Below are 50,881 nucleotides of genomic sequence, written 5' to 3' on the forward strand. Positions count from 1 at the left end.
TCTCAGCAATTTGCCAACCGAACTCAACAACTTGATGAATGTACAGTATCATTCCTAATTGGAATAAATAGGCTTTTATGTTCATCAAATAAACAGAACAACAATAACCACTGTTGACAAGAGCACATTGACACAGACCAGGCCATTGAAACCAAAATCAAACAAAAAAGTTACTTGGCCATTTTAAACTGGAATAAGAACCATAAAGTCCCCTGATGTCCAGTATATCGAAGCCTTCAGCTTGTCAGACCATTTTAACCAACATTGCACAATCAGACTGTGTGCATTTTTTATTCTAACATGTATGCTACAACTCACCAATTGTACTGATATCAACTGCTGTTAATAGATATATATACTAGGCAACAACTCCAGTTCCAGCCCCCTGCCTCACATTGCCTCCATTAAAAAAACAAAAATATTTTTATTTTATTTTGTACTTTTTATATAGAAAAATCATTGGGGGCTTTGGGAGGTTGGAGGTGTATTTAGGGGGACTGACTATACTGCCAGGTCGTTGGGCCTGGATCTGATGCTGCTGCTCTTGCTGGCCCTGCTGAGCCGTCGAGGGTCTGTGACCATAACGGGGGGCTCGTGCATTTCCACTGTGGTGGTGATGTGGCCTCCCTCCTGATCGCCATTCCCCCCACTCAAACTGCCCCCACTGGAGCTAGGGTTGGTGGTGGTGGTGGGGGGAGCAGCTTCACGGGGCAGCTGCTCACTATCAGAGGGAGAGGAGGAGGAGGAGGAGGTGGCCTTCATCTCCCGAGTCTGCTGCTCGGTGGCCAGGTTGGCCCAGTTCTGCTGTGTGGTCAGCCTGTGGTTGTTGTTGCTGCTCATGTAGTAGGAGGATGAGGGCTTCTCCTGCAGGGGGTCCATCTTGAACTCTGGCCGGGAGGCTTCTGCCATGGGCGGCAGGAAGGCACCGCTCCCAGCCGTCACGTCCGTGTACATCGATGGGTAGCTGAGGTTGGGAAGGGCAGTTCTGGAGGCTGAAGTCATGGACTCAGGCCCCACACCATCAGAGCAGGGCAGCAATGCATGATCAGGGGTGACCATTCCCTGTTTAACTTTCTTCCACCCAAGGTGATAGATCTCTAACAAATTCAGCAAAAGAGACAAGCAAGCCACCACAAGCATAAATATGATGAAAATCGTCTTTTCAGTGGGCCTAGATATGAAGCAGTCCACAGTGTTGGGGCAGGGCCACCGTGCACACTTGTATAGCGGCCTCAGCTGGAAGCCATAGAGAAAATACTGACCTAAAATGAACCCCACTTCAAAAAGGGTCTTGAATATGATGTTGAACACATAGGTGCGTAGCAGGGCACCTCTAATGCGGATCTTGCCATGCTCATCCCTGATAGGTGGCTTCTCCTTTTTACCACCTCCTCCTCCTCGTCCTCTTCCTCCACCTGCATCCCCTTTGCCGTTGTAAAGGAGTTCATTCTCCTCCTGGAGTCTGTTGGCCTTTCGCAGCTCCTCCTCCTTCTCTTTCCGCTTCTCCTCCATGCGGACGATGTGCAGTACATGACCCAGGTAGATGAGGGTGGGCGTGGACACAAAGATGATCTGCAGCACCCAGAAGCGAATGTGTGAGATGGGGAAAGCCTCATCATAGCAGACGTTCTCACACCCAGGCTGCTGTGTGTTGCAGGTGAAGTCAGACTGCTCGTCGCCCCACACATCCTCAGCTGCCGCTCCCAGCACCAGGATCCTGAAGATGAAGAGGACAGTCAGCCAGACCTTGCCGATTACTGTTGAGTGTTCCTGTGCATTCTCCAACAGACGCCCCAGAAAGCTCCAGTCACCCATGCTTCAAGATTTCTAGCCTAGGGAGAAAGTACAGTCTGGAGCAAACAGAGGGAGGAGGGGAAGAAGAGACAAGGAGTGGGGGAAAAAGAGATTGTCAGGAAACCTGTCAAAGTGATGCTGTGTAACATAAAGCATAAATAGCAGTCAAATAAAACATGGACAGAGAAGCATTACACACCTAGAGAGAGAAAGCAGAGGTCTCATCACCCACAAACATACAAATGGTTAATCACACTTCACATCGGCACAACACATTAAGCGCTTATTAAAATGAGTTCCATAAAATGGCCTTGAAGAAGTCATTGACGTAAACCGCTGAATCAATTGTCTCAATCGAACAATTGGTCAAAGGAAGTGAACGGTATAGAAATGTTCTGTAATGTCATATAATTTTGTGAAGCCCCCTATTTCACTATTTAGCTTAGAACTATGAACCTGACATTTATGCTAACACTCTTTCACTATCCTGTTCTCTCTCTCTCCCACTCTTTCTCTCAGTTACTGTCAAACACACACACTCACACACACTCTCTCTCTCTCTCTCTCTCTCTTTCTCGCTCTCTCACCCGCTCGCTCCGCTGCACAGATGGCATGTGCTGAGATCAACATTATAATGTTCAAAAACAGCAGCGAGCAGAGGTTGGACTGCAGTGTGTAGGCCCTGACACACACAACTCCCACTGTTACAGATCCAATAGGGCCATAGGGGTCAAGTTCAAAGACATAACATACGATCTTCAACATCTAATAGCCCATTATATCCTATGATCTACTGAATTACTTTTACATTGAGAACGGAGGCAGCTATAGGCCTCTTTTAACATGATGACAATTATTAATTAGCTAAATCTAATACATCTCTACCTCACTTGTTAAAAAAGGATGAGAGAAGAAGTAACCAATGCAGAGGCCATTTGATGTTTGAGTCTAAAAAATTTGTGCTCTTTTAATGGCAATTGAATGGTAATTTGTATCAGAAATTGCAGCCAATAAATGCAAATACACCATACTCACAATAACATGCATTGACTAAACTATTAACTATGCAATAATGTATAACGTCATGCGGCATAAATTAAACCAAACAGAATAATCAGATGACAGTTTCCCATAATGATGGTCAAAAACAAGCTTTTAGAATGTTTTTTAACTGACCTCTGAATATACCCTAGTCACACGAAACACTGTTGAATACAGGAGCATGAAGACATTTGTCCCCACTGCCTTTTGTTATCGATATATAGCGTTTGGTTAGCGTTGTGCACATGAACTTGCCAGTAGATGCCTATCAATCTACTATTCACACCAAAACCAAAACACAAGCAGGAACATAAAATAGTTGGAACTTACTAAAATGTTTTTCTATTGACGGTAATAAATCCATCGACTAGGGTTCAGAATATATATGACACCTGTAACGAAAAAAAGTATAAATCAGTTAACATATTCGTCCATGAATGTATTTACATCAAACCCAAACTAAAAAGAAGCCTATTCCCTTAGATTTAAGCAGACTGGCACATAAAACGTATGTTATTTTGTTTAATGATGGGTATTCTTTGGTTTACTAGTATTTTGTCACTCTTATTGAAGTGACAATTACCATAATCTGATTCATAACTAGTATGGCGTCATGAATTAGGATGTTAATTAGATTGGAAAGACAGGCATTTTGACAAATAATTTATATGCAAATACATTTTTATTTTGAAATATGCTTTCACCTATTTCTCTCTCCTTATCAATAGCCCACCCTATAGTTTGTATCCTGATTAAAATATTGTAAAAAATATATATATATATAATAATTATAATATATATAGGCCTATATAGTTCACAGCAAATACATATGAAATATATATTAAGAAGTGCTAACATTATAGGCCTACGCATATTGATACAACTTCAGATGAATCGATACCAAAATTGTTGTTCGATGGGTCTGATGATGACCCACCCCAAATCAATGCTGGTCTCATCAGAATTTGAAGTGCTGATCAAGGGGGAAAAAATGGGCATCTAACTATTGAAGTCATCAGGGCTATGGGAAACATAAATGACTGTATAAAACAATGCAGAATGCTTTAACATGTATATGTTTAATATATTTGTATTTGCATTATCACTGCTATTATTAGGCTAGTATAAAGACTACATTATTAGAATACCATATCTGATAAGGTTGGAATGCTGCATGTTCTTTTTTTTTTTTTTGTCTAAACACGTATATCAGTCCAGACAATGTCTCATCAGTTTATACAAACCGAATACATTGAATATCAGATGTTTTATGAAGGTTTTGTTTAACATTAAATAAGTAATATTGATTAATTTGATCATGTTCAGATAGCCTGCAGTAACCTACAAAGGGTGGAGGATAGGCCTTGTGTCCACTGGCTCTTTTTAAGCATCCCTATACCTTTGTTATCCTATTATTTAAACCTGATTATAATAGAGGGTTACTACTGTAATTTATAATAATTAAAATAGGCACACTCACACTCAACATTGACATTAAATAAAATGTGCTAATATATAAGTTACCAGCATCACGGTCTAGGATGACAGTGCCGGGAAAGATATTCACACCTAATTTCAATCATACCTTAAACTGGGGAAGCCCAATTTAAATATCGAAAGCAATATCCGTCTGCCATTGGTGCCATATTTTGAGTGCGTCGGATAGCCTACAGACCTCCCAAGGAAGCTGGTAACCTCCCCTCTCCCCCTGTCCCCAAATTCTGGCACCTCTGCCAGCTTACCAAACTCTTTTAAACGCAGCCAGGCCAAGATATTCATGCACAAACTTCTTCACACGTGGATTCGCCGCCAAATTTGCGCAAGGAAAGTTCGTTTTTCCGAGGCGAATTTAACTTGGAAATGGGTTTCCGCGAAGGGCAGCTCCCTCCAGTTCCCAGTTATCGCGACTGTCACATTGTGTGACCATGCATGAATGAATTCAGAAAGTCATCACCCTGGACCAATGCACGCCACGCCCCTGTAAAATATATATTTTTAAATTCATCGCTCAAGCTTCAACTATAGGCTATGCAGTCTGGGGGTGTATGTTATCCCGGAAAAGTGGGTTCTGCGTTCATTCTTTTACATCTGACCTTTGGCCTACTATAGTGGTTGAATTAGGCGATTTTGACAATACAGTAGGCCTATACATTAACCCACCTGTGAGAAATAGTTCATTTGGAATGCTGGGGAGAACATAGGCCTGTCAAATAAAATATTGATGTGATTTAAGTATTTATGATTCTACACTTCACTAGAATAAAATGAACTTATTTGTCATATATGGCTATCAAAAGTTACACTGCAAATGCAGTCACCCACCCCAAAACCTATATCAATAACCTACTGCCCTCTCTTGGTTGTCCAGAGAAGCGCATCCTAGTGACTGAGGTTGATGCGCATGCGATCAATCATTGTTATTACAACCGATAGTCCAACAGTGTAGTGTGAAAGGAATAAGTATCATTTTTAAAAATTTTATTAAACAGTCTCAAGACTGGGGTCAAAGTGCAGATAGCTAATAAAAAAAATACAAATCAAACATCCTTCAAATAATATGCAGTTAGAAAGCTAATAGATATGCCCTAACTGCTGTAAGGGAAGTGTGACCATTGAGGCTTTCAAAATGTTGCATTTACAGATATCCTTTTGCATTTCCTCTAAACAATCACAATATAAAAATAGCACCTCAACAACTGAATATTGAGAGATAGTTAGCCTACAGTTTGCTTTCCATGACAATGTCCAAATCATGAGCCATCACAAAATGTGTGGGATGCATCTAACTGGTAAAACTGTCCTTACGTCTTCCCAGGGAACAGTCAGATTGTCACTACAGTGATACAAGTTATGGTGTTCCAACTTCTACATGTATTTTTGGACGGAGCACATTAAGCCATTTTTGCCTGTAGATCAGTCTGCTTACTCACATTGAAAGAGGTACACTGATTAGTTCAGTGGCTAAAATAAGCAACAAGCTGAAAGACAACACCCCCAGTTAGGATCTGTAGCCAGGTTTACCACCAGTCTTGACCACAATAGGCCATGTCTGTCACAGTTGGCATAATGCTCAGAGGGCCAGTTTCCAGGACCCAGCTTAAGCCTACTCTTGGACCAAAAAGCACTTTCCAATTAATATTCCTAATTGAGCATGCCTTCTAGTCTAGGCATAGGCTTCATCTGGGTCCAGGAAACGTGCCCAGAATGTTCAACTGGATCAGCCATCTTCCCTGAAAACATTGTGCTCAATATACAGCATCAGGTACTATTTGACACTGCTGATAGCGACTCTCTTAAAATTAAGGCACTGCATCTTAAAATTGCTTTGGTACTTGTGAAATTTCACTCGTCACTGTTAGAATGCAGGCAGATGTGTGTACACAGGTGATCCTCAAATAGAACTTGGAGCTATACTGCACATTTGTGAGTTTCTGCTTTGGAAAAGTCTCCCACAAAAACTGAACAAACACAATGTTAACCAATTCTGGTTGCTCTCCACAAATAAAACATTAAACTCCTGCACACACATTGTAAACCAGAAGGTGGCACTCTAGACCCATTTTTCACTTCTGTTCAACCTCTCACTCCCTGAACATACAAGCACCTTAAATTGATATCAATAACAATACATTAAAATTCTAGCACGTTAAAACTTTTAGAACTCTAAAAGTAGTTTAGGGCACTGAGAGAGAAATATCCTCTACATGAGCAGACTCGGGGTTAGGCCGGTCCTCAGCTGCTACAGGCATCTAGAATACAAGTATGGTCTCATCTAATGGTAACAAAACACTGATAGATTTCTATTCCCTAGTTATGTGTAGTCTCTAATGGAAAAGAACAGGCACTGGGCTGTCCTCACACAGTTTTGTTGCTGGAGGAATCGGTAACAGACGACAGCAGCATCTGATTCTTTTTATTCTGTAGTAGAGACTTGTCCGGGGACACATGATCAGGGTGAGCATAGGCACGGTTCTTCTTGGAAATCCTGGTGGAGCACCTCATCAGGGCCTTGGCGATGAGGTAGGCCAGCTCAGCCACATTGAGCACCATGCAGATGGCAGAGGAGACCACCATGAAGATGGTGAATATGGTCTTCTCCGTAGGTCGTGAAATGAAGCAGTCCACCTTGTTGGGGCAGGGCCATTGCTCACACTTCACCAGACGAGGCATCTGGAAGCCGTCGTAGACAAAGTAGAGTGCATACATGAAGCCAGCCTCAAAGATGAGGCGGAAGAACAGGCTGCAGGTGTACGTCCACCACAGAGGCCCAGTGATGGACAGACGCCTCCTCTTTAGAGTCTCCAGGTCCACCTGCCTGGTCTTGTCATCACCACCGCTTCGTGAGGCCGCGATGATGTGCCGCTTGTCCCCACTCTTCCTGTAAGCCACATGCATGGCCACCAGCAGGGCCGGTGTGGACACGAAGATCAGCTGTAGGCACCAGAGGCGGATGTGTGACACTGGGAAGAAGTGGTCGTAGCAGACGTTCTTGCAGCCGGGCTGCTGGGTGTTGCAGGTGAAGTCAGCCTGCTCGTCTCCCCACACGCTCTCTGCAGCCAGTACCAGGATGGTGATACGGAAGATGAAGAGGACAGACAGCCAGATCTTCCCCAGGCTGGTGGAGTGTTTGTTCACCCCGCCAAGCTGGGTGTACAGAGCAACCCAACTCATCTCTAAGGCAACTTTGTCTGAGACCACCTGGAGAACACAAGAATGGAAAGAAGGATACAAATTAATTTCAGTTCTTAGTGGACATCAAAGGTTTCATTTTCAGAAAACCAAACAGACCAGGGTAGGAAAACAGTAGACCGACATCACTGTTAAGTGTTTGTTTTAGTCCCCCCCCCCCCCCCCCCCCATTTAAAAAACCTAACCAAAAGGTCCAACCCAAAACTGTACAATTTAACACTAAGTGGTGTTTCTCCAATACATTTCAAGACATCTACTGTATATAATGTATATCAGTGGTTCACAACCTTTTTTGGTTACTGTACCACCAACTGAATTTTGCTCTGCCCGGAGTACCCCCCCATGTGCATTTTAGCAGTAAGCCTATGGTCTCATGAGTCTTCGTCTATCCACAGGGGTACTTGAGAAGTACCCCCAGGGGTCCTGGTTGGGAACCACTGATGTACAGTAGTCAATATAGCCTCACATCAAAAGTGAGGCTATATTGAGAGATGGATCAAAATAATCATGTCACATAAGAAAGTGAATTCCCATTAACTTAGAGAAATCAATGAAATTGCTTTTGTTTTCATTATAATAGGCGACAAAATGTCAGAAACTGTCCATAACAATTCGCCAATCAATCACATTATATCAAGTTTGGTTTCCTCATCGAATTTCTAACCTGACAATTCTAACCTGTATATCAGGGGGAAAACATCTAAATCTCATTCACCAGCGGCTGTATCATTACATAAAGCCGAATAAAACCGTTGAATATGCGGCACGAATGATTCACAAATCACAGCTATCTCACCTCCCACTTTCCTGGAATATCAGCAAACTTCCATTAACTTCAGTTTTCGGTGCTCTTTAACGCCGTCTTGTCAAGTAACTCCAAACGTAGAAGAGTAGTGTGATTTGTTTGGAAGCAAGTCCAACTGAGAAAGCTGCGCGTGTGAGCTCTGGAGCGATGCACCTGAGTTTTTATAATCTTCTCCTCTTGAGGAGGATCCACCGGCTAGGGGCGAGACCAAGGAAAAGAGCACTCATCAACCCCACTCGCTAATCGGAATACTGGGACATGTTCAGGACAGAGTAGGCCTATCTATTTTTATGACTACCAGAATCTACTATTTGGTTTCGAAGTATTGAAACCAAACCATATGATTTCAATTAGAAGTATTTTAATAAACAACCGGAAAATGTTGTCATCATTTGAAATAGGTTACATGTCATATTAAACAGCATATAAACACTCTAAATATGTCAGGAGCCAAACAAGTAGCCTAAGAACGAACGAAAATGAATTATTTAGGCTATATTATTTCAAGGCTATAGTCTACAAAGAAATACAATACATCGTAAAGCATTTGCGAGTGCGACACACTAGGATGTCGGACATTAAGCCTCAGCATTTAAATAACATTTCGTTGTATTAAATCATTATAGTCTATAAATTGCACATCTAGGCTGTGACTTACTTAGAATTAAAATCAAATGAAACGAAAAATGCCTTATTAGGCTCCAGCTACAGTCCATTTGAATTCATTTTTAGAAACATGAGTTTGGCTTGAGTCTGTGTCTTCAGGTGATGATGCCTAGAGAACATGCCAGCAGCGGAGAATATGCGCTCAGTGCTTGCTGAGCCACTGGGAATGCTAAACACCCTTGGGACACTCTTGCCAGACTGGGCAGGGATGAGTATGTGTTTTTTTCTGTAGGTAGGCCTAAAGGATTTTAGGTAAAATAACCCTATCAAAACGGAAAGCTCCTTGCAAGAGGTAATATGCCAGGCATATTGGGCCAAAAATCATTGATGGCCTATTGTATAGATAATAGAACAAAAATTAACGAAGCTTAATCTGATTTTTAGTTTATAAATACTTTCCTACAATGACACACCTAGCTAGCTACCCATCTCGTTTTTTTGTTAGCATTTGCACGTAGCAAGTACACGATAAGGCTTTCGGGATAACTTTCTTTTCAGATTCCACAACGATTCTTCAGTTCACCGCACTCCCTCTTTTTTTAAAACCGTTAACTAGGCAAGTCGGTTAAGAACACATTCTTATTTACAATGACGGCCTACCAGAAGGCAAAAGGCCTCCTGCGGGACGGGGGCTGGGATTAAAAAGAAAAATAGAAAACAAAACACACATCACGACGAGAGACTTAAACAACACAGCACTTACTCCTCATCTTTGTAAATCACCTTGATTTTTCACCTGTGTGTTTTATCAGTTTCTTTAGGAAAATATTTTGTATACTAAATGACAGTAGCCAAAGCAAATGGCTATAGCAGCACACAAGTACTCTACAAATGCATGCTGGGCCGGCGATGGCCAGAGCTCGTGAAGTGAGCGCTACTGGAGAAACTGGAGCCGGCGAGAAGGACCATGCTCCCGCATTTGGGAAACTCGCTCCACCTCCCGCTCTATATGATTAAACATTCTGAACGTTTAATTTAACTGAATACACCCTGTGATCACATTCATTTCAAATGTACTGTTGACAGATCGAGACACTTAACCCAGAAACAGACACTTGAATTCGGTGTTAATTACTGGTCAAGCATACTGTATAAAGTACATAGTCATCATGAGTCACAAGATCACCAGAACAAATGTAGGCATGACCGAAGAGGGAAGATAATATTTTTTTTAATGTTCAACCCATTTAACAGATCCCAATCATAGTTGTCCAAAATGTGACGTAACACAATATGAAAAACCCTATGATGTATCTTTAATCAATTCATGTTTGTTGTTTTTCTTTAGTTCTTGATAAGGACAATTCAAATGTATTCCAATCCTAGAGAAATTCAACATTTTAATAAAAAATAAAAAAAATTCGCTAAACAAGTTTATCACATTAACATTTCATATTCACAATTCAATAAACCATTGTGGTATGACCAAACCATTACTTCCTTTGTCTGATCATCAACTTGTTGATTGCATAAAACATGGTTATATTTCTGAGGAGGCATGGCAATCAATCCCCAGATTGGTTTATTGTGTGTGTGGGCTCCTACAGTAACATCCCAGATTGGTTGAGCGATTGTGTGTGAGGACTCAGGGCTACAGTATTCATTAACATCCCCAGTGTAGGCACCACAGAGATCAGATCATTCTCATCACCATGCTCCTCAGGCTGAATGAGGGTCAGTGAAGGCCTGAGTGATGGACAGAAGAGTCCCAGACACAAGCTTATCTTGTACATCAGTGGTGTTGATAGTCCAGTGGTCACTTCTTGAGCTTGGCCAGGCCCATGAGGAGCTGATCCCTCCTCTCTCTCCTAGCAGACAGGTGCTGCGGGTCAGCTCACACATCTCCTGTAGGGATACATCAGAGGAGGAGAGGGAGGGAGAAGATGAGATGAGTAGAGAGAATTAATTGAAGTTTTAGCTGCTGGGATTTCTTTCCGCTGTTGGCCTGGTAAAATATTTCCTTGGTTGGATACACTTGCATTAAATTGGTCCAATTTGAAATATTTTCTGCTTATGGTCAGGGTGTTTTCACACGACAGCTTCCCATCTGTGGAGAATAATGTTTGAACAGCCTGATGGCATGTGGTTGAGTAATGTCTAATTAACAGAGTAAAGTTCTAGAGGGGGAAATATGTAGAACGCTCGACCTTGAGCTCCTTGGACTAAAAGTTCCACATGTAAACATTGCCCTCTTTGAACTAACCCAGTTTCACACCTCCTTGAACTTGATTAGTCAAATCTGAAGATATTTTTCCTAGTCCTAGAATCTAGTGGAGTTAGTACAAACAGTTCAACACACAAACACATAAGCCTACTTTGTTGATGCGCTCGGCTGCCTCCCCAGAGAATTTGGGAACAGGTCCAAAAGTGGTCAGAACACTCCTCATGCCCTCTCTGTAGCGCTGGAGTTAGTCCTCCAGAACTGGGAGAGTGGACCATACATAGAGGGTTGGCCAGACTTTACGGCAATGAGAAGATCTTATTTGTTACAGAAGTTCAGAGCAGCAAAATCAGATCTGTATGGTCTCACTATGACCGAAAATGAACATCTTCCAAGTCATTTAGTCATTCTATAATGATTCTAGTAAGGGTTCTAGAGATCTAGGGTGTAAGCATTTAAATGAGTAACTTGTTTCTTGGGTGTAAAATGCTATTCCCCGTTTTCTTACTCCCAAGTTGAACACTGAATGTGTACATGAACATTACAGGGACAGACTAAAGCTAACATTTCAGTGTGATAACTGCCAGCTACATCCAACTAAGCTCTCTCAGAGTTATGTTTTTGGTGGGAGAGATCTCACCTGACTAGGACAATTTCAGTGATCCTTTCTCTCCTTCTCTCTTCTGCTTCAATAGTCTGAACAAAATAAGTGCATGGCTCCTTCAGTCTCGTGTTTAGCTTATAAAATTACTTTGCTTTCTAGTTTAAGGGCTTTTCTGTGTCCTAACTGGAAAGTATAGTCACTCAGCCAGAGCAAAGCAGAGTGGACCGGAGTGTTTTACAATCTGATTGGACTGGTTAGACTAGACGACCTACAGTCACAACAGGAATGGGCTTGAGTAACCTTTGGATGTTCTGAGCAACATTCTGTAACACATGCCACTGGTGTTTTTATTTCATACAATGGGAGATAAGTGTATTTTACTACACTTACACAGGCCGATGTTAATTCATCATAGAATTCATGATGGCACAATAGGACTGGTATAAAAAATTATTAAGAAGAAAGAAAACAGGTAAAGTAGAATGTGTGAGTACTGTACAACATGTATTCCTCCCTGGTAATATTGGTTTTAGATGACTTGTGTGAGGGAGTTCATTAATCTGTGTTGGTCAAAAGACAGCTTTGTTCTGCCAAAGTGCTCTCTCACTCTCTGAGCACGGTGGTACAGCCAGAGCAAGGTCACCCTTTAGTTTTCACACTTCCCTTTCATATTCTACATCTATATGACATCTCTCTCTCTCAAACACATGCACACACACCCCGCCTTCCCCCAATATATGCCTATATGGTAAAAGGGGACAGACATGTGAGGGCGTGTGAAGGCCACAGTTCCCCCTTCTCTTCACAGATGTTCAGGGTCTAGCAGAGCGACCTCTTTGAACTAATATCACGGTCTGGTCATAAGCTCTGCCTCTCACACAACCATAATTGTACATGGTTAAATGTGCCACAATCACACAGGACAAAGAGGACAGTATATAAATATGTATTCTTTGGGGACGGCTTCTCTATGTGTAAGTCAAATGAGGAACTGACCTTCAGATGCATTAAGGTGCATGGTTTCCATGGGACCAATAAAAGCGTAGCGCATTCCCAGCCCCTCTGACATTACCAGGTCAATGTCCTTGACTGAGATGACACCATCCTGAAACGGTAGGTAGCAATGAACTCAGATTCAACAAAAGGGCAAAAGTTTTATTTTTGTACACCCCCGCACTCAGGGTACCAATGACACAGACGAGGGGTTATTCACCCTCAACGACACTCTTAATAAGCTTTCTACCTGCCCAACAAACAACCATCAGTCTGTCAGGAGGGCTGAGGAAGCAGCAGACTAGACAACCCTTTTCCTTTCATCCCAGCAGAGCACAGCAGCATTAAGGCTACTCCCACCAGATTGGGTTTCCCTAATCATCCCATTCTGTGTCCAAGGATAATGGCAGGGTACAGAGGAGAGGAAAGGCTGTGAGGGCAGTGCCAGGCCAGGGACAGGGCCTGCTGTTCCCTACTCAGATTACTGCTCAACAGATACTCGTTGGCTGACCAGGGGGAAATCAAAGCTCGGACACAGATATGGAGAGTAGAGGGACAGGGGGGACAGTGGCGTCTTTGTTCGCTTCCTGCAGGCCAACAACGGGCCCGTTATCTTGGTGTCGCGAGGCGGCGTCCAGGCGGGGGGCAGCCGTGAAAAGGGGCCTTTCCTCTGCTAATCACTGGGAGCTACCGGCTGCGTTCTCAGCCACTCTGCTTTCCGACACTGGCTTGGACTCAAAGGCCAAGTTTTGTGTGTTTGTGTGTGTGTGAGAGAGAGAGAGAGAGAGAGATTGGGGGTATGTTATTTAACATTAATATCAGTGACACTTCACTTGAACTCTCCGTCATTAGGCCTACATACGACCATAACACTCAGCTTTTTGCAACTTGTACAGCAATGACCAGGTAGACCTATGAGAGTAGATGAGAGTTTGTTGTGAGTTTTGAATAGAGGGACAAGCTCAGTCTTATCAAGCTTCTTATTCCCTTCTTTAGGATCATTAATGTTATAATTTGGGTATAACAAGGCAACATTGTAATAACATGAATTACTTTATTATTTTGTGGGGATTCTCTGGGAAGCACCACTAGGTATCAGGTACTGTGGAGTTGAATTATTCTATGTAACCTAAGTGACTAGTACATTTCCATTGATGCCATATATTTTCCTACCAAATAACAATACAGCACCGTAAAATAAAATGTTGCCAATTCCCTCTTCAGAGTGCTAACAACAAAATGAGTTGTATCAAAGGAGAGAACATGCTGAATAGACCAGATTTCCAAACTCTGACATCACAGCGAGCTTACATTGTCATGCACCGAGGCAAGGTGTGTATAAAGGATGATAACATGTCAACAGCTGAGTTGATGCTGGCTTTAAGATAAGCAAAGTGTGTCAATATCATTACATGTCAATTGAGTAGATTCAGTTTGGAAATTGAAAATGCTGAAATATCTGCATTAGCAAATTGGCAGTAATTAAATGAAATTGACCCAGACTGGTAAATAATAAAATACCGTCTGAAATGTTGATTCCATTAGCTAGGTTTCCATCCAATCGGCGACAGATTTTCATGTGAATATTCTAAAATCTACATAAAAATAATATGCGCACTTCCCCACCAGAGATTTTCCATCATTTCGGGGGGGGGGGGGGGGGGGGGGGGGCACCAATGACAAAACCACATAGAACAATCTTATGGCACATACTATACGTAACAAAACCCATTTTCAAATTGACTTATTGCGGGTAAAAAGCTGTGCGTGATGATATAGTGCACATAAAAATAAAAATCTCATGTACTGAATTTAAAGAAATGTATATTGCATTTTCAACTCTACTGATGGTTTTGTCACAAGAAATGTGTATTATATAGTAATGCCCACTCTGGTCTTTACACATGAGCTCTAGCCAACAGCTCATAGATACAGTCTAGCCAACAGCTCACAGAAACAGTCTAGCCAACAGCTCACAGAAACAGTCTAGCCAACAGCTCACAGAAACAGTCTAGCCATCAGCTCACAGATACAGTCTAGCCAACAGCTCACAGAAACAGTCTAGCCAACAGCTCACAGAAACAGTCTAGCCAACAGCTCACAGAAACAGTCTAGCCAACAGCTCACAGATACAGTCTAGCCATCAGCTCACAGATACAGTCTAGCCAACAGCTCACAGAAACAGTCTAGACAACAGCTCACAGAAACAGTCTAGTCAACAGCTCACAGATACAGTCTAGCCAACAGCTCACAGATACAGTCTAACCAACAGCTCACAGATAGTCTAGCCATCAGCTCACAGACACAGTGCGGGCAGGCTACCTACCAAACATCAATTATCATGTCACCAGAATAAGACCCTCGATATTTATTGGAAAGCACAATCAAGCTCATCATGTCCACGTCACCCTGTTAAGTTCATCATAACTTATTTCATCTGTAGCCTAATAAACGTCATGCTTTTCTGAGTTGTAGTGGGAGGACCACACAACATGTCATCGCGTGACTCCAAGTTCACTTCGATATGATGCCTATTATATCAATATTTGCACATAAAGGTGTTGTTTAGAGTCATTTCATGCATTATTAATTTTACAGACACAAAAAGATCCCACCATGTCCAAATAACATTATTATTTATACAATTGAACCGAAACTTTCTGTTTCCATCACAACTGTCATGATTTTGGCCACCTAATGCATAGTTATAGTGGGTAAGCCGGTTTAGCTGGTTCACCCAGAAGGCAGCCAGCCTCAACCGGAAGGATTTACAAATCACTGCCTGGCTCTGTCTCAGTAACTACTGACTACCCAGAGACAACATGAGTAGAGAGCAACAAACCCAAAAGAAATAGAAGAGTAAAATCCTCAGTGACATATTTGACATTTATACAAATATTTGACCCAGATATATCTGGTTTTACCTGCACAACAGCCTTACAAGATCTTAAAAAGCTGAAAAACTGATCTCAATCTCTCATGACATATGGTGTCTATAGATGACTTGTATCACACAGCTGCCATGATACACGTGACCAACGCATCTTACAGTTCCATACTGTGTAGGTAGAGAACCATCCACTTAGTTTAAACTCCATCCAGGTCAGAGCATTTCAATAGTAACAGCTATGTGTCATTTGTCAGTAAAGAACCATGGGTGCCCTCAGAGTTTATTTGGCTTCAGGGTACACCGCACAGCCCGCCAGCACATTCCAAACACTCCAAGGATCCAAGGAATGTCATAAAGACATGTGTCTGAGTTTCTACAGGTCCGTGTTAAGATGTAAATATCTGCACAGATGAGATGTATAGGGGGTGGGGAATACAGCTCGCCAGCTTGTAGTCCTAAAACCTGGAAATGAGTGACCTCTGGTTTGTTCAGCCATCCCTACGGGAGAAATGAATAGGAAAAGAATAGGGTTTTGGAATAAATGCCAAAAATAAGGTCTGAGGTTAACACAGGCTTAAGAGATATAATATGTTTTGTTCTATGAAATAATAGCAGTCAGTTAACATGACCTTTATGAATTATGAAGCCTTTGTGCTTTTTTTATTACATAAGTTCTTCAAAATTCACAAAAAGTGGCGTTAGCTGATGAAGATTATCTCATAGAACAAAACTTATAAGATCTCCTAAGCCTGTGTTTAGCAGACCTTATTTTCTGAATTTATCCCAAAACCCTACAAAAACGCCATTCATTTTCCCCATAGGCTTTGTCCAACGAACCAATAGCAGAGTTAGTGCTTACAAAAACACACCATTACTATTTCTCTCTATGGATGTAACGTGAAGAAGCTCAGTTCCCTGCGCCGTTTCTCTGAGCTAAAAACAACACAGATGTTCTCAGTAGCGTGACCACAGCGCTTTGTTGAGTGGACTGACTGAGCTCACAAGAGCTGTGCCCTTCACTCTGAAGGCTCACTTAACCTGTCTGTGAGAATAAGGTAACTCTCTAAAGACACTACAGTGTTACACGCTAATGCACATCCAGACTTAAGAGCTAATCGACTGGGTCGGAATGTTCTGAGTGTCTCTGTGCATTCCACTGGGTTGTCATCTCTGTTGTATGAAGACAATGGAAGTAGAATAATTCTTCTCTTGGGTAGAGGTTCATTGACTCTAAATGGTTTGTGAAATCAATGCTAATTGACATCGCCAAATAAGTGGCAGACAGTGACATGACAAAAGCACCACTGAGGCGTTATTTTTTTAGGCTTGAGAGGTTTCATGTCCAGTACTAGGCCAGATAAAGAGCCACAAAAGCAAAGCTGTCGTGACTGTGCACATTATCTGAGACTTCAGCACTTCTTACCATGTACAGTACCAGTGAAAGACTTGGACACACCTACTCATTCAAGGGTTTTTCTTTATTTTTTACTATTTTCTACATTGTAGAATAATAGTGAAGTCATCAAAACTATGAAATAACACATTAGGAATCATGTAGAAACCAAAAAAGTGTTATATCTCAAATATATTTTATATTTCAGATATAACACTTTTTTGGTTACTACATTTCTAATCAAATCAAATTTTATTTGTCACATACACATGGTTAGCAGATGTTAATGCGAGTGTAGCGAAATGCTTGTGCTTCTAGTTCCGACAATGCAGTAATAACCAACGAGTAATCTAACCTAACAATTCCACAACTACTACCTTATACACACACAAGTGTAAAGGGATAAAGAATATGTACATAAAGATATATGAATGAGTGATGGTACAGAACGGCATAGGCAAGATGCAGTAGATGGTATAGAGTACAGTATATACATATGAGATGAGTAATGTAGGGTATATAAACATAAAGTGGCATAGTTTAAAGTGGCTAGTGATACATGTATTACATAAAGATGGCAAGAAGCAGTAGATTATATAGAGTACAGTATATACATATACATATGAGATGAGTAATGTAGGGTATGTAAACATTATATTAAGTGGCATTGTTTAAAGTGGCTAGTGATACATTTTTACATAAATTTCCATCAATTCCCATTATTAAAGTGGCTGGAGTTGAGTCAGTATGTTGGCAGCAGCCACTAAATGCTAAATGTTGCTCTCGATTGTGCATCTGTAGAAGTTTGTGAGTGCTTTTGGTGACAAGCCGAATTTCTTCAGCCTCCTGAGGTTGAAGAGGCGCTGCTGCGCCTTCTTCACAACGCTGACTGTGTGGGTGGACCAATTCAGTTTGTCCGTGATGTGTACGCCGAGGAACTTAAAACTTACTACCCTCTCCACTACTGTCCCGTCGATGTGGATAGGGGGGTGCTCCCTCTGCTGTTTCCTGAAGTCCACAATCATCTCCTTTGTTTTGTTGACGTTGAGTGTGAGGTTATTTTCCTGACACCACACTCCGAGGGCCCTCACCTCCTCCCTGTAGGCCGTCTCGTCGTTGTTGGTAATCAAGCCTACCACTGTAGTGTCGTCCGCAAACTTGATTATTGTGTTGGAGGCGTGCATGGCCACGCAGTCGTGGGTGAACAGGGAGTACAGGAGAGGGCTCAGAACGCACCCTTGTGGGGCCCCAGTGTTGAGGATCAGCGGGGTGGAGATGTTGTTACCTACCCTCACCACCTGGGGGCGGCCCGTCAGGAAGTCCAGTACCCAGTTGCACAGGGCGGGGTCGAGACCCAGGGTCTCGAGCTTGATGACGAGTTTGGAGGGTACTATGGTGTTAAATGCTGAGCTGTAGTCGATGAACAGCATTCTCACATAGGTATTCCTCTTGTCCAGATGGGTTAGGGCAGTGTGCAGTGTGGTTGCGATTGCGTCGTCTGTGGACCTATTGGCTCGGTAAGCAAATTGGAGTGGGTCTAGGGTGTCAGGTAGGGTGGAGGTGATATGGTCCTTGACTAGTCTCTCAAAGCACTTCATGATGACGGAAGTGAGTGCTACGGGGCGGTAGTCGTTTAGCTCAGTTACCTTAGCTTTCTTGGGAACAGGAACAATGGTGGCCCTCTTGAAGCATGTGGGAACAGCAGACAGGGATAAGGATTGATTGAATATGTCCGTAAACACACCAGCCAGCTGGTCTGCGCATGCTCTGAGGACGCGGCTGGGAATGCCGTCTGGGCCTGCAGCCTTGCGAGGGTTAACACGTTTAAATGTTTTACTCACCTCGGCTGTAGTGAAGGAGAGCCCGCAGGTTTTGGTAGCGGGCCGTGTCAGTGGCACTGTATTGTCCTCAAAGCGAGCAAAAAAGTGATTTAGTCTGTCTGGGAGCAAGACATCCTGGTCCGCGACGGGGCTGGTTTTCTTTTTGTAATCCGTGATTGACTGTAGACCCTGCCACATACCTCTTGTGTCTGAGCTGTTGAATTGCGACTCTACTTTGTCTCTATACTGGCACTTAGCTTGTTTGATTGCCTTGCGGAGGGAATAGCTACACTGTTTGTATTCGGTCACCTTGCCCTGGTTAAAAGCAGTGGTTCGCGCTTTCAGTTTCGCGTGAATGCTGCCATCAATCCACAGTTGCTGGTTTGGGAATGTTTTAATCGTTGCTGTGGGTATAACGTCGCAGATGCACTTTCTAATGAACTCGCTCACCGAATCAGCGTATACGTCAATGTTGTTGTCGGACGCAATGCGGAACATATCCCAATCCACGTGATCGAAGCAGTCTTGAAGCGTGGAATCAGATTGGTCGGACCAGCGTTGAACAGACCTGAGCGCGGGAACTTCTTGTTTTAGTTTCTGTTTGTAGGCAGGAAGCAACAAAATGGAGTCGTGGTCAGCTTTTCCGAAAGGAGGGCGGGGGAGGGCCTTATATGCGTCGCGGAAGTTAGAATAACAATGATCCAGGGTTTTACCAGCCCTGGTAGCACAATCGATATGCTGATAGAATTTAGGGAGTTTTGTTTTCAGATTAGCCTTGTTAAAATCCCCGGCTACAATGAATGCAGCCTCAGGATGTGTGGTTTCCAGTTTACATAGAGTCAGGTAAAGTTCGTTCAGGGCCATCGATGTGTCTGCTTGGGGGGGAATATATACGGCTGTGATTACAATCGAAGAGAATTCCCTTGGTAGATAATGCGGTCAACATTTGATTGTGAGGTCAGGTGAACAGAAGGACTTGAGTTCCTGTATGTTGTTATGATCACAACACGTCTCATTAATCATAAGGCATACCCCCCCGCCCCTCTTCTTACCAGAAAGATGCTTGTTTCTGTCGGCGCGATGCGTGAAGAAACCAGCTGGCTGCACCGACTCCGTTAGCATCTCTCGAGTGAGCCATGTTTCCGTGAAGCAAAGAATGTTACAGTCTCTGATGTCTCTCTGGAATGCTACCCTTGCTTGGATTTCATCAACCTTGTTGTCAAGAGACTGGACATTGGCGAGTAGTATGCTAGGGATTGGAGCGCGATGTGCCTGTCTCCGGAGCCTGACCAGAAGACCGCTTCGTTTGCCCCTTTTACGGCGTCGTTGTTTAGGATCGCCGGCTGGGATCCGATCCATTGTCCTGGGTGGAAGGCAAAACACAGGATCCGCTTCGGGAAAGTCAAATTCCTGGTCGTAATGATGGTGAGTTGACGTTGCTCTTATATTCAGTAGTTCCTCCCGACTGTATGTAATGAAACCTAAGATTACCTGGGGTACTAATGTAAGAAATAACACGTAAAAAAATAAATAAATACTGCATAGTTTCCTAGGAACGCGAAGCGAGGCGGCCATCTCTGTCGGCGCCGGAAGTACTATTTGGTTCTTTAATGTAGCCACCCTTTGCTTTGATGACAGCTTTGCACACTCTTGGCATTCACTCAACCAGCTTAATGAGGTAGTCACCTGGAATGCATTTCAATTAACAGGTGTGCCTTGTTCAAAGTTAATATGTGGCATTTCTTTCTTTCTTAATGCATTTGTGCCAAATCAGTTTTATTGTGACAAGGTAGGGGTGGTATACAGAAGATAGCCTTATTTGGTAAAAGACCAAATCAAATGAAACTATATTTGTCACATGCGCCGAATACAACAAGTGTAGACCTTACCGTGAAATGCTTACTTACAAGCCCTTAACCAACAGTGCAGTTCAAGAAGAGTTAAGAAAATATTTATCAAACTAAAGTGAAAAATAATACAAAATTAACACAATAACATAACAATAACGAGGCTATATACAGGGGGTACCGAGTCAGTGTGCGGGGGTACAGGTTAGAGGTCATTTGTACATGTACAGTCCTTTGCAAAAGTATTCATCCACCTTGGCGTTTTTCCTATTTTGGTGCATTACAACTTGTAATTTAAACAGATTTTTATTTGGATTTCATGTAATGGACATACACAAAATAGTCCAAATTGGTGAAGTGAAATTAAAAATATAACTTTGCTCTAACCCCCTTTGCTATAAAGCCCCTAAATAAGATCTGGTGCAACCAATTACTTTCAGAAGTCACATAATTAGTATATACATACACCTGTTCTGAAAGGCCCCAGAGTCTGTAGCACCACGAATCAAGGGGAACCACCAAGCAAGCGGCACCATGAAGACCAAGGAGCTCTCCAAACAGGTCAGGTACAAAGTTGTGGAGAAGTACAGATCAGGGTTGGGCTATGAAAAATATCAAAAACTTTGACCATCCCACAGAGCACCATTAAATCCATTATTTAAAAAATGTAAGAATATGGCACCACAAAAAAACCTGCCAAGAGAGGGCCGCCCACCAAAACTCACGGACCAGGCAAGGAGGGCATTAATCAGAGAGGCAACAGAGACCAAATATAACCCTGAAGGAGCTGCAAAGCTCTACAGCGGAGATCGGTGTATCTGTCAATAGGACCACTTTAAGCCGTACACTCCACAGAGCTGGGCTTTATGGAAGAGTGTCCAGAAATAAACCATTGCTTAAAACTTCTTATGGCTGCATCCCGGTAACGGGATCGATATGACAGCAGCCAGTGAAAGTGCAGGGCGCCAAATTCAAACAACAGAAATCTCATAATTAAAATTCCTCAAACATACATGTGTCTTATATCATTTTAAAGGTAATCTTGTTGTTAATCCCACCAAAGTGTCCGATTTCAAATATGCTTTTCAGCGAAAGCACTACAAACGAATATGTTAGGTCACCACCAAACCACAATAAGCACAGCCATTTTTCCAGCGAAAGATAGCTTTCACAAAAAGCAGAAATAGAGATAAAATGAATCACTAACCTTTGATTATCTTCATCAGCTGACACTCATAGGACTTCATGTTACACAATACATGCATGTTTTGTTTGATAAAGTTCATATTTATAACAAAAAATCTGAGTTTACATTGGCGCGTTACATTCACTAGTTCCAAAAACATCAAGTGATTTTGCATAGCCACATCGTTTCAACAGAAATACTCATCATAAATGTAGATGATAATACAAGTTATACACATGGAAATATAGATATACCTCTCCTTAATGCAACCGCTGTGTCAGATTTAAAAAAAAACTTACGGAAAAAGCAAATCATGCAATAATCTGAGACGGAGCTCAGAACAATAGCCAAATTAGCCGCCATGTTGGGGTCAACAGAAACCAGAAAATACATGATAAATGTTTCCTTACCTTTGATGAACTTCATCAGAATGCAGTCCTAGAAATCCCAGGTCCACAATAAATGCTTGATTTGTTCGATAATGTCCGTTATTTATGTCCAATTAGCTACTTTGGTTAGTGCGTTAGCGGTAAACAATTCCAAAGTCACAAAGCGCATCCACTATAACGTGACGAAATGTCCAAAAGTTCCGTAACAGTCAGTAGAAACATGTCAAACGATGTACTGAATCAATCTTTAGAATGTTGTTAACATACATTTTGAACAACGTTCCAACCGGAGAATTAGATTGACTTCAGAAGAGCGGTGGAACGGAGGTCCTCCTCATGTGAAGGCGCATGTGAAAGCATGGTCAGCTCGTGGCAGTGATTACTCATTCCTGTCTCCTTCGGCCCCCCTTCACATTAGAGTCATCAGACAAAGTTCTATTGACTGTTGACATCTAGTGGAAGCCGTAGGAAGTGAAAACTAATCAATATCTCGCTGTAATTTCAATGAGAGCTTGGTTGAAAATCTGCCACCTCAGAAACAATTCAAACAGGAAGTGGAACTTCTCAGGTTTTTCCCTGCCATATGAGTTCTGTTATACTCACAGACATAATTCAAACAGTTTTAGAAACTTCAGAGTGTTTTCTATCCAATACGAATAATACTATGCATATATTAGCAACTGGGACTGAGGAGCAGGCAGTTTACTATGGGCACCTCTGTGCACCTTTCATCCAAGCTACTCAATACTGCCCCTGCAGCCATAAGAAGTTAAAGAAAAAAATAAGCAAACACGTTTGGTGTTCGCCAAAAGGCATGTGGGAGACTCCCCAAACATATGGAAGGTACTCTGGTCAGATGATACTAAAATGTAGCTTTTTGGCCATCAAGGAAAACTCTGTCTGGCGCAAACCCAACACCTCTCATCAACCCGAGAACAACTTTCAAAGCACTTCTTGGCTACCGACGTGAGTGCTACGGGGCGGTAATCATTTTAGGCAGGTTACCTTCGCTTCCTTGGGCACAGAGACTTATGGCGGTCTGCTTGAAACATGTAGGTATTACAGACTCAGTCAGGGAGAGGTTGAAAAAGTCAGTGAAGACACTTGCCAGTTGGTCCACGCATGCCTTGAGTACACCTCCGGGTAATCCATTTGTCCCCGCGGCTTTGTGAAAGTTGACCTGTTTAAAGGTCTTGCTCACAACGGCTACCGAGAGCGTTATCACACAGTCATCCAGAACAGCTGGTGCTCTTGTGCATGCTTCAGTGTTGCTTGCCTCGAATCGAGCATAAAAGGCATTTAGCTCGTCTGGTAGGCTCGCGTCACTGGGCAGCTCGCATCTGGGTTTCCCTTTGTAGTCCGTAATAGTTTTCAAGCCCTGCCACATCCGACGAGCGTCAGAGCCGGTGTAGTAGGTTTCAATCTTAATCCTGTATTGACGCTTTGCTTGTTGGATGGTTCGTCTGAGGGCATAGCGGGATTTCTTATAGGCGTCCCGCTCCTTGAAAACGGCAGCTCTAGCCTTTAGCTTGATGCGGATGTTGCCTGTAATCCATGGCTTCTGGTTGGGAGATGTACGTACGATCACTGTGGGGACGATGTTGTCGATGCATTTCTCGATGAAGCCGATGACTGAGGTGGTATACTCCTCAATGCCATTGGATGAATCCCGGAACATATTCCATTCTGTGCTAGCAAAACAGCCCTCTAACGTAGCATCCGCGCCATCTGACCACTTACGTATTGAGCAAATTACTGGTACTTCCTGCTTTAGTTTTTGCTTATAAGCAGGAATCAGGAGGATATAATTATGGTTGGATATGCCAAATAGAGGGTGGGGGAGAGCTTTGTATGCATCTCTGTGTGTGGGGTAAAGGTGGTATAGAGTTTTTTTCCCCTCTGGTTGCACATGTGACATGCTGGTAAAAATGTGGTAAAACTGATGTAAGTTTGCCTGCATTAAAGTCCCCGGCCACTAGAAGCGCCGCTTCTGGGTGAGCAATTTCTTGTTTGCTTATGGCCTTATAGAGTTGGTTGAGTGCGCTCTTAGTGCCAGCATCGGTCTGTAGTGGTAAATAGACGGCTACGAATAATATAGATGAGATCTCTCTTGGTAGATAGTGTGTACAGCTTATCATAAGGTACTCATAAGGTACTCTACCTCAGCGATCAATACCTCGAGACTTCTTTAAATATTAGACATTGCGCACCAGCTGTTAATGACAAAAAGACACACACCCCCACCCCTGGTCTTAACACATGTAGCTTCTCTGTTCTGCCGGTGCATTGAAAATCCCTCCAGCTCTATATTGTCCGTGTCGTTGTTCAGCCACAACTCTGTGAAACATTGGATGATACAGTTGTTAATGTCCCGTTGGTAGGATAATCCTAATCGTAGATCATCCATTTTATTTTCCAATAATTGCATGTTAGCAAGTAGAATTAATGGCAATAGAAGTTTACTCGCTCACTTACGGATTCTCAAAAGGCACCCTGATCTGCGTCCTCTTTTTAACGTGGATCTGGGCCTGTTCCCGGGAGAGCATTATATCTTTCTCGTCGGACTCGTTAAAGGAAAAAGCTTCTTCCAGTCCGTGGTGAGTAATCCCATTTCTGTTGTCCAGAAGTTATTTTCGGCCATAAGAGACGGTAGCAGCAACATGAAAATTAGGGAAAAAATAAGTTACAAACAACGCAAAAAAAAGGAACAAAATAGCACAATTGATTACAGCCATGTAAAACGTCAGCCATCCTCTTCGGCGCCATTTTCCATCAAGTCCATATTATGGCAAGAACAGCTCAAATAAGCAAAGAGAAACAACAGTCCATCACTACTTCGAAGACATGAAGGTCAGTGAATGCGGAAAATTTCAAGAACTTTGAAAGTTTCTTCAAGTGCAGATGCAAAAACCATCCAGCGCTATGATGAAACTGGCTCTCATGGAGGACCGCCACAGGAAAGGAAGACCCAGAGTTACCTTTGCTGCAGAGGATAAGTTCATTAGAGTTACCATCCTTAGAAATTGCAGCCCAAATAAATGCTTCACAGAGTGACACACACATCTCAACACCAACTGTTTAGAGGAGGCTGCGTGAATCAGGCCTTAATTGTTGAATTGCTGCAAAGAAACCACTACTAACGGACACCAATAAGAAGAAGAGACTTGCTTGGGCCAAGAAACACGAGCAATCGACATTAGACCGATAGAAATCTGTCCTTTGGTCTGATGAATTCCAATTTGAGATTTTTGGTTCCAACCGCTGTGTCTTTGTGAGACACAGAGTAGGTGAACAGATGATTTCTGCATGTGTGATTCCCACCGTGAAGCATGTTGGAGGAGGTGTGATGGTGCTTTGCTGGTGACACTGTCGCTGATTTATTTAGAATTCAAGGCACACTTAACCAGCATGGCTACCACAGCATTCTGCAGCGATATGCCATCTCATCTGGTTTGCGCTTAGTGGGACTATCATTTGTTTCTCAACAGGACAATGACCCAACACACCTCCAGGCTGTGTAAGGGCTATTTGACCAATAATTATTAAAAAAACAAAAACACCTTTATTTAACCAGGTAAGCTAGTTGAGAAAAAGTTATCATTTACAACTGCGACCTGGCCAAGATAAAGCAAAGCAGTGCGACACAAACAACAACACAGAGTTACAGATTTGTGAACATAATCCCTAGCTGTGTATTGCCGCTTTCCATGTTGTCTGTAGCTTGTGAGGTGTGTAAACACTTTGTTCCTTTTATGAATTTTGTCTTACTGCTTTTTGTTCTATGTTGCTCTGTCTGTATGCTACGTCTTGCTTGTCCTATGTTGCTCTGCGTGTGCTCACTGCTCAATGATTGTTTATATTGTAATTGTTTTCAATAATCTGCCCAGGTCTGCGGTTGAAAATTAGCCGGCTGGCTAAAACCGGCCCTTTTACTGAAACGTTGATTAATGTGCACTGTCCCTGTAAAAATAAAATAAATTCAACTCAACACATGGAATAAACAAGCGTACAGTTAATAACACAAAAGAAAAAAAGAAAGTCTATACACAGTGCGTGCAAATGGCATGAGGAGGTAAGGCAATAAATAGGCCATAGTAGGGAAGTAATTACAATTTAGCAAATTAACACTGGAGTGATAGATGAGCAGATGGTGATGTGCAAGTAGAAATACTGGTGTGCAAAAGAGCAGAAAAGTAAATAAAAACAATATGGGGATGAGGTAGGTAGATTAGGTGGGCTATTTACTGATGGGCTATGTATAGCTGCAGCGATCGGTTAACTGCTCAGATAGCTGATGTTTAAAGTTAGTGAGGGAAATGTAAGTCTCCAGCGATTTTTGCAATTTGTTCCAGTCATTGGCAGCAGAGAACTAGAAGGAAAGGCGGCCAAATGAGGTGTTGGCTTTGGGGATGACCAGTGAGATATACCTGCTGGAGTGCGTGCTACGGATGGGTGTTGTTATCGTGACCAGTGAGCTGAGATAAGGAAGAGCTTTACCTAGCAAAGACTTATAGATGACCTGGAGCCAGTGGGTCTGGCGACGAAAATGTAGCGAGGGCCAGCCGACTAGAGCATACAGGTCGCAGTGGTGGGTGGTATAAGGGGCTTTGGTGACAAAACAGATGGCACTGTGATAGACTGCATCCAGTTTACTGAGTAGAGTGTTGGAGGCTATTTTGTAAATGACATGGCCGAAGTCGAGGATCGGTAGGATAGTCAGGGTATGTTTGGCGGCATGAGTGAAGGAGGCTTTGTTGCGAAATAGGAAGCCAATTCTAGATTTAATTTTGGATTGGAGATGTTTAATATGAGTCTGGAAGGAGAGTTTACAGTCTAGCCAGACACCTAGGTATTTGTAGTTGTCCACATATTCTAAGTCAGAACCGTCCAGAGTAGTGATGCTAGTCGGGCAGGCGGGTGCGGGCAGCGAACGGTTGAAAAGCATGCATTTGGTTTTACTAGCGTTTAAGAGCAGTTGGAGGCCACGGGAGGAGTGTTGTTGGCATTGAAGCTCGTTTGGAGGTTAGTTAACATGGTGTCCAAAGAAGGGCCAGATGTATACAGAATGGTGTCGTCTGCGTAGAGGTGGATCAGGGAATCACCCGCAGCAAGAGCGACATCGTTGATATATACAGAGAAAAGAGTTGGCCCGAGAATTAAACCCTGTGGTACCCCATAGAGGCTGCCGGAGGTCCGGACAACAGGCCCTCCGATTTGACACACTGAACTCTGTCTGAGAAGTAGTTGGTGAACCAGGCAAGGCAGTCATTTGAGAAACCAAGGCTGTTGAGTCTGCCGATAAGAATGCGGTGATTGACAGAGTCGAAAGCCTTGGCCAGGTCGATGAAGACGGCTGCACAGTACTGTCTTTTATCGATGGCGGTTATGATATCGTTTAGGACCTTGAGCGTGGCTAAAGTGCACCCGTGACCAGCTCGAAAACCGGATTGCACAGCAGAGAAGGTACAGTGGGATTTGAAATGGTCAGTGATCTGTTTATTATTTTGGCTTTTGAAGACTTTAGAAAGGCAGGGCAGGATGGATATACGTCTATAACAGTTTGGGTCTAGAGTGTCACCCCCTTTGAAGAGGGGGATGACCGCGGCAGCTTTCCAATCTTTAGGGATCTCGGACGATACGAAAAGGAGGTTGAACAGACTGGTAATAGGGGTTGCAACAATGGCAGTGGATAATTTTAGAAAGGGAGGGTTCAGATTGTCTAGCCCAGCTGATTTGTACGGGTCCAGGTTTTGCAGAACATCTGTTATCTGGATTTGGGTGAAGGAGAAGCTGGGGAGGCTTGGGCAAGTAGCTGCGGGGGGTGCGGAGCTGTTGGCCGGGGTTGGGGTAGCCAGGAGGAAAGCATGGCCAGCCGTAGAGTAATGCTTCTTGAAATTCTCAATTATCGTGGATTTATCGGTGGTGACAGTGTTACCTAGGCTCAGTGCAGTGGGCAGCTGTGAGGAGGTACTCTTGTTCTCCATGGACTTTACAGTGCAAATTTCTGTTTGAAAAAGCTAGCCTTTGCTTTCCTGACTGACTGCGTGTATTGGTTCCTGACTTCCCAATTAGAGTGATGGAGTGCTGCACCAGATGTCCTGGCCTCCACAATCACCCGACCTCAACCCAATTGAGATGGTTTGGGATGAGTTGGACCGCAGAGTAAAGGAAAAGCAGCCAACAAGTGCTCAGCATATGTGGAAACTCCTTCAAGACTGTTGGAAAAAGCATTCCAGGTAAAGCTGGTTGAGAGAATGCCAAGAGTGTGCAAAGCTGTCATCAAGGCAAAGGATGGCTACTTTGAAGATTCTTAAATATATTTTGATTTGTTTAACACTTTTTTGGTTACTCCATGATTCCATATGTGTTATTTCATAGTTTTGATGTATTCACTATTATTCTACAATGTAGAAAATAGTAAAAATAAAGAAAACCCCTTGAATTATTAAGTGTGTCAAAACGTTTGACTGGTACTGTAATTCTGATCTTGGCTTTTTTTGTTTAAATGAAGTGGGAACATCAACAATAATTAGTGCTTTCTCTGGGAAACTCCTTGCAAAAATAGCTTTCTTTCTTCTGATATGGATGACCATGACAGGGAAGTGTCAGTATCACTTCATGGGAAATCTTTATAGTCACTTTTCACATCATACAGTCTAGGGTTCACAACAATAAATACTTCACTTTCCAAATCAAATTCATTTATGAAGCTCTTTTTGCATCAGCAGATGTCACATAGTGCTTATACAGAATCCAGCCTAAAACCCCAAAGAGCAAGCAACTCAGAGGTAGAAGCACGGTGGCTAGGAAAAACTCCCTAGAAAGGCAGGAACCTAGGAAGAAACCTAGAGAGGAACCAGGCTCTGAGCGGGGGCCAATCCTCTTCTCTGGGAGCAATTTTTTCTTCTTCTTTTACCATTATTTAACTAGGCAAGTCAGTTAAGAACAAATTCTTATTTACAATGATGGCCTACCCCGGCAAAACCCTAACCCGGACCACGCTGAGCCAATTGTGCACTGCCCTATGGGACTCCCAATCACGGCCGGTTGTGATACAGCCTGGAATCAAACCAGGGTATGTAGTGACATCTCTAGCACTAGATGCAGTGCCTTAGACCGCTGCGCTACTCGGGAGCCCAATGGCAATGGTCTATTTGCATATAGGCCTACCGCAGCTCTGATTGGTTATGCCACACTGGTCTGTGTAGAGTACGGGCTGAGTCATGCATTTCAATGCAATAGAATCCTACTCCAATGCCTTCTGCCTACAACAAAATCTCTTGCATGGTTAAGTTTTGCATACTAAGTCTTGCATAGTTCGTTTTGTTTAGGTATGTTGCATTGAAAGTGGCTAAAATTACGTTGATTCGATCATAATTCCCACAGTAAAGGGAAACATTGATAGTGTGTACTAATAGGGAAAACTCTAGAAAGTTGAGTTAAGTTCAATCTCCTGCTTATCTGCAAGGGCTGATATTTCTTCTGCACGGAAGTCCCAGGGAGCTGCGCGCCCGTGCGCAGTTTAGAGGGAACATTGCCTAGTGCCTTGCTTTTTTATGTTAGAATTTGGAAAAACAGGGTGGTTGAAAACAATATGGTGGTTGTGTACAAGGAGTTTCACTAGTCCAGCTCTCTCACACCTGTACAGATTTGGGAGAGGAGACAGGGGGAGGTAGCTAATTGAGACTATTGAGATGCTATGCTACACACCTAGGGCTGTTGCGGTGACCGTATTACCTCCACACCGGTCATGACCTCAGTCAAATTCCGTGTACCTGTTGAGTCAAGGTAACTAGGCTTCTCCAAAACAGCTCTCTGATGCCTCTGATGTTCATTAGTAGCCTACCAAACTTGCCAACAGCCAGTCGCTAATGGCCGGTACTCAGCGCTCTATTGTCCCTCTAATCACTCTGACGTCAATGCAAATGCAATTGAAAATCAAATCAAACACTTCCTGAGAGCCCTGGCATTCAGAGTTTGAGCGGAATAGGATCACCTGTTGAGCAGCGAGAGCCAGCTCCTCATAGCTCATTGACGCATTGAATAAGTGTTCCTGTTGTGCATTTCTATATGCTATGCAATTGCGTGAGAAAACAGCGTTTTGATGGCCTCTATTAAAAAGAGGAGGATCCCATCAGCTTTCTATAGGAAAAGCCTACTATATTTATTTCTCAACTTTCCATATATAAAGCACATTACTTCGCTTTACAACTGGAGTAGCCTACCTGGCTGAACCGCAGGAAAAGCGTCTTCCATTTGCTATTCGAGTGCATACGGTATCACCGCCTGGTACCTCAACTGTTCCGCCCACAACCGCAAGGCTCTCCAGAGGGTAGTGAGGTCTGCACAACGCATCACCGGGAGCAAACTACCTGCCCTCCAAGACACCTACACCACCCGATGTCACAGGAAGGCCAAAAAGATCATCAAGGACAACAACCACCCGAGCCACTGCCTGTTCACCCCGCTATCATCCAGAAGGCAAGGTCAGTACAGGTGCATCAAAGCGGGGACCGAGAGACTGAAAAACAGCTTCTATCTCAAGGCCGTCAGACTGTTAAACAGCCATCACTAACATTGAGGGGCTGCTGCCAACATACTGACTCAACTCTAGCCACTTTAATAATGGAATAATTAATGTAATAAATGTAATACTAGCCACTTTAAACAATGCCACTTTATATAATGTTTACATACCCTACATTATTCATCTCATATGTATATACTGTACTCTTTACCATCTACTGCATCTTGCCTATGCCGTTCGGCCATCACTGTGAAGGCCTCTATGAAAGGAGTGGCACTGAGGTAAAACCATGGGGGGATTAAACATTCACCACACACACACCTTCCCAGGTAAAGGTGATCTCGTCTCTCTGGCCACAGAAGGACTGTGTCTGTATGTGTGTGTGTTTAAGCCTCAAGGCGATGATAAGGGTGGAATTTCAGTGGTTAGCTAGTTGTTAGGAGACTGAGGGAAGAGGGGGTAAAGTCCATAAGGTTCTCTAATACTTCTTTAAGACTGAACAAGGACTGGACTGCAATAAAATGTTGTGTTGCAACCTAGAGATTAGAACCTGAAGGTTACAAATGTTACTGTTGGAATGGATGGGTTATTCCCTTGTGCAAACACAAAAAGTACTGGCCTCAGACAGGGAGAGAGCATCCTGTTCCCTATGCTGTGCAGTGCTCTGGCCAAAAGGAATGGGATTAGGGCGCCATATTGGACACAGCCTTGGTGTTTAGGGTAGTGCTGTACTGACCGGTTGAGATATGATGCAGCGCTTCCAGTTCTGGAGCCGGGAGAAGACGTTGCTGGGCAACAGGCAGGAGGTGGAGCTACTGAGGATCATGCCCTCTCCCACGTGACTCCTGAAAGACAATCTGCTTGTCCTCAATCTCCTCAAACACACTCTCCTGTACACACAGACACACACACACACACGTTTGTTGAGCAGAGACAATGTGACAGTGAAGTTAACACATTTTCCCATTGCAGTGGCAACAGACCTTCAGTGCAACATTATAAACAAATATTAGGACATACAATGTAAAGGCCGATGAGAACAAACATGGTGTACTTTCAAAATATATTTTTTTTTGCTGGAAAAGGGTTCTACTTCACACAAAAAACAGCTTTCCTAGCTACTTGCATATGGCTGTGTCGTAAACTAAGTTATGGCACATGATCTGAGATTCCAGACACAACATGTCACATATACTGAACATAAATATAAATGCAACAAGATTTTACTGAGTTACAGTTCATATAAGGAAATCAGTCAATTTAAATAAATTCATTAGGCCCTAATCTATGGCTTTCACATGACTCGGAATACATATATGCATTGGTTGGTCACAGATACCTTTACAAAATAATTATGGGCGTGGATCAGAAAACCAGTCAGTATCTGGTGTGACCACCATTTGCCTCATGCAACGCGACACATCTCCTTCGCATAGAGTTGATCAGGTTGTCGATTGTGTAATGTTGTCCCACTCCTCTTCAATGGCTGTGTGAAGTGGAACTTGCTGTCGTACATGTCTATCCAGAGCATCTCAAACATGCTCAAAGGGTGACATGTCTGTTGAGTATGCAGACCAAGAACTGGGACAATTTTAGCATCCAGGAATTGTGTACAGATCCTTGCGACATCGGGCCGTGCATTATCATGCTGAAACATGCGGTGATTAAGGTGGATGAATGGCACGACAATGGGCCTCAGGATCTCGTCACGGTACCACTGTGCATTCAAATTGCCATCGATAAAATGCAGTTGTGTTCGTTGTCCGTAGTTTATGCCTGCCCATACCATCCATAATCCCACCATGGGAGCGCACTGTTCATAACATTGGCATAAACAAAACGCTCGCCCACACGACGCCTTACATGTGGTCTGCGGTTGTGAGGCTGGTCGGCCGTACGGCCAAATTCTCTAAAACAACGATGGAGGCAGCTTATGGTAGAGAAATTAACATTAAATTCTTTAGCAACAGCTCTGCCGGACATTCCTGCAGTCAGCATGCCAATTGCACGCTCCCTCAAAACATCTGGGCATTGTGTTGTGTGACAAAACTGCACATTTTAGAGTGGCCTTTTATTGTCCCCAGCACAAGCGTTTAATCAGCTTGCCACACATGTCAGGTGGATTGATGATCTTGGCAAAGGAGAAATGGTCACTAACAGAGATGTAAACAAATTTGTGCACAAAATTTGAGAGAAATACACTTTTTGTCCGCATGGAACATTTCTGGGACTTTTATTTCAGCTCATGAAACCAACACTTTACATGTTGCGTTTATATTTTTGTTCAGTGTAGTTCTACGATGTGATATTCCTATAAGACGACCTATTTCTTAAAGTAACTGCCCAGTGGTTCCAGGTTTCTATGAAATATGACCTATAATTACTTACAATGAGTGAAATAGTTTTCCTTGCAATTTTTTAAATTAAGTTTGTTAAAAAGCTGATTTTCTGTGTTGGAATGGTGTGGGCGTACTCCAACAACAGAATGGTCATAAAAAATATTCACGCAAGTAGACCGCTTATTGGCCAGCTCATCCTCCTCTAGACCGCTGATTGGCTAGCTCATCCTCCTCAGGGAGATGACATCATGTTCTATGAGGAAATAGCAAGCATTCTTGAAACGGTCTGAGATACAAATGTTTTTTCTCCTATTTATGCTTTGGCCACAAGGTTGACAGAATATTAACTTTTAAAAGTGACATTTTGACTGGGCAGTTACTTTAAGACTGAAAAGGAATATTAGGGCATGATCATGTTTTTACTGAAAAAGATTCTGTAAGCTATAAAAACAAAGAGAGTCTCACACTCCATATATATAACCTCCCAGTAATCTATTGGGTAAAAAAACACCAACGTCTCGGCATCACCAATGCCTTCTTCTGGGTGCGACTGTCTTTGTTTTCATAGCTTACAGTTTATTCCCCTTTAGTCAGCACCTCAACACAAAATACTTTTCTCTGGGTGTGTGCCAGCTCATGCTTTTTATTAGACTGAAAATGTCACATCTACAATGACTCAGGAATGGTGGTTTACAAAATATGTTTCCCAGCTATCCTCATGATCCCCAGTCACAAGAGGGTTATGTACACTGCTGACACTAGTGTTTCAATACAAATACAAACCACATTGAGAAAAACATGACATGATTCGATGTGGTCATCGCTTCTTAATTAATTAATACAGAACACTGCTTGTGCTTAGTCCTGTTATGTATCGCTCATCACAATCATATGCACAGACAAATGTCTCTCTCTACCTCACAATGCTCTTTCACCTTCTAACTAAACTAACCAGCTTGGATATACTACACAATGGCCGCAGGGCAGCTTAACACCTCCAGGTATTTCTCTCTAAGCCCTGATGGCGCTCTTGTGGGCAGGTAAGGTAAGGTGTGTTGGCCAGTCACCCTTGCAATGGTTACTATGTCTTTATTAGTAAAATAATAACTCCATGACAAAGTCGCACGTCACCAGATTAAACTAGCAGCAGTAACTGGCTGGGTCAGTGGCATACATGACACATTCACAAATAAAATGGTATGTCCCTCACATAAAGAGAGAGACAAAAAACAACAATTACCCACTGAGGCGGGACACATTTTGCCTAAAATATTTCACTCATATAAGTCTTAAGCGGGGAAAACGATTATAAAGCCTATTCATCCACAATAAGGTTAGAATGAAAGGCGGAGTGAACTGCTGTCAGTGAGGAAATGTATCTGAACCAGGAAAGTGTGGTCTCAGATGGTGACAGGAGATACTCTGAATATTTCGTAACAGAATTTCCCTGTAACTCTCTAAAACACCCTCTATTGTTCTCCTCCACAATGTGACATGATGGTACGTTCCTGAAAGGCTTAATCATTACAGTGTATCGATTAAAACTATGTGAAATACCATGTATCAATCGCCCCCTTGACCCCTGTCTATTTTGGCTTGAAGACCACACTTCCTGGCTCGCGTGGTGTACTTGTGAGCATGTTCAGAGCGTGACTAAGACCAGATGAAAGAATTAATTCAATGGTCATGTGGACTCTCCCATAGCCATATCCTCCTACACCTTCCATAACAAGAAATGTCTGAAAGTCAACCCTTCTAAGGAAGGGATGGGCAAACTGAATCTTGACAGTGTCCTGGCTTTTGTTCTAAATGATTGAGATCAGAGTATGTGAGCGGATCGGAGCAAGGAGTGGAGCGTGCCCAATTCTACTGGAGCAAGTTTCCCAAAGGCTGGAACGTCGGCCTTCTCGCCCACTCCAATTTCGCTCCAGTAGCACTCACTTCACGAGCTCAGTGTATGCCAGGCACAGCAGAAAGGAACGAGGTGGGTAGCTAGCTAAGTTGGTCATTGTAGCAAAGTTTTTATAAAGTGAAAATCAGATCTCTTAAAAGTTTCCTTAATTTTCGTTCTATACAATAGGCCATCATTGATTTTGGCTCAATATGCCTGGCATATTACCTCTTTCAAGGAGCTTTCCGTTTTGATAGGGTTATTTTACCTAAAATCCTTTAGGCCTACCTACAGAAAAAAACACATACTCATCCCTGCCCAGCCTGGCAAGAGTGTCCCAAGGGTGTTTAGCATTCCCAGTGGCTCTGCAAGCACTGAGCGCATATTCTCCGCTGCTGGCATGCTCTCCAGGCACCATCACCTGAGCCTGAAAGCAGTGACTCAGGCCAAACTCATGTTTCTAAAAATTAATTTCAAAGGCACTGTAGATTGCGCCTAATAAGGTATTTTTTGTTTAATTTGAATTTAATTCTAATTAAGTCACAGACAATATATTTGAATTTGGAGCAGCAGTTTTTTTCCTTTGAGCGAGGAGTATTTGGAAAGGACGTGGAGTTCCGGAGCGTTGTGCAAGCACCACTCCATGAGCGATGAGCAGGATTTCCGACCGCTCAACTCCGCTCACATTCTCTGATTGAGATGCATCCTAGCAAATTGTTATTTCTATTTCAGCATAAAAGGGCATTTTCCTCAAAGATGATACTCATACCAGTCAGCCTACTGTACCTGGACGAAGAAGGCTCCCGCTAGCGCCTGAGGGAGGTCGTGGCTGCTCAGTAGGGCTAGCTGCTCTGAGGCACTCAGCTGCCCCCTCAGCATGTGGGCTTCCTGCAGTTCCTCAAGCTGTTTCCTGGGCCACCACACAAGGAAACTGGGTTAACACACACACACACACTCGCAGGCGCACCCACAACCCAAGGTCTTTTTCAATGACCCATAACTATACAGAAACGTATTGACTTCTGGAATATGAAGGAGAGTCATTGCGTGTCACCTGACTACATAATTAATACACTATAACACTGTGTCTGTACCGTTCCGATTGATCCCATTACAAAAAACATGGGAGACCGGCAAAACACAATAACAACAGACAGGTTGAGAACTTTACCACATTATGAATGGGCTGAACATTAGTGGTTTCACTAGACTGCATCGTCTACCTGACGGCCTTTATGTAAATACAATGACAGTCAATAACAGAGAAACGTCAAACTGAAGTGAAACCTCAGGGCACATATCTGAACTCAGTGTAACCATGAAGAGAACTGAATGTTACCAGGTTGGTTCTCGAGCCAACAATATATGCACTGGTCCATTCCCTATGCTTTCGAGGCTGATTTTCATACTGTCATTTCAAAGTGAAGTAAATTAAAACTTTATACGTAAACATGTCTTTCCGGTAGCTCTACGCTGAGGCCAGTGGTATGAGGGATGGAGTTGTTTCAGTGGTGTGTGTCAGTTTGTTTAATAGGTAACCAAGCAAGATAGACTCTAAAAGCTCAAGAATGCCCCCTACTGTCCAAAAGATTGTTGTTGTTTTTTTACCCATCTGCATTTGAGCAAACCTTAGTATAAAAGTGCAAAATAGCATGGTATAGAGAAGGGTTTCCCAATCCTCTCCTCTGGGACCACCAGATGTTTGACTTATAGCACAAATTTGTTGGAAAGTACTGGTATAGAAACCTGAAGACAAGACATACTGTGGCTCAAACTGTTAGGATATACTGTAGCAAATAGCTATTTATTTGACTTCATCATATCACAGCAGGTCTGGGATTTGTTTACAGTCATGAACAATTAGCAGGTTGTTATTTATAAATACTTTTAGAGACCAACCTCAAAGTGTCTGTACAGTATGATGCTGAATGTGAAACTCTTCTAAATGAATCATAACAGAATATTTCTGGACTAGGCTAGTAGTTCTCTCCCTAATGTGTAAGAACCTTTTCCCATCATCCAGAGCCTTGAACTTAACATACCCTGGGTTAAAGTTAAACCAAAGATTTCTATCACTAACCCAAGATAGACCAGAGCCTGTTGTTTTCAATGGGAGCAAATTAATCATAGTGGGCAGAACATGCAAGAAGGCGGGCAGTGCCAAGCAGGAGCTAGTGAGATCCTATTGGTGCATTCTAGCATTTATTTGCATATTTCTGTGACGTATGTGTGTGTGTGTGTGCGCAATAATTGAATTCGCCCTTGCACTCCTTCCAAACAACGCACTTTTTTAGAAACTTTGGCAAAGGGTAAAGTCTACAAAACACTCTGCTTGTCTCCGATTCTAGTTTTGGCCACTGGGCTTCTTCTCATCACCATATTTGGTAGTGAGTGAAAACGCCAACCGGATGCTTTACATTTATACATCCGGTGAAATATCTGTGGATAAATCCTATTACATATACTTAAAAATAATAATAAAGCGTCATGTCGTATTGTTCAACCATGTTTTTAACACGGTACTACAATATGGTTGTTGACTGATTTATATATATTTTTATTTTAGAAGAATAATTAAGGAGTGGGGTAATGCCCATTTTTTGGCTTTATTGAAGAGATAGTAAAGTGTTGGAAAGACGGGGAAGATAGGGGAAGTCAAAGGGCAGCGGGACAGATTTTAATCCATGCCGACTCTGTCATACATGTGTGTCGGGGTCAGCAGCCGTAACCGGCCACACAGGGGTTATACAGTTAAAAGGATTCACTGATCATGTTTTGTTCTTGTGCCTTCAGTGTGAGTGCAAAAAGGACTGAGGGGTATTTATGTCATATATGAGTTGTTATGTGTGAGTTGATGTTGTTATGAGACATTTTGTTAATGTTTCGCCTTATTTTCCAGGACTGACCTGACCTCCTGGAAGGCCCTGGCAGCCTGGCCAGGCTGGTTGTCATAGATCTTCACTCTGTAGCCCCCACTCATAAACACCATGGCCCAGGAGCGTCCAATCAACCCACTGAAATACACACAACAACAGAGCTAACATTTATCTTTAATATCCCCCAAGGGAAATTTGGTTTGCCCCGGAATGGCTACATGTATTTTATGATAAATAAAATCCCTAAGTGGTCCTGTGTGGCTCAGTTGGTAGAGCATGGCCCTTGCAGCACCAGGGTTGTGGGTTTGATTCCAGCTAAGGCCACTCATACAGAAATGTATGAACACACTACTTACTGTAAGTTGCTTCGATATAAGCATATGCTAAATTGCAAATGTATTATATATATATACAGTGTACAAAACATTCATATTGCAACTCAATATTAGGAAGATATTCTTAATGTTTTGTACATAGTATAATAGGAGTGGTCATTGATTTGGGGGTCAGTCCAAATCCACAAGTGAATTTAAAAATGAACAATAATGAAGTCAAAATGTAAACCTTGTTGTATGACAAGCACTCTAATTGTTCAACAGTGACAGTGCAGACATTTTGATTGCCCTCAACATCCCTCAGGATTGTCCAGAAATGGTGAGTAGAGAAGGAGGCAGGAATAACAGGAAGCAAAGGACAAAAAGTGATGACTGTTTTTAAAAGAAACTGCCAGCATCATCAATATAGGCATATGATGGCCATATGAGTGGGCTATTGTTTTGTACTACTATATTAGATTCTAAATGTTCATCAAAACAAAAATACATTTTCAACCAGATATCATGATCACATCATATGCCTGCCTATAGTTAGCACAACATCCTGACCTGATATGGCACATTCCGTGTAGCTATACAGTAGTTAGCTAGAAAATAAAGATAAAGACAAAGTATTCTCTCTAGTATTGACTTGGCACATGCACAACAAATATGAATACAGTATCTGTAACGCCAAATATTCAGTGTCATGAAAATTAACTAATTTGTTTACTTTAATTTAGTTGGTGATCAGCCTACCCTACTCTAGCGCGAAGTTCAAATGCATAAGCAAGTACTGTTCATAGCTAATGTTAGATCAATGAGCTAACGTTAGATCCTGTAGAATAGTCGCTACTAGCTAACTAGCCAGTTACTGGAGCAAGATTGGTTAGACAGATAAAGCTCGTAAAATGTGAGGTTTCTGCTCACCTGCCAATAACTGTAATGGTCTTCGCCTCAGAGGAACTCATTTTGCAGGTTTGCTTAGCAGTACATTATTGCAATATTGTAAATTCTCAAAAAAGTCTGCATGCAAAAGTCCTACAACGCCCCTGCTAGTCACGTGATTGTACAGTGCCTTAAAATGTTCAAAATAAAAAAGAGAGAACAAAATACATCATCATTCATCAATTTACCGATTTGCATAATTTTATTAATCATGTGGTAATGCTCTCGGTCATACTTTTGACATTCTAAGCTGATAACATTGGATAAAAGAGACGAGCTAGGGTTTCCACACTGACTATATCGTAAAAATTCATGAAATCGAAAATGTGCTTTTTGGTCTTAATTTAAAGTTATGGTTAGGTGTAAGGCTAGCAGTGTGGTGAGGGTTAAGGTTATGTTTAAAATACAATTTTAAGAAGATAAATTGTAGACATAAGCGTGGTGTAAATTCAGATATTAGATAAAAGAGGAGATGGGAATCCCATTCGCCAATGAATGGAGGAACATATAGCGCCCCACCCAGAAGGCTGTCGACCAATCGCGTTCACGTTGTCATGCTGCGTCAAGCGGTTGCTAAACTAATCGTCAAGCAATCCCTTCTGAAAGTCAGGGAATGAGTCAAGAATATGGAGCGAGATACCTGCCAAAAGGTTGAACGTACGTATCGTTAGGGTTGTAAGAAAATCCATAAGTAAAATGTTAGGATAATAAGAAAAGCCATGTGTGAAACATGAAACGTAAACGTGAAATGTAATCAGTGAACATACAAACACCATGTTACAATTATGGACTAACATTTTAGGCTTGAACAAATCTTGTATTGCAATTCTGATGTACAATAATACCTTTCAGAGTTTTGGCAGTTTCATCTAAACAACAAAGAAAACGTACACCAAAAGGACTGTGAGGAGTGCTATGTGAACAAGCATAACCTCTTGGGTAGGGGGCAGTATTTTCACGTCCGGATGAAAAGCGTGCCCAAAGTAAACTGTCTGTTACTCAGGCCCAGAAGCTAGGATATGCATATAATTGGTAGATTTGGATAGAAAACACTCTAACGTTTCTAAAACTGTATGTCTGTGAGTGTTAGTAGTGTTTCCAAGCGCGTGGAAGAGAGTGCGTTCTTTGGTATTTTTCTCCGGTAAAGACAATAACGATTCTCCGTCTTAAATTTTATAGTTTATTTATTTTAGGTTTGATTTTCAATGTTGTTTGACTTGTTTGGAAAAGTTTATTAGTAACGTTTGGGATTAATTTTGTATGCATTTTGATAGAGGGAAACTGGGTGGATTATTGACTGAAGCGCGCCAGCTAAACTGAGTTTTTATGGATATAAAGAAAGACATTATCGAACAAAAGGACCATTTGTGATGTATCTGGGACCTTTTGGAGTGCCAACAGAAGAAGATCAAAGGTAAGGCATTTATTATATCGCTATTTCTGACTTTTGTGGCGCACCTGCCTGGTTGAAATGTTTTTCATGCTTTTGTATGCGGGGCGCTGTCCTCAGATAATCACATGGTGTGCTTTCGCCGTAAAGCCTTTTTGAAATCTGACACAGCGGCTGGATTAACAAGAAATTAAGCCTTATTTTGATGAATTACACTTGTGATTTTATGAAAGTTAAATATTTATAATTCTGTAGTTTGAATTTCGCGCTCTGCAATTTCACCAGATGTTGGCCAGATGGGACGCTACCGTCCCACCTGCCCATAAGAAGATAACACAGTATTAAAAAAACGGAATTAAGGGAAACCAGAAAAAGGTATCCTGCACATTTTCAAGTTAAAAGTCTCCATTCTCTATTACTCCTCAGTTGAGTTTGCCACCGCGAGTCTAGATAGCACTAGCTGTATTATGTGAAGTGAAGTTTCAGTCCGCTAGGTGTATCTCTACAGGCTGGGCATATCTCTGGATGACGTGGACGTCCCCATGCACGCACCATATAAAAATATGACTAATTCAATATTGCACCATCCCATTCTCTGGGCTCTGTCTGCAATCATAACCAGTAGTATCTACCAGGAATAATGAAACATAACCTGTAGTATCTACCAGGAATAATGAATCATAACCAGTAGTATCTACCTGGAATAATGAATCATAACCAGTAGTATCTACCAGGAATAATGAAACAGAATAATAACAGATGTTTGGTGAATCTATGAATTATGTGTGACCACTGGAGTCTTTGCCACTTTAATATGAATTTAAAATAATTTGACATGATTTATATGAATCAGGTCATGAACATATGGACTTTGAAATGAACGTCCCCATGCACGCACCATATAAAAATATGACTAATTCAATATTGGACCATCCCATTCTCTGGGCTCTGTCTGCAATCATAACCAGTAGTATCTACCAGGAATAATGAAACATAACCAGTAGTATCTACCTGGAATAATGAATCATAACCAGTAGTATCTACCAGGAATAATGAAACAGAATAATAACAGATGTTTGGTGAATCTATGAATTATGTGTGACCACTGGAGTCTTTGCCACTTTAATATGAATTTAAAATAATTTGACATGATTTATATGAATCAGGTCATGAACATATGGACTTTGAAATGAACAAGGGAGAGGTTAAACGTAGGCTAAGTCTGGCATAAACGTATTCCCACACTTTACAATAACTCTGTTGCAGTGATTTTAGGTAGTCTCCGTACAGGCTATTCCCTCCATCGTGACACTGCTGCCCAGTTGAAGAGCTTGTGATCTCCATGCAGCACAACAGCACCATGTGCATTTGGAAAAGCACCCCTCAGCCTCAGAAGATGCCCTTCTGGAGGCATGCAGCCATAAAGTCATTATACCCTAATGTAGGCCTATTTGCGTACTAGCCAAATAAAGTGCAGAGCATGCATGCTATGTGCAACTCATCATTCCAACATATTTGAACATTTAATTCATCCTTCATTCAATTCAGTCAGTCAGTATGTCATCCATTCAGTCATTTGTCTGAGTTGCAATAGGAACTAAATCAAAGAGAATAGAACAGTCTTATCCATATGTGTATTCAAAATTATCTAAATTCTCCAAAGTTCTTTAGCCTATAACTTTAATAATTCAATGTTTAATTTAGTCCTATCCAAATAAAATATAGGCTTTCAACTTATAGGCATTGCAATTTAGGCTATCATTTTAGGTACTGGTGTCTTGCAGAGTAATTGTAGAACTCTATTTGTGTTTTATAACTGTTTTTATTATAGGGCTCCCTTTAAAAAGAGACCCTAGCTCACAGGCCTCTAAATATATGTTAAACAAAATAGTTGAAGAAGCATGTGCAGTGGCTGATCGGGAAAACAGATCTGGCAACAGGAATAGGCTATAGATAGTCTTGAACATTTGGTACCCCTTGGCTATTTCGCTCAGGACAAATTATAGCCAAGACTTAATCAATATTTTGTTTTGTCTCATTTATTGATATGGATATACAGTGCCTTGCAAAAGTATTCATCCCCCTTGGCATTTTTCCTATTTTGTTGCATTACAACCTGTCATTTAAATAGATTTTTATTTGGATTTCATGTAATGGACATACACAAAATAATCAAAATTGGTGAAGTGAAATGAAAAAAATTACTTGTTTCAAAAAATTCAAAAACGGAAAAGTGGTGCGTGCATATGTATTCACCCCCTTTGCTATGAAGCCCCTAAATAAGATCTGGTGCAACCAATTACCTTCAGAAGTCTAAGTGTCACATGATCTCAGTATATATACACCTGTTCTGAAAGGCCCCAGAGTCTGCAACACCACAAAGCAAGAGGCACCACCAAGCAAGCGGCACCATGAAGACCAAGGAGCTCTCCAAACAGGTCAGAAACAAAGTTGTGGAGAAGTACAGATCAGGGTTGGGTTATAAAAAAATATCAGAAACTTTGAACATCCCACGGAGCCCCATTAAATCCATTATTAAAAATTGAAAGAATATGGCACCACAACAAACCTGCCAAGAGAGGGCCGCCCACCAAAACTCACGGACCAGGCAAGGAGGGCATTAATCAGAGAGGCAACAAAGAGACCAAAGATAACCCTGAAGGAACTGCAAAGCTCCACAGCGGAGATTGGAGTATCTGTCCATAGGACCACTTTAAGCCGTACACTCCACAGAGCTGGGCTTTACGGAAGAGTGGCCAGAAAAAAAAGTCATTCCTTAAAGAAAAAAATAAGCAAACATGTTTGATGTTTGCCAAAAGGCATGTGGGAGACTCCCCAAACATATGGAAGAAGGTACTCTGGTCAGATAAGACTCAAATGTAGCTTTTTGGCCATCAAGGAAAACGCTATGACTGGCGCAAACCCAACACTTCTCATCACCCCGAGAACAACATCCCCACAGTGAAGCACGGTGGTGGCAGCATCATGCTGTGGGGATGTTTTTCATCGGCAGGGACTGGGAAACTGGTCAGAATTGAAGGAATGATGGATGGCGCTAAATACAAGGAAATTCTTGATTGAAACCTGTTTCAGTCTTCCAAAGATTTGAGACTGGGACAGAGGTTCACCTTCCAGCAGGACAATGACCCTAAGCATACTGATAAAGCAACACTCGAGTGGTTTAAGGGGAAACATTTAAATGTCTTGGAATGGCCTAGTCAAAGCCCAGGCCTCAATCCAATTGAGAATCTGTGGTATGACTTAAAGATTGCTGTACACCAGCGGAACCCATCCAACTTGAAGGATCTGGAGCAGTTTTGCCTTGAAGAATGGGCAAAAATCCCAGTGGCTAGATATGCCAAGCTTATAGAGACATAACCCAAAAGACTTGCAGCTGTAATTGCTGCCAAAGGTGGCTCTACAAAGTATTGACTTTGGGGGGGTGAATAGTTTTCTGTTTTTTTTGTCTTATTTCTTGTTTGTTTCACAATAAAAAATATTTTGCATCTTCAAAGTGGTAGGCATGTTGTGTAAATCAAATGATACAAACCCCCAACAAATCTATTTTAATTCCAGGTTGTAAGGCAACAAAATAGGAAAAATACCAAGGGGGGTGAATACTTTTGCAAGCCACTGTAGCTTCTGCGTGATGGGGTTGTGCAATCAAATGGCTATAACAAGCCTAGATACAGAGTGGAATTCACTAATACAACAGTCAAAAGGCTTACAGTCCGTTCTCCCAAATACTGGAAAAGTGTGTTTCATTATGTTACATGATCACCACAGTAGCCCCACGCAGCTATAAAAATAAATTATGCAATTATGGCCATTAAATAACACACACAGCATGGCATATTTAGATAGCATTATAGGCCTAGCCTACATCATATTTACTTTCTATTTTGCAGCTCAGGTGGTTATTCTAGACAAGGCTCTTTATCATTCTCACACAAGTCATTTGCTGAAGGCCCAAGCCTAGACTACGCCATCTACTGGTGTAACGTCGTTATTGAATGCAGTTCTAAAACAAGCTCTAGACTTTTATTTTGGCTATGAAACTAACGTCTGGGCTAGAGTTGCTTGATTGACTAGCTACGTTCGGTTCATGTCCTTTGAAGATGCCACATTACTGACAAAAGTTTGTATGTATAAAAAATAAATGTGACCGAGTAAAGGGAGACAAAGTAAGACTTGAATGTGTAAATGTTCATTCATATTTTTACGTACGATCCTAATGATACGTACATTCAAACTTTTGGCAGCTATCTGGCTCCATATGAGAAACCTGCCTATTTTCCTCTAAAGTACATAATGTCACAATTCTTAAGCTATATGATATTACAGAGAACAAGTTCTCACATCACAGAAAATATTTGTAATGTTGTACTTCTTGTTCCGGAAATTCATGCTAATGTTGGGTTTTTGAAATAGTAATTCGTTATCTGTGCCCCACTTTACAGACAACACCCCATCCAACAACTGTGATCTGAGGACCCTTTTTAGCAGCAACTGGTAACGCGCTTGGCCCTAACCGCTTCTCCATAATTGCTGACCATCAACCTCCCTCTCCTCATGGTGGGCCAGTTGGGGTTGGTACCATGCCAGCCAGGATGCCTGCATGCCCCAGGTGCCCATGTTTTTCAGCAATGTCCGGTACAGACAGGGATGACAGGGAGGGTAGCTTTTGTTCTATCTAAGGTTCAAGGAGACATGCCATTCCACAAACCTGCCCCGGGGACGGTTCCGTAGCCATTGAAGATCCTCCTCTGTGGGCTCTCGGGACAGAGGGTTGTGGTGTTCGGCCAGGTATCACTCATCGAAGTCTGGTATCCGAGGTAATCTGGTTAATGATTGTATAATTGATTAAGTGGCTCTTTATCCTTGTAAAATGTTGACAGTTGTATAGAACACATTTTATTGCTAAGATGCTCAAACTTAACTTGATAGCTACACTCACCGACAAAGGATACATTTTATCCCTCATGCTGGCCCTGGGCAAACTGGTAAGTTTCCCCTTACTATAGCTGCACATGGCCAGACTTATGGTGGTTTTATCCCCTTTTAATAACGCACTTAACCTTGAAAAATACCATAAGGTCTGAAATAGACACCAACGTCGACATACTGTTCAAACAATTATCTAGGCTAAGTAAAACAAAATTATGTTTTGATCTACTGCTCCGCTAACTAGCTAGCTAAAGTGTAGTCAGTGGCTAGCTAAAACAGAGAAAGGGGATGTGTTGATATCACAAGTTTACTGGAGAACTGAGACTAAGTAGAGACTCTGGACAGGGTGGATATGGTATAATAAAGGCAGTTTTATTCAGAGGTAAAGATATCTGAAATAGCGTGCACGGACTCGTTCTGTCTGGCTCATAGGGAACCGTCGGAAGAGCCCCGAAACATTGTGTGCAGTCACATTTTATACATTGTCTTGACGTAGGTAGGTTCCGGTAGTCTGTGCTCCTGACTGGTCGATGAGGGTTGAGGAAAGTCCCGACGCTGTTGCTGTGTAGATTACGCTCCCTCACCCCAAAGACTGAGGTCAGACAGTTTCTGTAATACTGTCTGAGCTATTCGCACCTGTTATACAATGGCCACTGTTCGCTCAAGGCTAACCACAGCTTCCCAGCTTCTTATCTGAGCTAACTGTTACTTCCAGCACACACACACATTTCAGACTGCTTGTTCATATCTTATGCTCAGATACATTTGTTGCAATTTCAGGCTGTGGCCTCATGGTTAGACAAAGCACTGGTAAGAGTAGAGACTAATGGGAAATGCAGTAGTTATAACAGGTTCTAAGTAGTTATAACAGGTTCTAACAGTTCAACGCTGTTAATTAAGGATATTATTTATTACAAATCCCCCTCTTCACGTCTAAAAGACGTGACAACAGTAAAATTTGTCAGAAGACAAATTTTTTAATTCCCCCTCTTCACGTCTCACCAGAGACGTGACAATAGTAAAGCAAAAACATCAGAAAAGGGAAAATTTGTCAGAAGACAAATTTTTAATTCCCCCTCTTCACGTCTCACCAGAGACGTGACAATAGTAAAGCAAAACAGGGGAAAATTTGTCAGAAGACAAATTTTTAATTCCCCCTCTTCACGTCTCACCAGAGACGTGACAATAGTAGAGCAAGATCGGGTTCGTCTGCCGCAAGCAAAGAAAAAATAAGGATATAATGAAAACAATAAGCCCCCTCAAGTATGGGTAAATGAGTAAGGACAAAAAGGAGACCACTCCAAGTGCTACACCTGGAGTGGCCAATCACACATTAGTAACCAAAAAAGCGAGAACATGTTAAACCCTCAGGTCCATCCCTCTATACAACCTGTACCAGGTGGGCTGTCTCCACCCGGGAACTTCAAACCTTCACAACAGGGAGGACAAACATCACTTTTTATTCATTCGACAACATCAACTACAGCAAACCAAGGGTCCTCCTATGTCAGGCACACTCTCCTGCGAAAGCTTGATTCCGTATCAGCCTCTCCTACTGGAGCATCAAGCAGCGGCATCATACCAGAGGCCCTTGCCACATCTGTAACAGACTTCTTCAAACAAGGTATGATACAGGCAGCACGGCACATGAGCATGCGAAAAACAACAACTTAGGGTCAGAAATCATCATTGCAGTGTACTTACCAAACCAACCACCCAGCCAGGGGAACAGTCCACTCTCCTCCACACCTCCAAGACCCTTCATCTCCACCGATAACCTTGCCAACCCACTCAGAGCTTAGAAATGCTCCCATCCGGACTAGTATTGTTAGGGACAAACGTGCAACACTGTTCTCCAAACATTTTACATACACCTCCCTGGTTGGCCAGAATCATGTCCAGTGTTAGTCTATTGTGTCTACTGGTTTGAGAGGTAGCATCCAATTGTTCAGCCATCCCTGTAAGTGCTGTGTGGGTGTATTTAACAAATCATTATTAATTATAGTAGATATAATTGACCCAGGCATTTTGTTTAGCATCAACAATAGCTGGGCCAATGATGGGCATCAGATGCCACAGGCCATCTTTCCTGTTTAATGTCTGGAATTCGTGGGGGACCCCTATTGGGACCCCCAACAGGTTGGTGTGAATGTTATCTGTACCCTCGGACCAAGGAGCGTCACGTTTCTGCCGTCTCCTGGGTTGGTCCCAAGCCTCTGTGTCATGTGCAGCTCCCAGAAGTTGGTTAGCTGTAACCTCAATAATAGGCAATGGTGTTTATCAGACTGGCCAAAGCACATGTGCCCTGACAATCTCCTTTCAAAATGGGGTCAACCGCCTGGCAGGTCCACACATCCACCATACATCAGCAACACCTCTAGTTAATAGTGACATTAGTGATGCAGGCAGTAGTAGGGAGCCTCCCATAGTCTATACCTCTACCTGTACCAGTGATACAGCTGTAATATCCCCCATATGCCTTAACTCCCCACGGTGCCTTCTGGGGAGGGACTTCTGGGAACACAAGACTCAGAGTTTTACACAGGGTTGAATTTGGCTTAAACTTTCCAATATGCACATCCAACCTTCCCCATGCTTAGGGCAAATGGGTGAGCAGCCAGAATAGGTCTGGCATGTCCACATACGACACAGTCCTTTCTATTAAGTGTTTTGTAGGCCAACCACATATTCTCCCTTCCCTCATAACCAGTTTCAGTCCCCAATTGGTCACTATCTGAGATGTCTTTTACATTTATTACCTGTACCAGATTGGAGAGCTTAGGTGATGGCGTGGGACTTGGTCTTGAAGTGGTGGAGGAGGCCGGCTGAACCCTGGTCCGTTGGAACTGGTGGTGGTTCTGGCAGTACTGTGATGGTAACATCCCCATCGTATCCCAAACAGACAGCTCAGGACTACAAGCAGTCCTGTAAAGCCCCATCCTCTCCCAGAGAACACATCACCAGCCAGAGATCAAGCAACACTTTCACTTCTATGAACGTACACAGTGATGAAAGGTCGGGGTCAGGGAATTTTCATTAAGGAGTTGACCCCCGAACTCTATTAGCAACGGTTCTTCTCCTTAACTCTGTGATCATTCGGCAGTGTCAGTGTGTCTCACCCTCCAAGTGCGATATGCCCCCAGGTTGGGTGAATCACCTTCTCCTTTAATTCACCTGCAATGCATAAAATCTTGGACATACAGGTTTGGTTAACAAACAGTTTCTCATTTGTTCTATCTGATTATATATTTAACTTCTATGCCTATTTTTTAGCTAGAAATATTTAATTTTTAATTAGTTTATTATCCAATAGGCCCCATCCTATCCTAGACCACAATGTACCCCTCCCCCGTTTGATACCTGGCTCTGGCCAGGTATCAACCTTACCTACTCTAAATAATGAATTAAAAATATTCTCCCTTGGGCGTACATTCATATCTATTCTTTTCCAATTCTCTGTCAAGTGACTTATCTACTTTAAAATGTATCTGTGCTGCTTATATATGTTAAACCCTTTCTCTCCTATCTTATTTCACAGCCTACCTTGCTCATTTCCTGGTCCACCCTCCCCACTCTACTCTCAAACCTTCAAGGTCTCAACAGTGCGGGGTAGACCCATCTGTCTGCCTTTTTCTAATAATAGTCAATAACAACTATGTGTTCCTTTGCAATATTAACTAAGTGTCTCACTGTTTTAACTTTATCTATCCCAAATGACCACAAATTCATTATCCCCACTACATTCCCCCGTGGGTGATCAATCCACAGGAAAAATGCAATGAAAATAGGTCAAAAGGTTACACCTCCCCCTTACATTCGTGTTCCATACCATATCTAGACATATCAAAAGAACCCTTTATCTTAAAAAAGTCCCTTGTCTAAATAAAACTCAGAAAGTAAAACTCCTAATATTATCTTGTCTCTCGGAACACGGAAAACCCCTTAACCCAAAACGTTTACCACAAAAACAAAACCTAATAATTATGATAATACCCTCAAATCATTTGTTTTAAATTTCCCCGATGTTTCATGTACTAATCATACAACTGTGATAAACGTGTACTGTCCCTTTAAAAACTCCCAGGCCGCCATTCCACTCTGCGGGCCGGTCATTGTTCCCCATAATGAAAACAGATCACGTTTAGAATACGTTTACTTATTGTTCGAATTCTCTGGTGTTACCTAAACAAAAACCAATAACTTTTAGCAACTTTTGAAAAGTAACTCAAAGCTATAATGTACACATTTTCCCTCTAAATGACACAACCAATTTTCTCTAGCATAATTTAATACGGCCACACCCGGTGGGGAAAGTACAAATTGTATCCCGTTCCTCCTATAATACCCAATGCTAAATTCAAAGTTGTGGTTAAATATATGGATTTGCCAATCATTATCAAATGTTAAATATACAGGTTTAGTACTTTTATCAAATAGATTAGTATAGTTCAAATAAAGATATGCGTTTACTAGCGCTCAACCTGTGTTCAGAACGCAGCAACTAGCCAATATAATACCAAAAATGACTGTCTTATTCATGCCTCTAGGCAAAACATCTAGTTACTCCAACTGAGTTTAGCAGCAAAACTATCGTATAAGTAAAATCAACTTCTCAACTTTCTCCATTCCAAAGTGTAAACTTACCATATACTTCGCTAAATTTATATCGCATGTCAGCCAATCCATAACAATAATATCATTAGTCTGTAAATTTAACCTAAATAAGTTATTAAATGTATTCTCTCTACTCCGAATTGGTTTTAAGTTTTTCTCTGTCACCAGCATTCAAACAGGCTCCCCGTTTGCTGGGAGACCGTTGAGTGCTGCAATACTGCCATCTTCTGTCCATTCTCTGTACAGCTCTCCACCCCCAGACTATTCTAAGAGTTATGAGTGTGTGGAGGAATATCACAAATAAGGGGCCAGATATCCCTAGCCTTGCCCAGGGAGGGAGAAATGTCCCTCTAACTGGGTGAGGTTCCTTTTTCAGGGGAGGCGGAGTTTGATGCCGCATCACCTGAGTCAGGAGTATCTTCATTTGGAATCGAATTTAGGCCGCTCAAATCAGCTCTGACTTCTGTCAGTGTTCTGGAAGGAATTGGAGCTGGAGTGCAATGTGTGAGGTGGTGCCAAGGTGCGCCCGATTTACCTTTGACCTGGACTGAGTGTGAAGTAACCTCCTTCACTTCGTACGGTCCAGTCCACCTGGGTTCTTGCCACTTTCTCTTGTGAACCTTAACCCTCACCCAGTCACCAACCTTTACCTTCAGCGGTGCCGGATCTCCCGTCAGCTCCCCCTCTTGGACCTTGTGAATCTGTTTGGAGAGAGCTGCAGAAAGTTCCGTCAGTTTTTTCACATATTTACATCAAG

At 42.3% G+C, this 50,881-nt stretch overlaps 2 protein-coding genes and 1 pseudogene across 2 annotated transcripts; all 3 read right to left on the reverse strand.

The window, feature by feature from the left end:
* Positions 1–474: 474 nt before the first annotated feature.
* LOC120063709 (gap junction alpha-3 protein-like) lies at positions 475–1,844 on the reverse strand. Its single transcript, XM_039014004.1, has one exon. The coding sequence runs from the start codon at positions 1,813–1,815 to the stop codon at positions 502–504; it is 1,314 nt and encodes a 437-aa protein (XP_038869932.1). The 5' UTR covers positions 1,816–1,844; the 3' UTR covers positions 475–501.
* Positions 1,845–6,690: 4,846 nt separating this feature from the next.
* On the reverse strand, positions 6,691–7,527 carry LOC120063710 (gap junction beta-2 protein-like). Its single transcript, XM_039014006.1, has one exon. It carries the CDS (start codon positions 7,504–7,506, stop codon positions 6,691–6,693), a length of 816 nt encoding a protein of 271 aa, XP_038869934.1. The 5' UTR covers positions 7,507–7,527.
* A 3,127-nt stretch (positions 7,528–10,654) lies between these two features.
* On the reverse strand, positions 10,655–39,196 carry LOC120064526 (annotated as a pseudogene).
* Positions 39,197–50,881: the final 11,685 nt, after the last annotated feature.

The sequence above is a fragment of the Salvelinus namaycush genome, chromosome 19 (genome assembly GCF_016432855.1).
Source record: "Salvelinus namaycush isolate Seneca chromosome 19, SaNama_1.0, whole genome shotgun sequence".
Taxonomy (NCBI): domain Eukaryota; kingdom Metazoa; phylum Chordata; class Actinopteri; order Salmoniformes; family Salmonidae; genus Salvelinus; species Salvelinus namaycush.

Excerpts from the sequence above, each read along its gene's own strand:
- LOC120063709 (XM_039014004.1), bottom strand. The coding sequence starts at position 1,815 with ATGGGTGACTGGAGCTTTCTGGGGCGTCTGTTGGAGAATGCACAGGAA.
- LOC120063710 (XM_039014006.1), bottom strand. The coding sequence starts at position 7,506 with ATGAGTTGGGTTGCTCTGTACACCCAGCTTGGCGGGGTGAACAAACAC.